Source organism: Chiloscyllium plagiosum, unplaced genomic scaffold, assembly GCF_037043375.1.
Source record: "Chiloscyllium plagiosum isolate Xiang-an unplaced genomic scaffold, Cpla_swu_hap1 HiC_scaffold_35, whole genome shotgun sequence".
NCBI classification, from domain to species: Eukaryota; Metazoa; Chordata; class Chondrichthyes; order Orectolobiformes; family Hemiscylliidae; genus Chiloscyllium; species Chiloscyllium plagiosum.
In genome coordinates, this window is record NW_028270173.1 from 62,166,314 (window position 1) to 62,238,402 (window position 72,089).

General features: G+C 40.4%; 3 protein-coding genes across 3 annotated transcripts; all 3 read left to right on the top strand.

Annotated features, from left to right (window-relative positions):
* The first annotated feature begins 3,106 nt into the window (after positions 1 to 3,106).
* LOC148141048 (G protein-coupled receptor 15-like) lies at positions 3,107 to 8,485 on the top strand. Its single transcript, XM_087979062.1, has 2 exons — positions 3,107 to 3,161; positions 7,557 to 8,485. The coding sequence occupies exons 1-2, from the start codon at positions 3,107 to 3,109 to the stop codon at positions 8,483 to 8,485; spliced, it is 984 nt and encodes a 327-aa protein (XP_087835188.1).
* Positions 8,486 to 8,724: 239 nt separating this feature from the next.
* LOC148141049 (uncharacterized) lies at positions 8,725 to 35,472 on the top strand. Its single transcript, XM_087979063.1, has 6 exons — positions 8,725 to 8,749; positions 16,899 to 17,453; positions 21,730 to 21,810; positions 23,848 to 24,038; positions 29,047 to 29,134; positions 34,547 to 35,472. Exons 1-6 carry the CDS (start codon positions 8,725 to 8,727, stop codon positions 35,470 to 35,472), a joined length of 1,866 nt encoding a protein of 621 aa, XP_087835189.1.
* A 1,799-nt stretch (positions 35,473 to 37,271) lies between these two features.
* Positions 37,272 to 59,864, top strand: LOC148141050 (putative G protein-coupled receptor 139). The gene is made up of 3 exons (XM_087979064.1): positions 37,272 to 37,407; positions 38,753 to 38,896; positions 58,939 to 59,864. Exons 1-3 carry the CDS (start codon positions 37,272 to 37,274, stop codon positions 59,862 to 59,864), a joined length of 1,206 nt encoding a protein of 401 aa, XP_087835190.1.
* The last annotated feature ends 12,225 nt before the right edge of the window (positions 59,865 to 72,089 follow it).

Sequence of the window (72,089 nt, forward strand, 5' to 3'; positions counted from 1 at the left end):
ACTACATTCGGAACACTCCGTTGTTATGGATGATGACCATGAGATGTTTATTTTTTATGCTCTTCTGAAGCAGGCCAGACTCCTCAAAACATTTCAAGAAAGCAGCACAGATCTTAACATTTCTAGTTATTTTAAACATGCATAAATTCACTCAGTGGAGCGACCGCACTACAAAAAATTGGTATGAATATTTTATAAAATCCACTCAATCGTGGAACCACGGGACTGCTCTTTTTGTCGATCTTGTGGGGAAACTCTCCAGTTACCTTTGTTTTTGAGATCTGTGGGGCCAGTTGTCCACATCTAATAACATGGCACAGAAAGGTGAATTACAATTGGCAAATTCAGTTTTACTAGGTTTAACACCAAGCCTGCCTTCCAAAGGCGATCAAACAAGTCTGATAAATGTTACAAATATTTCTTCCATGTATGACTAAAAATAACCAGATCATCTATGTATATGACACAGTTAGACAGTTCAGCAATTACCTTATTGGTTGGCCTCTGAAATATGGCTGGCGCATTTTTTTGTACTGAACGGCATGACTTTGAACTGATAGTGTTCATTCGGACTTATGAAAGCCAAAATTGCCATCACTCTTTCTGACAAATGTCTGTATCCTCTGAGCAAGGCCAACTGAGAAATATAAGTTGCTTATCTCACCTTTTCAAAACTGTCTTCAAAATGCTGAATCGGATATGCATTCACTCTTTGTTACTGCATTGACATTGTAATCATCCACCCATAACCCAGGTACCACTGGTTTAAGCGCCATTACTATGGATGAGCTCAACTCACTGCAACTCACTTTGATTATGTCGCCTTCGAGCATGCTTTCAATCTCTTTCTGAACCTGCGTCAACATTAGAGGGTTATGCCTAAAAGGATATTGCTTAATTAGAATAACATCGCCTATATTTACATCATGTATATTACTTCCCAGCTTATTCCTGCATATGTCTCCATGTGATAGTAACAACTCTTTCATGTCATTTCCATTTCCCTCTGGAAGCTAACTCAATGGGTTTCCCAATTTTTGACAACTACCTCATTGTTAAATTTAATTTGAGTAATATCCAATTCAGAATCCTTTGATATGGTTGTTCTTTCTGTGTTGTAAGCAAGAACACATTCTTCTGTTGCTTTCCTATTAAAATAACTTTTCAGCATATTCAAATGAGACACTTTGTGGTATTTATTTGTGTCTGGTTCCTTATCAAGTTGTTCATCTCACTCATTCTCCTTTCGACTTGATAAGATCCACTAAACCTTGCCTTTAAAGTTTCACCTGTCACTGGAATTAACACTAAGACCTTATCCCCAATATCAAAATGGCGAGTTTTTGATTTCAAGTCTGGTTCCCGTTTCATTGCATGCCGTTGATATGTTTGAATCCTGCCTAGCCAACTCCCCCATTCTATTTAATCGTTCCCTTAAATTTTACGCACATTCCAAATATGTGTTCCCTGAATTCTAACGTGCCAATTTCTCCATAATCAACAATAGTGGTCCTTACACTTCATGCCCAAAAACTAATTCAAATGGGCTGAATTTGTTTGATTCATTTCATGTACCACTTATCGCAAAATTTACAAATGGAATTTCCTTATGCCAATCATCTGGATCGTCTTGGCTAGAATCCCTCAACATGATATTTAATATCTAATACCAACTTTGTAGCACCCCTTGCAATTCTTCAGGGACACAGTAGATTTGAATTGTTTTATTCCTCAGCTGCCCATAACTTCATTCTAAACGTTTGATGTAAAGTTTGACCCTTGATCTGATTGTATCTCTGTGGGTGGCTCAAATGGTAAAATCAAATGCAGGATCTTAGAGGATGAAGTCAGAGAGTGAGCACCAACCTGGACCTGTTTCTTTGGGTGCAGCCGCTTTTCTAACTACTGATAAAACCAAACCAAACCAGAACAAAGCTGAGTTGGAAGAACTTACCACTCCCGTTTCATTGTACAAGTGTTTTTTTTTTAACTTGAAAGCCTTCTGCACGAGGCAGTACCTGTTAACTATAATCAAATTGGCCTTGAAACCGTTCAACCCCACACTTTTCGTAGTCTCTGTCTTTTACAACCACTCTGAAAGAAATAAAAGGACAACATAAGTTTGTTAAAGGAGGCATCGTCACAATGCACAATATCCTCGAGGAAATTACTGACTGCCCAGTTTCCAAACTGTATTCACAACAGAAGATGCAAAGAAAAAGGCTGGTGCAAGTGTTGCGATGCAGAATGCACCAATTAATGATGTTTGAAGTCAACATTAAGCTCTGTTTACATTTTTAAACATGCAATTTGACTCAGGTTAAATTAAGTACAACCATCCCCCCCCCCCACCCCCACCCTCCACCCCTCTCCCACCACGACCCCCACCCCCACCGGTCATGCGTTCAATGGAAAACCATTCAGTACTCTCGTCACATGGTTTTTCTCTCGTTTTATTTATTCTTGTTTTATTTCGTAGACGAATACAATCCAAAGCTTTTTTCATCGACATTTGATTTTCTTTTGTCTCTTGAAGCTCAGTGAATATATATTTTAAAAGTCAGAACGGGAGAGTGATTCATAATATTTTTTTTTTTTATTCAGAGTCGTGTCCAGAGGCTGTAAAGTGACGAATCAGAAATTGTGGTACTGTGCCTCCAAATGGTTTTGGGCTTCTCTGGAGCATTACCGCAGACGAAAGAAAAAAAAATACAGAGATAAGTGCAAGACAGTGAATTGCAATATTAACTGGCTGGAACTTTGCGATCATACTCGTAGTTTGAGTGTAGATGATCTGGAAAGTGAATACCCAGTCAGCGTAAAGGAAACCAATATTTAAGTAGTGAATGCAGTAAATCACATTGGAAGAGGTTCAAGTAAATAACTGTTTTTCTTAAAGCATGTTTTCATGGTCTTGGACGGTGACGACAGAGAATGTGAAAGGCAATTCTTCCACGTCCTGCAATTTTACGGAAGGGTGCCCTTGAACGAGGCGTTGATGCGTTCAATAGAGCAGTGGGTCCGAATGTCAAGACGATAACGGCCCCTTCAGGATTTTGACTGGGCAAGATATATCTGCTGGCGACATCGCATTGGGGAGGTAAAAATGGACAGCGGGATGGAAAGTGACGAAAAAGGAAAATATGCTTCTGAAGGAGAAGGTAATGTGACAAGGTCAGAAATGTTAGAATCAGTGTGAGCACGTGAGGGGAAGCATTCAGTGCAACGGAAGAAGCTGACCGATTTTGAATCTCTGTAGAAATATAGGTGCATGTTTAACGAAGAAGACAGGGTGAAACAATCCTGGCAGAAGTCACCTGGGAATTGTTCATGTTCTAGAGGGTCCAACAATTGTGTGAAGGTTTTCTCAACTGCCTTGACACTTGAATGGTATCTTCCATGTGAAGAGCACAGATAGTCAATACTTTTATAAATGATTCATTGAACAGCCTGCGTTTATGTTATTTCTCTCGACTTTAACTCAGTTTGTGTAAGCAGGGGGTGAATGATCTGTCTGATTTGTCAAGTAGCTCACATAAATGGATTTTCCTCCTTATGAAAGTAATCGTGATGCATCCGAAGTGAGGTTTGTACAATTTACTTCTTAGAATCCTGACAGATCCTTTGGTGTCAGCACGTTGATATCTGCAAAGGATTGATGAATGAGGGAATAATTTGGTCAACATGTGGCACCTGGTTGATGGTTGCTGAACACCAGTCATTCTGGGAAAACTCAATTGTACAGGTTTCTGTGCTCTGTAGTGAAGAGGATTTTGCAGGTACAACAAAATTTTGTTTGCCCGTGTCATTTCTGGTTTCTTGCTTCATGACATTTTCTCCGTCTAGTTTTACCTTTTTAACCTTTGTAGCAGTTTGATACAATTCACTGGCTTGCTTTATCATTTCAGGAGGTGGTTAAGAGTGAAATCTTTAGTTGTAGTCTGGAGTCGCATGGATGCAAAACTATGCAAGGGTACGATTTTCTTCTTTAAATAACGTTACGAAACCATATCTTTTTTTTTCAGTAAGTGTTTACACGGTTTCCGTGAGAGTAGTTTTTAAGTCCAGATTGCATGCCATACAAATACGTGCGTAATTCCACAAAACATTCATCCCGGGCAGAGATATAACTAATCCAGTGAATTACGAATCCAGTAACACCACCATACATCACTATCTCTCCGAAGGTTACTTACTAATTTTGATCCTGTCATGAAGGAGGGTGGCCCAACGCTTAGATAATGATTTGCTGACCACACGGTAAAAAAAAATTAACAACTGATCTCACATTCCTTGCTGTTTGTGGAAGAAAATCGGTACTTCTATCACCGTTATACACCGTTAGAGCGCTGGATAGAGATTTTCTTTTCAAAAGAAAGTTTATTTCAGATATTGAGGGCGTACAATAACACATGCAATAGGGAAGCGCATAAAGTGTAGTGCTCACACAAAAAGAGTATTGGGCGATGGAAAAAAACACCGTCGGTGTCAGTTCAGAAAAAAAAAGAAAGGTGTTTTATAAGTGTGGTAGGAGTAATAGAGTAACGAAAGAAATAAAGGAATCCCATGATCACCAACATGACAATATGTGTGAGTACCCAAAGACATAATTGGGGTTTTAAATGAGTGCTTCCTATTTATATTCATGACAGAAGGAGGAAATAATAGGAATGGAAAGAAAAGAAAGGACTGCGATATTATTGAGCAAATTAGCGTTGACTGGGTGAAAATATCGGCTGCTTTAGTGGGTTTGGAAATGGAAAAAATACCAGGTCTAGGTGATATGCATCCCAAGATATTATGGGACGAAGGGAGGAGAATGTGGAAGCTCTGGAATCACTTTTGGAATGATCTCCAGTCACTTGTCTAGTTCCACATGGCTGAAAAACAGCTAATCTGGTGCCATTCTTCAAAATGGGTTGGAAGGATTAATTAAAGCACGACAGTCCCGTGGGTAGGGAGAAAACTGTTAGAAAGTTTAAAAAAATCTGAGGGACTGAGTTAATCTCCACGTGGAGAGGCCAGAAAACGTCAACGGTAGTCAGCAGTGCTGGCAGGGATGCATACTTGTCAAATTATATTACATTTTTCGAGGTGGGGACTGAGAATATACCCCATCACACTCAAATACACACTCTATTAAGCACACACAGATGCACCCACACAGACTCACACACTCACATGCACACGCACACATGCACACACTCATTCGCACTCTCTTCCCCACACACACACGTTCTATCTCTTCCCCTGACTTGCACGCAAGCATACATATAAGTTTATGGGGTGAACTTCCATTTACAGAATTGTGTTTCCAGATACATTCTATTTTGCTCGAAAAGCACACAACCTACAATGCAGGCAGTCAATCCATGTGACATTTTATAAATTCCTACTTTGGAAATAGAACATGTCTGACTCAAGACTTGATTACAGACACACTCCAACCTCTCACTTTTACGCATTCTCTGAGCTGAAATGTTACCTTTTAAAAAATAAAACCTTAAGTTATCTCAGGAATGTGACTTGAAAAAGGTTGTCGGATTTACATAACAATACATTGATGCCTACAACCATTTCTAATAGATGAAAAGCCTAACAGCAATCTAGGTCTGTTCAATATATCCTATCATTTGCATGACACTATGATCTTGCGCTACAAATTCAATGTATAATGATCCTTCCCCAATACCTACCTGACAAATGAACCGCACTCTGCACTTCCAAATAAACCTGAAGGACTATAACGTGGTGTTGTGCTGTTTTCATTTCATACAACAAGGCATTGAAGACAAAGAGAAAGGAGGTTAGACCACATCTGGAGTTCTGTGTGCAGATCATTAGCTATACTGTTGAAAGGACGTGATTGTATTAGGGAGATTACAGAGCGGATTCACTAGATTCTTTCCTGAACAAGAATGGTTCAGTTGTGAAAATAGGATACTGTAGAGCAGAATAAAATTGGGGAGGGACCAGATTAAGCTGTAGAAAGTTGTTTGGGGCATGGCTAATGCAGATATTCAGAAACCTTTCCTTTTAGTAGAACACTCCATGAACAGGCGGCACAGTTATATGGTAATGAGCAGGAGCTTCAAGGAAGAATTTGAGAAATGTATTTCAAGAAGAGAGAACGATAGTATCAAGACCTCATTGGTTTAAAGGGTCGTGAGCTGAGAACGTTCAAGAGACATTTTGCAGGACACTTGAAATGACATAGTATGCAAAACAATGGACCAAGAGCTCGAAAATGGGATTTGAATTGTTATTCCAAAATTCAAAATTAAAGCAATTATTATACGTGTGTTTATTCACTTTTGGGGTCTTTTAATCCACACATTTCTATTCTCACTGAGCATTGGAGTAAAAAAATATCAATTTGTTTAAGTAGCGGTAACGAATGTCAAGTCATTGCAATTTGCATGACATCATCACCTTAATTGAATTTCCTATGATCTATAAAGCAGCTTCAAGTTAATGCTTCTTATCGCTGTGTGAGCCAAGACAAGACGTTAATTCACCTTTGAGAAAATGGAACGACCTCTAATTGTGCAGCTAGAAGCGATTTATTATCCTTTCCTTGCAGTGGTCGGTGTTCCCTGTAAGTCACAACAGTACATTTTTCTTGTTTTTGTTTCCCTACATGTTTTTGTAGTGCTGTTCTTGCTGTTGGAATAATCGTGACATTTTCAGATGTGCAATTTGTAAAGTCTGGCTACCTATAAATCGCTGAATATATGGCAGTTCTGTGGTTGTGTGAGTGGTTCCATAATTCTGCTGTTGTATTCAGAATGGATATGTAAATTTGAATTAGTTTTATTGTATCATTTCATCCCAATTCCAAAGCCACCATTCTAAAACAGTCATAGAGATGTACAGCATGGAAACAAACGCTTCATTCCAACTCGTCCATTGCCGACCAGATATTGGACCCCAATCTTGTCCAACCTGCAAACACCCGGCCCACCTCCCTCCAGACCCTTCATATTCATGTACCCATCCAGATGTCTTTTCAATGTAACCATTGTGTAAAGTGAATGATATTTGATCAAATTCTGTTCTGTCTTCTTCTACTGTTTGTTTCTGCTAAAGTAAAATCTGGTTGAGAATAATAGTGGTGATTTAAACTGGTCTGGCCCAATTTTTGTTATTACCTATGTGCTCATATCACTCTTTTATGTTATTTATGATGCTGTAGGAGCTGCTCACATGCTAACAAAGTGGAGATAACTCCACTTTATTGTCATTGGATGTTTTAGATAAGTTTTTGTATGACCTATTAAATTACATGAAATATGTCCTATTCAAATCATGATAAATGTTATTCCATTCTATATTGGTATCGATATTATACCATAAAACATTCTGACATAAACTGATTAAACTGAGTATTGATTCACTGAAACTGATGTGACATGATCACATGAGACAAAATCCGTCTGATGCAAACTGAGCTGAGTGACTGCACAAAGAATTTAGTGATAATTTAAACGTGACAGGTTTACAACTTGATTATCTCCGTGAATTAGTATCAGCTAATTTTCTTTTTTTTTTTGCAGGTAATCTAATAGCAATTGGGATTCTCTCCCATGGAAAGTGTGGCCTTTCAAAATGCATCACACGTTACCTCGTGTCCATGGCAGTGGCAGACCTACTAGTGATAATATTTGATGTAATATTTTACGAAATTAATGACATTTACTTCTCATATACATTTTTGGACTTCACGCCCATTTGCAGTCTTAACATCACCCTGGTTTACACAGCAATAGATTGTTCTGTTTGGTTAACAGTTGCTTTCACTTTTGATCGATTCATAGCCATTTGCTGCCAAACGTTGCGAGAAAAATATTGCACTGAAAGAACTGCAACGATAGTTATAGCAACTATCTTTGCATTGAGCTTTGTGGAAAACATCCCAATTTACTTTGAAAATGAACACTTGGAAATGATCAACGATATAGCATGGTTCTGCAATGTAAAATCAAGTCTCTCTAGTTTACCTCTCTGGGTCGCATACTTTTTCATTGACGTTACCCTAACACCATTTGTGCCATTTGTATTAATTGTGCTGCTCAATGCTTTCACAATTAAGCATATTGTGCAGAGCAAGAGAGTGAGGAAAAGGCTTCAGAGAAGTGACAGAGACGATTCTAATGATCCTGAGATGGATAACCGAAGGAAGTCGATCATATTATTGCTGGCCATCTCTGGATGTTTTATATTGTTATGGACGGTAACCTTTGTACATTCTGTGTGCACACAATTTGTGGGCATCCCATTTATGTTTACAGATTACTACGATCCATTTGCCATCATGGAACACACTGGATATATGCTTCAATGTTTGAGTTCATGCACAAACACGTTTATCTACGCAGTGGCTCAGGTCAAATTCAGAAAGGAATTGATGACCATTCTAAAATATCCTGTGTTTCTAACTAATTTAGTGCCGTTGCAAAATAGAAAATCAGGTATATCTGAATAGATTTTTTGATTTTTCTTCCAAAGTTTTTAGTTGTCCTATTAGTGAGAGGCTAAATCGCAATTATCACTGTTAACCATGCACAAATCATGCTCTTATGAAACAGTAGTGGAATTTGGTTAGACGATTGCGAAGTTCAAACAACGCATGATTAATCTCTGAAAGTTTCAATCTAATGATTGCTTAAACGAATCCGTGAAGTTTGGGATTGGTGATTGTTTCTCTAATGGAAGGAGAAACGAATGGCGTACATGACCGATCAAATAGGTAATAAAGGAACATGGCCTCAAATGTTAATAACAATTTCAAATGAGGATATAAGAATGGTGGAAGATTTATCGAACACAAAACAAAGTGTAAACTGATAACGTAAAATGGAATTTGAAGACATTACCAGTGCTCCAATACGAAGCAAGAACCAAAGATTCATACTAATCATGCCGTTGTATGTGTTGCATTAATTGTTACTAAATTTTATTTCACCATGCTTTGTGACTTCCGTATATCTGGATCAAAATGCAAATTATCTTCTCGCGGAAATTACTTCCAAACACAGTCCACAAATTATCCAACACAGATCAGTTTTGAACTCCATTGATATCCTCTCGGCGCACATTTGGGCTTGTGGCTCTAATTCTATGAGTTAGATGAGTGCGTTCCAGAAGTTTAAGTTGCAAGTTGGTGCAAACCGAGTTTTGATAGCACTATGTAAGACCCTTTAAAAGTTGCTTCAACGAGGCTGTTCACAGATAATGGGACACGTGGCCCGTTGGAGTCTTTCAGAAGTGTGGTAACAGCAGTTTGGATTCAGCATGTTCCTTTTAGTGTGATGGGCAAGGGCTCGCAGAAGGAGAGATCACATATTAAGTCATAGAGCTGTGCAGAATGGAAACAGACCCTTCTGTGTAATTCGCCCATACCGACCAGATACCCTAAATTAATCTAGTATCATTTGCTAGCATTTGACCCATATCCGACTGAACCTTACCTATTCATAAACCCATCCAAATGCTTGTCAAATGTTGTAACTGCACTGGCCTCCACCATTTTCTCTGGCAGGTCACTCCATACAAGCACCACCATCTGCGTGAAAACGTTGTCCTAAAGTTCCCTTTAACTCTTTTCCGTCTCACCTTAAACATATTTCCTTTAGTTTTGAATTCCCACATGTTGGGGAAAAGACCTTGACTATCTCCTGTGTCCATGTCCCTCATGATTTTATAAGCCTCCATTATGTCACCCCTCAGCCACTGATGCTTCAGGCTAAGATAAATAGCCAACATCTAGAGTAGGGGAGGATAAAACTGGAGGGCAAGGTGAAAGAGGAAAGATCTAAAAGGGACCTGTGTGCTAATGTTTTCGCACAGAGGGTGGTGCTTATATGAAACGCACTGCAAGGCAAGTGGTAGAGGCGAGTATAATTACAGCATTCAAAAGACATTTGGGCGGGTATATGAACAGAAACGTTCACAGGAATGTCGTCGAATGGTGGGCAAATGGGATTATTTCAGTTTTGGAAACTGGTCAGCATGGACGAGCTATCCTGAAGGGCATGTTTCTGTACTGTGTGGTTCTACGACTGTTTGACTCTAACTGGACAATTAGGTAACCAAATGTATCCTTCCCTCGTTTTCCACTTCTCTTTCGATCTTAGCATAAGAATAAGTTAGAGGCAAAGTGATTGAAGAAATCTTTCCATTAAATGAATTTAGGTCGAGAACAAAGGTGAACTTTTAAAATATATCTATGGAATTAGCTTGAGCAGAATGGCACAGGTGATGTAAACTAGTAAACTTCTTCCAATATGTCTCATTATTTGTTTGGAATTGTAGAAATTTGCTGCAGTATTAATGCTTGGTGACAACATGAAAACACTAATATATTGTAATGGTAAAGAATGGTAGACTTCTCTCAATACCACGTTACAACTGGAAAGACAACTGTGATTTCGTTAAAACAAACCTACAAATCTCAGTTTTGCATTTCTGATTTAAATCCAGCATTAACGTCTGTTGTTGGAAAGATTTTCCAAATTTCTACAAACTCGATTCGACCTTTATCTCTGAATCTCACTCCGAAATGTCTGCCACGAAGATTTTGAATTATAATGGCTAACCTATGTTCCTTTGTGAACGAAAATAATTTTTCTGATCCATCTTATCTGTTGGCCTACACAACCACTGGACTTGCTCTCAGCCGTCTAAATTCCTGAAAAATTAATCACTGGGAATTAAATTAATTTTCCTGGGAATACCACAATCTGGCATGTTCCCATCCAAACCGTTCACCATCCTGATTTAGAAATATTTCGCCGTTCCTTCGCTGTCGCTGAGTCAACAACCAGGATTTATTTCTGCACGACATTGTGATAGCGCATCCACTGCAGCGGTTCAATAAAACAATTTATAATCACCTTCTGAAGAGTAATTCGAGACGGGCAATAAATGTCAACTCAGCCAGTGACAGCCAAGTCCCATGTCCTGTGCTTTTTCAAAAAAAAATACTTGACATTGTAAGAAACAAATTTAATAATAGACGAGACCAACAAATCTGGAAACAACATAATTTATTACGAACTTGCAAGCAAGGGCTGCAACTGCACAAAGCAATTGAGCGAATTAGACTTGGGTTAATTTACAATTATACATTTGAGCTGAGTGAGGTCACCTCTCCAGACTCCTAATTACCCAATCTATCTTACTAGGCTATACAACTGCTCATTTTCGCTCCACCCTGTTACTTCCCCTTCCCCATGTTGGCAACCTTCCTTCCTGTTAGTGCTGACATTCACATTATTTTGTCAAGATGTAGTTTAACATTTTGTATCAATACTGCGGTACATTCCATTCTCTGTGCACTTCATCAATTTTGTATCATTTTTGTACTGCTCAGGTATTTTAGTTATCTCAGTGTTTTTGCTGAAAACTTATTTTAAAAGAGTTAACGTGCTTATATTATATTCCAGAATTATTATTTAATTAACCCATAATTAAAAGTAAAGATACACTTCCCTAAGTACCTGAAGAGTCAATAGTTTTTCTGCTGGACCCCTTTTCTTCATTTTTTTTATATATCTGCAAAAAACAATTGTTACACATCGTACACTTCCTTTTTGGTAAGCGGTATTACTGGGCTGGGGATCCCAGATTTGCCATGGTGTGGGATCTCTGCACAGACCCAACAACTAGTAAGTCCCTTTTGTTCAGCATAATTTAGTAAAGTTATTTCTCCCGTTTCCTCGAATAGTTAGTATTACTATTGTTATAATACTATACCAATACCCACCCATTTCTCACCACTATCTACCTTCCTATCTTAATCTTGTTAGGCGCCAGGGAGAGGTGAGTCCACGCAACCCTTACAATCAATAAAATATATCTCATCAAACATTAAAATAGTCTTTTATCTTAGTTAATTCCCTTTCTCAGCTTAAATTTCAGAGGGTTGTCTGTAGGATGAGCGTGCCACTCCACCGATGGGGTGTTCACAGGACCTTTGACGCCAGTGTGATGACTCCACCCTTTCTCAGCAGTCCGGATAACTGTCTCAGTAGTCAGGAGAGTTAGGAATAGTCCCTCACAGCTCGGGTGGAGTTTGGTATCTTTCCAGTTCTTGATCAGGACCCAATCACCCGGTTGTCGAACTCAAGTGGAGGAATTAGATTAGATTAGATTAGATTACTTACAGTGTGGAAACAGGCCCTTCGGACCAACAAGTCCACACCGCCCCGCCGAAGCGCAACCCACCCATACCCCGACGTTTACCCCTTACCTAACACTACGGACAATTTAGCATGGCCAATTCACCTGGCCTGCACATCTTTGGACTGTTGGAGGAAACCAGAGTACCCGGAGGAAACCCACGCAGACACGGGGAGAACGTGCAAACTCCACACAGTTAGTCGCCTGAGGCTGGAATTGAACCCGGGTCTCTGGCGCTGTGAAGCAGCAGTGCTAACCACTGTGCCACCGTGCCGCCCATCTGGGTCAACAGACCCTTCTTCCTAAGGACAGACAAGGAAGGGCCTAGCGCCACGTATAGTTCTTTAAAAACTTATCATTGAATTCTACAGTTGGTAATTCCCCTCTTCCACCCAAGAAAGGTAATCCAAACATCATCTTATAAGGAGAGAAGCCTATATCATGTCTAGGTTGATTCATTAGTTCCTCCCGCCCAGAGGAGGGTGGGTGCCAAGGGGTGTGGAATTCCCAAGGGATCTCTAATCCTGCCATTACTCCTTGTAAAATCTTGGGAGTAAAATGGCTACCTTGGTCTGAATCTATACTTTTCACTATTCCATATCATGGGATGATATGTTCAAGGAGGGTTTTCACGACTCGTTTTGAGGTGGCTAATGACATTGGGAAAGCTTCCACCCACCCGGTTAAGTGGTCTACTAGGACCAACAGGTACTTCTGTTTTCCCACTGGGGGTATTTCGGTGTAATCCATCTGTATACTTTGGAAGGGTCTCACTCCTGGGTTCCTTCCTTCTTTGAGCCCTTCCCTTATTATTTTATACATACTTAGAATCAGTGTAAATTGTCCCATCCCTATTCTCTAAGTGTTTTAAAGTTTGATTTAATGCGTACAATTCACAGGTCTGGGCCTGTGTTTGGCAGCCAGTCTACCTCCACTGTTTGGTTTTTGTTACCGTCCACTACTGCATATCTATTGTGTCTTTTTCCTTCCACTACTCTTGATGATCCACCTATAAACAATCTATCTCCGTCATGTAAAGGTAAATCTCTCAGGTCCTATCTAATTTTGGTTTGATACTCTGTGATATCTAAACAGTCATGTTCTAATTCTCGTTTGTCTAGAGGTTCTCACTTCCATAAGAAGGTAGCTGGGTTTAGACAGGTGTCTGTTGCTAACACCAGGTCATCTTCTTCCATTAGGATGGCCTCGTCAACCATCTCCCTGCCTTTTGGTTTAACACAGTTCTGACTTGATGGGGGGTACTAACTACTATAAGGCTGCTCCATCTGTTGTCTTTGCAGCTCCTAAAACTTTTAGTCCCTTTTCTCCCTTTGCAGTAAACAACGGGGCACCCTGAAGATCTGAAATTGTAGGTATTAGGGAGTATATCACTGCTCCTTGTGGATTCAGGGTCGCCTCATCGGCCAGTCTACTTCCCCTTACTTCCGGTCATTCCCCTTCTGATGTCCGTTTACGTGAACTATCGCTATTGCTCTAGGGAGTAATAGGGAATCCGGCACTTGTTTTATCAATTCCTCATGTGTTAGTTCTTTTCCTCTGCTATTTATCAGTCCTCTTTTTTGCCAATTTTTTTTTTCGAAGGTATGTGCACTCCAAACGCCTATTTGGAGTCTGTACATATTGTTCCTTTTTTGTTTTCTAAGGTTCTGAGAGCTCTTTCCAGGGCATAGAATTCACAAGTTTGGGCTGATCAGCCGTTAGGCAGTCTTTCAGCCTCGATAATGCTTCCCTCTATCCCGTCTACTATAGCATATCCATTATGCCTTTTGCCCTCAATCAGCCGGGAGGACCCGTCGATAAACAACTGAGCTCTGCATGCAACGGTACGTCTCTTAAGTTCATTCGCACTTTAGTCTGATATTCAGTAATATCAAGGCAGTCATATTCTGGATTGCCAAGGGCCACCCCCCTCTCTCCGAAATAGAAATGCAGCTGGATTCAAGCAACTGTCTGTGACTAACACAAGGTTGTCCTGCTCTATTAAGATTGTCTCATATTTCAAGATCCTAGAGTCCAGCCATTGTCCTGCTTTCTGATTTAGTATAGTCCGTACCTGATGTGGGGTGCTGACTATAAAGGCTCCCCCAAAAATAAGTTTCCGACTCTCTTCTACCAATAAGACTGCTGCTGCCACTGCCTACACACACTCTGGTCAGTCATGTAGCTTTTCCATTCTTTAATTAACAATGAAATAATGCAGTTCATGTTTTTAATTAACCATGAATCAATATGACAGGTCACTGAGAATGTGTGAAGGAATCCTGCCAATTAATATTGATTCAGGCTAACACAATTGATTTATTATAAATATTAATTATTAATTATATATATAATATATAATTCAGGGTGGAAACGCAACAAATGACTAAAACATTTTAAAGACTATAATCGCGCAGTTCCATTTATTTATTAGTCACTTGTGACTTCTAATTCTGTTTCTGTAATTGTTTTGCTCGAGCACATTCATTTTTAAGAACCTCAACAGATTCCATAGCACCATTTGTGGTTAATTCAATCCCCAATTTGGTGGCAATGTCTCGTCATGAGCGCAAAACTGATTCTTCGTACCTCTCATCACAAAACTGTTGCCATAATCCAATTAACTTTTTCGTTGCCACTCCCTTGGGCTTAAAATTTAAGGATGACCTTGCTGCCCCCATATCGACTCGGAAAACTACGTCCTCTTTGTAAGGTCGCACCTTTAAATTTATCAAGGGTTCCTAATGGGTCCCCGGGGGCAGGAACGCCTGACACCCATATTTGCCATCAAGGTTCATAAACGGCACTGCCTTTACTTCCTTTTTCGGATCAGGACACTTTCTCTTAAAGTGACCTGTCTTTCCACAGTAATAATGTCCCGCCTGTGGGGATTTCCACTTTGATCCTTGTTCCTGTCCACCAGACCCCTTAACATCTCCTCCCCGCCCTCTTCTCCTCCCTTTATTTTCAACATACTACTCGCCAGAATTCCGGTTTCCTTCTTCTTTTAGTTTTGGCCTTTTCTTTCTGCTTCTCATGTTACGTTGCCAGATCAATTGCTGAGGCGATTTAACCAACTGAACAGCTTTAGGGCAACCTGATGGCCATTCCTCATCACCTAATGTTTTGTTTAGACCTTGATTTTTTAAAGAAATATTGCTGCCTCACAGGGCTAGAGACCCGGGTTCAATTCCCGCCTCAGGCGACTCACTGTGTGGAGTTTGCACGTTCTCTCCGTGTCTGCATGGGTTTCCTCCGGGTGCTCCGGTTTCCTCCTACAGTCCAAAGATGTGCAGGTCAGGTGAATTGACCATGCTAAATTGCCCGGAGTGTTAGGTAAGGGGTAATTGTAGGGATATGGGTGGGTTGCGCTTCTGCGGGTCGGTGTGGACTTGTTGGGCCGAAGGGCCTGTTTCCACACTGTAATGTAATCTAATCTCAAATATCAATTTTTGCGTGTAAAATGTATACAGCTCTATAATTACCTGGTTTTAGTCCCTTGATCCAAAATTAGTTTTCTGAGGTAGTCCTGACCAGTCATTTCTCAATTACAATGCTATAGGTCGGTTTTAAAAAAACTTCGAAAGCATGAATAATGGCCGAATCCAAGGTCACCGATTTTAACCATAGGATTTTTTTTTTTGATTTATTACAATCTAATGTTGAAATGAGACTTCAACTGTCCTCCACAAATCGCTTTTTATGTAAGGATAAAAGAGATTAGTTAGAAACTAATAGTAAGGTAGTCATGACCTGTAAAAAGAGCAGGATTTATTTCATAGTCTTGCAAAATCCTTAACCTTAAAAGAAATCATGTTAAAATTTCAGTAATAGAAATCAGATTCAAAACAGTCCCGGATCTCAAGATTCAGGGAACATTCAATCACCAACAAACAAATGTGCATTCAGACTGAATCACAAAGGGTTAAACTTTCTACGAGCTGTACAGCTCTTCTCTCTCTCAATACACACACACACGCACACTGAGACACTGTAATTCACAGACACTTTGAGCTTCCTACAATGAGTCCTCTAGGTTTTGAATATTTTTTCTGGATGTCTGGCTGTAAGTTAGTCACGAAGTGTACCCGCAGTAGCCCTTCAGCTACTAGTCCTTTCTTTGTATAATTTTAATTAACCTCTCTGAGGTTCGGGGTTACCTTCTTCCACACCCACTTCAGGGTCCTGATCTGGGTGTGGGGGTTTCCCCTCTTAACAACCGGTCTAAGGCTGGGTGATCGAATCAGTTAGACACTTTACTTGTTAGATTAATCTAGCCAAATTAAAGACATTTATTCTCTATTTGTTAAGTTGCCAACTCCCCCGTACTTCTCGTACGGACCCGACCACCAAGATAATACTTTAAGATCAATTTTCATATCTTAGTCTGTGCACAAAAGTTACCTGGTCGAATGAGTGCCCCGTCCCGCGGCAATACCAGACAGCAAAAACCGTTGTCAATCTTGGTTGCCCGAAATTTACCTTTATCTGGGTCTTATGTACACAAGAGTAACCCGACCGAACCACCACGTCTTAGCGCCCTTCGCACCGCGGCGAAACAGCAAGTACTGCTGCAAATCCCGGCCTCCCGCGAATGCGGGTCTTAAGTTCATAGGACTTACCCGACCAACCCGCCGTGTCTCAGTTCACCTTGTCCGTGGCAAAGACTAACAAGAAATGTCGCTGCAAATCTAGATCAGTCTTGTGTACATAAGAGTTACCCGACAAACCACCACGTCTTAGCGCACCTAGAACCACGGCGAAACAGCAAGTACTGCTGCAAATCCCGGCCCGCCCGCGAAGTCCGTCAGAGTTACTCGACCAACCCGCCGTGTCTCAGTGCGCCTCGCTCGTGGCAAAGACTGGCAACAAAACAAAACCCGCTGCCTACCCCGGTCGCCCTGATAAGGCTTATTTAAGACCTTTTTCTTACCCGGGTCTTGTGCACAAGAGTTACCCGACCGAACCCGCCGTGTCGCGTCTGCCCGTCTTATTTCCAGGGTCCCTCAGTCCGGATCTCGCTCGTCCGAGCCGCCGTGGTAATGGGGGAAACGAGATATCGCCGAAATCGGCGAGGTGCACCTTCTCCGATTTTTCCGAAATTACCGAGCGACCGGAGCTTGGGATCCCAGGAAGAGCACCCAAATCTGTAAGAAACAAACTCAATAAAATTTTAGACGAGACCAACAAATCTGGAAACAAGTCAATTTATTACGAACTTGCAAGCAAGGGCTGCAACTGCACAAAGCAATTGAGCGAATTAGACTTGGGTTAGTTTACAATTAAAGATTTGAGCTGAGTGAGGTCACCTCTCCAGACTTGTAATTACCCAATCTCTCTTACTAGGCTATACAACTGCCCATTTTCGTTCCACCCCTGTTACTTCCCCTTCCCCATGTTGGCAACCTTCCTCCCTGTTAGTGCTGACATTCACATTATTTTGTCAAGATATAGTTTAACATTTTGTATCAATACTGCTGGTATATTCCATTCTCTGTACACTTCATCAATTTTGTGCCATTTTTGTACAGCCCAGGCATTTTAGCTATCTCAGCTTTTTTGCTGAAAACTTATTTTAAAAGAGTTAACTTGCTTATATCATACTCCAGAATTAGTATTTAATTAATCATAATTAAAGGTAAATATAAACTTCCCTAAGTACTTGCAGAGTCAATAGTTTTTTTGCTGGACCCCTTTTCTCCATTTGTTTTATATCTGCAAAATCGACACTTTTTTTCCATTTCTAACAACATGAATGCCTTACATGCACAGTTCTCTGGTCACTGTATTAACATAAATTTGAATACTCCAAGCAACTTTTTTCAGGCTTTGTTTCATCTATAGAAATCCTAGTTATTTATGCTAGTTACTTATGACCAGCTTAAAAGTTTCAAGGTGTTTAATCACATTATCCATTATTCCAGAGGATACACTTTTTTCTCCAGAACTAGTCGTTCACCTCATCCTGTGCAGCCTTACGACAGCATCATAGGCACTTTGTAATCAAAAAGAATGACTCCTAATGAACGAAGTTAGGAAAATTATAGTTTGTACATTTAAAATGTCTTGACCAATCTATTTTAAATTGTTTGAATTGAGAACATCTCGTCTTGGGAATATATCACGTTTTGAGCAAGCAATTTCCCAATTACATACATACCTCTTCATGCTGTCAAACTTTGGTGAACATAAGTGGGAGCATATCATATGACCTGTCTCATCTTTGGAAGCGCTGTGAAGAATTAACGTGGCTGTCTTCCCTCCCATTCCCCGAAGTCATGAATTTTACTCTTCAGATAATGATCAAATTCCTTATTGAACTTCTCTCCATCGCATTCAGACACTGTCTTCTAATTCATAGCGAAAGAACAGTTAAACCTTTGCTACCATATGATCCCTCCTTCCTTATCAATCTTACATTCATTCATTTCACAAAAGAGAATAGACTTGTTTTAAATATATGCAATATTTTAAAATTCACGCTCTTTTTCAAAACTTACACAAACCTTTCTGTCAACTACGCTCCTAACCTTCAGTGTCAAAATAAGGAAACACCATCTTCTCCAATCTACCCCTACCTAATATCCATGTCAAAGAATCAATTCTCCTGAATCTTTTCTAACATTATTTAGAGTTTTTGTATCGTTCCTAGAATGTGATGCCCAGACCTGGACACAATTAACGTGAAACAACAAGACTGTTGTAAAACTCCCATTTGATTCTGAGATGTCCTTGTAGAAGAACATACGAAAAAAAAGGGGTCTTGGGTCGGCCATTCGTCCGATCAAACATGTCGCTTTATTTCGTAACACGATGCTTGATCTATTTTCGGCCTCAGATACTCTTTTACGTCAGCTCCTGGTAGCATTCAACTCAGAAATCCTTCAAACGTCTATCGACTTCTGTTGTAGCAAGTCTTAGGGAAATGATAATCGGGAGACAGTAGCGCTGGAGACACATAGCAATTTTATTTATGTATTCCCCCGGTGCAATACAAGGAGAGGCAAACATTTTCCTTGAATCTGTCCTTGACGTGAGAATTCAATTACCCACTTAATCTGAAATTCAGATCAGAAGAAGGTGAATATAACTCTACTTTTAACTGCATGAAGATTTTATTCATTTTTATTGTAATTCTGACAGGGCAGCACATATTCTGTGTACCATTGGTTAAGTAGTTCGGGGTTATTTAAGTATGATTGGTGTTCTAAGACATCATCCGATTAGTAATGTTATTGCTCTGATCTGAATGGTCTCCTTTTGTTCTGTGGGAAACAGGACTTTCCATGGTTGCTTTTGACATTTTATCTCGCAAATAGGACAGTTATGGGAGACTGCTTGTAATTGATTTGCACCTTTCTTTCTAATATTTCAGGGATTAATATGTATCTTTCTATAACACTGCGGAATATATATCGATGATTATCTTGAAGAATCTTAACGAAAAATTGTGTATATTATTATAACTGATTGATTAGAAAATAACTGAAAAATAACTAATTGATATGGAATATTCATATCTTTAAAGTAGCAAAGAATGTTGCAAATCTAATTTTACTGATGGGACAGTTTGCTATGTGCTCCGTGCTGAGAACATATTAAGCAAGTGTTTCTCACATTTCGTAATTCCCGTTGAACATGTACTACAAAGCTTGTTGGGGCTGTCGTCGGCCATTTTCGCTAGCGTGTCATAGAGCATGGAGCAGCCCTAACAGTCCTGATGTTGGTCCATGGTCAAGTAATGGCATTGTGCCACCACTTAAATTATGAAGGTACTCTTATGTTTGTTTATGTCTTTCCCACCTCTCTGATGGGAGTTTTGATTCAGAAGTGGTCTATATTTGTCAAGTCGTCTTCTTGCATTTCTCCGATTTATCCTTTCAGGCCGCATGTGTGCAAGTACAAAATAATAGCTCATTCAAATGTAGATTATGATAATAATTTTCATAAAATCAATAATCTGTTGTTTAAAAATCTCTTGCCTTCTTTGTTGGCTGGATCTAGTCTTCTCTCGAAACGACAGTGTGTTCGGAAAATTCTTGATGGTTGTCTTTCAATAAATGTAGGGTTGTTGATGTTGTTGTTGAGTTCCTTCTCCCTTTAATAACTACTGAAAGTAACATCAAAACACGGTGACAGCAAAGCAAAACATTTAGAATAATGATAACAAGGATGTTCCCAGGGGCCCCAGTCATCCGTGGCCCAACTCCATCGCTCCGAGTTTGGGGGATGCTAAATCTTGATCACTTCATTATGTTTGCAATCAGCTAAATCTGTACTTTCCTCAGTGTTCTCTGGGGTATATGTGCAACATTCTTTGTCAACAAGTACACAACGTAGCTCCTTTTTCTTCAAGCAGCTAATCAAGGGCCATTCTTTTCTGTGAATCAGTGGTTCGCATGGTGACTGTTTTAACATTAATCTGATCTAGGGCATGAGAAGAGACATTTGCTGCCTGTTCTAGGATAACTACCCAACTGATTAACTGGTTATCTTGGCTATGCTGTACCAGGGTAATAAGGTGACAATGACCCTTTCTATTTCTGTAATGGCACGTTTGTGATTTCTCAGTGAACCTTCCAGAAGCGATGTCATATGGTGTCTGAATGGCACGTGACAGGAAAGCAAAACATTTAGAATAGTGCTAACAAGGATGTTCCCAGGGACCCCAGTCACCCGTGGCCCAACTCCATAGTTCCAAGTTTGGCGGATGCTAAATCTTGATCACTTCATTATGTTTGCAATCAGCTAAATCTGTACTTTCCTCAGAGTTCTCTGGGATACATGTGCAACATTCTTTGTTAACGAGTACACAATGTAGCTCCTTTTTCTTCGAGCAACTAATCAAGGGCCATTCTTTTCTGTGAAGCAATGGGTTGCATGGTGACTGTTTTAACATTAATCTGATCTCAGGCATGAGAATAGTAAATTTGTTGCCTGTTCTAGGATAACTGCCCAACTGATTAACTGGTTATCTTGGCTATGCTGTACCAGGGTAACAAGGTGACAATGACCCTTTCTGTTTCTGTAATGGCACGTTTGTGATTTCTCAGTGAACATTCCAGAAGCGATGTCATATGGCGTCTGAATGGCACTATACTATGTGTTCACACACAAAGTAATTGTCATTTAACGGGATTACATGAGTCTTTATTTCAGAAAGCCAGACATAATTAAACATTCCTGCTGACGTGATGTTTTGAAAATTAAGTTTAGATGCAGACAATGTGACATTAACAGAATGCTACAGCTCTGACCTGCAGACCTACTCCCTGGCTCGGATTTGATAAAAGAAATAGGATCAAACTTTTTTTTATATCCTTGATGTATTGGCAATGGTAACAAATAATATGGATGAGAGGTATTAACTTGGTGTTGGTACCAGCCTTCAAAAGTAGAAAAGTTGTACACTGTTGATCCTCACTTAACTCGGGTACCATTAATGTCTACCCAGTATAACCTGTTCTCCGCAGGAATACTTATCAGTCACGTGAACACCAACCATTAGGGATTCATTTTGGTGAGTGAACCATTCTGTCACTTCAGATCTGAGGAAAGGAATTGATCGCAAAGTGATACCGCCCTTTGAATTAATGGGGATGGTGAACAACCCAGAAACTGGGAACAGTATGTTTGGCATGAGCATAAGACATGTTCTTAAACGTGTTAACGCTGGATGCCCTCTTCGGCATGTGCCCATCGGTTCTCTACATACTTTTAATTGAACAGGATTTCTCCATTACCAAATCATTTTTCATTAATATGCACGCTGCTATTACCTGTTAATATTATCTCATGAAGTCCATCCCATCGTGGAGATAGGGCTCCCTTGCTTAAAATCATTTTTATCAGGACCTTTGTTACTAGAGCTGGCAATCCTGTTTATTCTGGACTTCCGTCATACTCCAAGTCTGTAGCAATTTGCTGATCTAGTGCCTGTCCATAAAGCATGTGCAAATCTTGACAGAGAGGTTTTATGTAATCCCAGAATTGTCCTTTGCTGTTTGTAGGTTCTGCTCCCTCAATGATCAAGCCCTGGGGGAGCATCATTGCCTGTCGAGTCATGGGCTCAAAGGTGTTCGCCCTCGAAGGCGTTGCTCGCTGGGCCATTAAAATGTCTGGGAGGGAAAGCGTCCATCTAACCCATTCTCCTACCATTACCTTAGTCTGGGCATTTTTCAGAGTTTTATTCATTCTCTCTACCATACCTGAGCTTTTTTTGGGTGGTAGGAGATATGATACTTTTGTTTCATTCCGAATGCATGCTTCGTTCAGGTATTTGTATTGGCCTGAACTCAATTCCAGAGGAACTCTCCATCCAGGTAATATTTCTGTGGTAAGTATTCTTTCTACTGTGGTTACTGCACAATCCGTCGTGGGGAAGGCTTCAACCCATCTAGTGAACTAGTAAACCTTGACCAGACAGAATTATATTATTCTCACTTTGTGGGTGGGGTTCTATAAAACCCATTTGGACGTGTTCCCATGGTCCCTGCGGACGGGCTCGTGGCTCAATTGAATTTGAATCTGCTTCTATTCCTTTCCACCACCAGCAAACAGGTATCAGTTATATCATTGTATTCCTTTCTGTAGTGCTAGTCCATGGGAAAACTACATATTGTCGGTTGACAGAATGTGGGAGCTACCACGTTAATTTCCTTCCCAGAGATGTCATCTGCTCCTAACACTGCCCCAACTTTAATCCATTCTGTTTTTATTTTCTTTAAACTAGCTGCTGATTGTAAGCTTAAAATTTTCCATTTGTCATCTTTGGCTTCTTGTTTTTATTTCACAGCTGTTATCGTTATCACTTCCTGTTCTAGCATTGCTTTTGGTGAATTGTCTGCATAATCGTTTCCTGTCTGTTTTGGCGTTTGGATCTTTCTGTGTGCTTTATTTTAGCTACTGCTGCCACTTTTGGTTCAATGTCTGCTTCCACCAATTTCTCGACTTGGGTCTCATGTTAAATCATTGCACCACTCGGGTTAGTACAGCCTCGATTTGCTTATGCCATCATGTAGTCCTGGACCATGGAAAAGCATATCTATCGTCTGTGTAGATTTTAACCCTTTGACCTTCACCTATCTGGAGGGCAGCAGTAAATGCTTTTCGTGCCACTACGTGTGTGGAGTGACATCCATGTATTCTTCCTTAAACCAAAAATTCTCCTATTCATTTTGCTACGGCCCACCCCAACTGAGTCTTACCATTATAATACTTCCGTGCTCCATCTGCAAATATGTATATTCCATCTGGCTCCTCTAATTGCCCTTCCCTAATTCGACCCTGTATCTCATTTTCCTGTTCCATGAGGGGAATACAGCCACTTGTCTCTCCTTCCTGATTCACACAGCTTGCTGAGTCCTCTCTACCACTTCAACGTGCTTACCTCCTGGCTTGACTCACTAACTACCTATAAAACCTTTCAGTCAGCCAACTTCCAATAGCTAAATTATACGATGTAGGGAGTGTAACATCACTTTCCCAGTTGTGTCAAGGGAGATGATATCCTTAATGCCCAGGTAGCACATTTAATGGCGCTAACTGGCAGGCGTTGCCCTTCCTGACCAGGACATAGAGACGTACAGCCATGGAAACAGACTCCATTGTGGTCTCATCAAAGCCCTGCATATTTGTAACTGTGAATGACATTTACTTATACAGCCCTGCAAGTATCCAGAAGACATCATTTGAGTGTTAACGAGCGTCTGACGTCGCTAGCGCTTCAATTCCTTTCCTTTGCATTCTATGTCTCTGTTTATGGCGTCACGTATGATAAGATCTCAGCTGAAGAAATAGTGCTGCTTTTGAATCAGCAATTGGAAGAGTTCCTGAGAATGTCAACAGCACTAAATGTATTGTGGGCGGGATATCCCAATAACTATCAGCTAAAATGGCTTCATATCACACTTACTGACTGTGCTCATTGAAACATGATACACATCTCTGACTGAATGGGCCTCTGATAGATATTAAGGAAACCAACAAAAGGAAACAACCAAATAGACCAGGGATTCAATAATCAATCTCCCGTCTGCAGCTTCTCATGATTTTCTTTTGGCAGGAGTGATAACGTGATCCCAGAGAAAAAGTCCTGCCTTCTCAGGTAAAATAGTATTCATTACGGTGTTTGGCACTAAAGGCATGTGGAAAATCTTAAATATCATAGATTTATAACAGATGTACTGGCTTAACTCATATTTCAAAAGGCATATGTGGACTGGTAACGAAGGCCAATCTTGAAAATTATGTTAACAACACATGTAAAAGTAAAGTAGTATTAACTGTTTTAACGTTTTCTCAACCTTTACTGCCGATGGCAACGATCTGTCCTTTATATGCTTTGCAAACTATAGCAATTGTAGGAAATTAACTTTAATTGGTTCATAAACACCCCAAAAAACAGTTGCGGTCAGTCACTATGAACATAACTGTATATGAAGGCTTTATACTCCCATTTGGTTCACTGATATACTTTAGGAAATTAAATTATGTGTGCTGTATTTACACGGTATTGTCATTATATGATTCCAGAATAAGTGCTAATAATTTTCAAAAGCTCTTGAAATAGCCAAAAAAAGTCATTCATTTCCGTGAAATTGCTGGGAATGTCTGTTGACCATGCACCCAACATATGGATAACAGTGGTTCAAGAAGTCTTTTTTTGTGATTGACAAAAAATGTAGATTAAACATATTCTCATTGCTTTAATTACTGAATAAATATTGATAAGCAATTCATGATATACCATGAATGAAAAAAGAAAAGATCTTCTATGGTGACATTTACAGCTCTCCTGAAACTAACACATGGTTTCTACTGTTGTTCAAAACTGCTTAACTAGATTGACAGGACTCCAGTGGTAATACTCAATATTCTCTGTGAAGCAGATCCAGTGCCCTCGTAACATAGTGAAAGAAGATGGGGAACTGTAAGCAGGCTCAATAGAGCTGTGCTCATACAGGCCTCAAGAAGATTGATTATGTTCTGAACGGGGAATAGCTCAAGGCTATGAAGGAATTTGCATTGGGAGGTAAACGTATGCTTTCTTCTTCGATTCTCTGCCGAAAATAGGCTCTTTACTATCATTTGCGAAATTATAGCTCAACTCTGTAAATTTTATTCTGGGAAGGCTCGTAAGCATGACCAATTGTATCACAGAATGCAGAACTAAAGCCGATTGGTCTGATTTACATCCTGTCTATCCAGCTGTATTAAGAACGAAGTACAATTAAATTGTTTCTTCATCTGAAAGAAAAGTTTTGAACCTTGACCAACGAGAAGGGATGGAATAAACAAGGAACAAGTCGACCTCTCGCACTTGCATAGAAATATTCCATCGTGCAGAGTGGGGTGAGGAATGAAGTGCTGGGAGTGATGGAGGAATAAACCATTGTCAAAGTGGAAATGGTCCGAGTGAAATAAAGACAGGGAAGGGGAGTGGAAGATACTTTTGATTGTTGCATTATTTTGCAGGTGGTGGAAGTGGTGGAAAACCTTCCTTCATAGTGATAGCTGTTTGTTTTGCTGTCAAAGGCGCTAGGAATTACTACTGAAATTTGACTGGTTTGGAAGAGAGGCGTTCGTTATCGCTGGAGAAACCGCTCAGATCTGGCTGCATTTTTGGAGAGAAAGCAGAATAAACGTTTCGGGTCCAGTGACCAATCTTAAGAACGGACTGCAGTGAGGAAAGGTGTTCTATATACTATAGGTGTTGCTGGGCGAAGGGGGTGTGTCGGGGTTCAGTAATAAGTGGAGATAGAGTCCAAGGCGAGAGACAACAGTTCAGGATACAAAAGAATGGATAATAGTAGTCTTCAGAGAAAGAAAATCAGAAACAATTAGGACCTTTACTGGATGAAAATGGTTAACTGTGGTGAAAGCATTCATAGAATGACAAGCCCTGATGTGTCGGGGTTCGGGTAAGTCATGGAGGAACGTGTTCAAAATTATTGAACTCGCTGTTGAGTTGTGAAGGCTGCAGGGTTCACAAGTGGAAAATTAAATGCTGTTCTTTCAGTTTGTGCAAAGCTTCACTGAAGCACTGTAGCAAGCCCGAGACAGAGATGTTGACCAGAACCAACCAGAGGATTCTGAGACATCGCTCGTTTCCATTCTGGAATTCGACATTGCCATCAGCATGGATGTGAAAGGCATCATTGAAGAACTTGGCATTAAGGAACAATCAACCACAGACATTACATTACTGTAATATTTCTATCACTCCTGCTTCTTCTAACCAGAACGTGATGAGATGAAGGTCGGCAGTGACAGTTCGAGAGGGTAAAGGAGCACAAGCATTTATAGCTTCTGGAAACTGCTGTTAGTGGGAGCAGGTACGTTTTGAGAAAATGTTATCGGAGGAGAGCGCACCAGTATCTTCAAATCAGTATTAAAATGATTTGACGTTGTCATGATTACTTAAGTGAGATGGGTGAAGCATGGCAGAGAGTTTCAATTCATGGTCTGCTCCTCTTGTTTGATTAGATTACCTGCAGTGTGGGAAAAGACCCTTCAGTCCAACCAGTCCACACTTACCCTCTGAAGAGTAACCCACCCAGAGCCATTGCTCTCTGACTAATGCACCTAACAATATGGGAAATTTACCATAGCCAAATCACCTGGCCTACACATCTTTGGATTGTGGGAGTAAGCCACGCAGACAATACGCAAGGGTCATTCCGACGTCGTCTCAGGCTGGAATCGAATCCATACCCCTGTTGCGGTGAGAGAGCAGTGCTTACCACTGAGCCACCATGCTGCTGTGCTTATGGTGGGAAGCCGAGCACATTTCCATTGCCCACAACCCACATATATGCAAGAAATGTCTCCAGCTGCGTCTCTTGGAAGGTTGAGTTTCAGTGTTGGAGCGAAGTCTGGGGAAATTGTGGAGCATTTGCGAGGCTCAGAGTATCGTGGATAGCAGGAATAGAGAGGTGGTCACGCTGCAGAACCAGTCTCCACAAAGAAGAAGGTAAAGGATGACCACCAAGCAGAACACCATTACCTTCTTCTCTGTGATCATCCATTACCTTCTTCTCTGTGGTCATCCATTACCTTCTTATCTGTGGTAATCAGGCAGTGCAGGAATCTCGCTTTCCCTCTGCAAAACAGATATACCGTTATGGGTACTGTTGAGGCTGGAGGTGTAAAATTGGGAAAGGGGAACCATAATGATGTTAGGCAGGAACTGGAGAATTTTGAATGGAAGCGAATGTTTGAGACTAAGTCCATCCGATGTGTGGGAGTATTTCAAACATCAATTGATCAGAGTTCAGGAGCAGCACATCCTGTGAAAATGAAGGGAAGACATGCAAAGTTAGGTCAATCTTGGATGACCAGCGATACTACGACCTTTGCTGAAAAGAATAAAGAAGCATCCGTAAGGTTAGGAGGATGGGAACTGATGAAACCCATTAAGTATATAAGGATAGTAGGAAAGAATTTAAGCAGGGAATTAGAAGGTCTGAAAGAGTGCAGGATAAGTCGTTGGCAAACAGGATTAAGGAAAGACCCAACGACCTACTCAAGATCTAAGAAAGGAATCTATATGTGTGCCAAAAGAGGCCGGTGAGGTCCCAATTGAATACTTTGTGTCTGTATTCACCAAAGAGATGGAATTCGTGGAGGCTGATCTCAAGGAAGGGAGCATAGAACTATTAAGACAAGTTGCTGCTAAAAAGAAGAAGAAGATACATTTTAGCAAGTATCATGGTAGATGAGAACTCGGGTCCTGATGGGATCTAGCTCAGAATATTGAGGGAGGTAAGAGAACAAACTACTGGAGTGCTGACAAACATCTTTGCATCCTCTTTGGCTGCAGCTGAGATCACAAAGCACTGGAGAACAGCCAACGTTGCCCCATTATTTAAAAGATGTATCAGGGATAATTCAGGAAATTACAAGACTGTGGTCCTTACTTCATTGTTACAGAAATTATTGTCAGGGGCAAGATCCATATGTATTTAGAAGCATTTACAATTGGCAGCATGGTTTTGTGCGAGACAGTTTGTACCTCTTTGGCCAAGCTTTGATCGAGTATTTGTGGAGATGACAAAGATGGTCGACGAGGAAAAAAGATTTGATGCTGTCTGCACTGAGTAAAATCCCATGGCAAACTGATACAGGAGGTAGCATCACATGATAGGAGGGGTGAGTTGGCAAGGTTAATAGAGAATTGGCTTAGTCATAGGAGACAAAAGGTTGTGGTTGAAGGATGCTTCTTGGAATGTAGGGTAGTGACGAGTAGTGTTCCATGGGGATCAGTGCTGAGACCTTTGCTATTCGTGGTCTACACAAATGCTCTGGAGAGAAACGTGACTGTTCGATATAGTAGGCATGCGGAAAATGCAAAGATCGGTGCAGTCATGGGTAGTGAGGAGGATTGCCAGAGGATACAGCAAAATGCAGCTCAGTTGTGAGTTGTCGTTTTTAGTTTGTTATCATTTTTCAGTTAACGTGATAGCTATTATGATCCTGTGAACCGAAGAAAACTGAGAAGGCAGCCCACACTGGAACAAAAACAGTAAATGGTGGAGAATCTCTGTGAGTCGGCAGTACGTGTGCAGAAAAAAAAGAGAGATAACAATTGGAATATAGAGGCTGTTCATCGTTTCTCAAGCAATTTCACTTATTGTTTCGGATTTCTGGCAATAAGCGGCTCTTTGTTTTATTTATTCCTAGCATGTTACTTCCCATTCTCCATTATGTGCATGCGGCTTATCCTCCTACTCGGACCTATTCCATCTGCAATTCGAAAAAAAACTTGCATTTCAACGTAGAATTTGTGCCTGTGTACATGGGGTGGCACCTGCGAAGACAACTTCTTCTAACTGAATTAAATTAAATTTTTAACCAAATTAGATACAAGCCCGAGCATTCGGGTTTACTCAGATATTGGATTGCATCATTTATCTGAAAATGTTGTCAAAGCCGGGTAGTGGGAAGAAACGTAAGCATTTCTCTTATCAATAAATTATGTTCTATCTAACATTTCTAAAGAACATAATTTCAAGGGAGGATATTAAAATTTATAGTACACATGAAGAAAATATTGACTATTTTCAAGAGCTTGTATAAGCGTTAACATAGAGTATACGCCTATTAATGATGATTGAAGTTAATATTCAGTCTTTGTTAAAGCATTAAAATTGGAGATTGACTCAGTCTGATTGTGATACGACCCACCTAAACAAATTATAGTCCAATTGAAAACCAGTCTGCACTCTCACCTAATGTAGTTTAACTGTAATTTTTTTCTAATAACCTCTTTTTATTCTTGTGTATTTTCCAGGTAATTCTAAGTCAAAGGGTTTTGTTTTCTCCACTCAACTATTCCTTTGTATCTCCTATTGTGAGTCAGCTTGGTATTTAACCATAAATATATTTCAAAACTCAAAACGGAAGAGTGATTCATGATCTGAAGTTCTTGAAGTCAATGTTGAGTCCACAGGCTGTAGAGTATCGAAGCAGAAATTGTGGGACTATTGCACCAGCTGATGTTTGGCTTCACTCAGACACAACTGCAAGTCCAGAGGTAAAATGCAGAGATAAACGTAAAATGGTGAGTTGCAATATCAGCTACCAAGAATATCAAGGTCATAATTGCAGATTGAATGGAAGAATTCTGGAAAGTGACTATCCATTCGGTGTGGAGCAGACCACTATTTGAGCAGTGAATACAATTAAACATGTACTTAGAGTCTTAGACAGTGAGGAGAGAGGATGTGAAAGGCAATTGTTGCACATCGTGTGATTCCAAGGGAAGGTGCCATTGAAGAAGGAATGATTCATTCCGAATGACAGAGGAGTACACGAGGACGTCACAATGGGAAACAATAGTAACCAAGCCCATATCCCTTGAAACGCTTCCTATTCATACACCTATCCAGATATCTTTTAAATGCTGTCATTGTACGAGCATCCACCACTTCCTCCGGCAGCTCATTCCATAAACGCACCTGAGGATTTATTAAATTGTTGGACGATGTGAACACCCGGATGTGTGTGGACGTTCCTGAATCTTGAAAATTAGTTTTTCACAGACTGTATAGCTGAATCGCTTCTCCCATATGAAGTATACGGCCTGCTGATAAGTTTATAAATGGTTTATTGCACACCGTGCATATAAATGATTTCTCTCCAGTGCGAATCAGTTTGTGTAGTCGGAGGGTAAAAGACGTTGTGGGTGATCAGCCATGCACCTCTTATGAACGTACCTAACGAAAGTGTTAGATAATTTACAGCTGAAGTATTTCTGTATTGTGAACATTTTGGTGTCTAGAGAGGGTTGTTGAATGAGAAAATGACTTCGAATCACCAAACACTGTGGGAAAACTCTGTTGCACAGTGTTCTCTGCCATGTGGTGAGGACTTTCCAACTTCGACATGGGGTTGCTTGCTGATGCCACTTCCGGTTCATTCTTGATGGCAGCTGTTCTGTCCAGTTTCGCTCCCTTTTCTGGACTTTGCAGCGATTGGATACACTTCAATGGTTTGCTTGACCATTCTAGAAGTTGGTTCAGAGTCAAACCTCTTACTATGGTCTGGAATCACATAGAGGCCAAACCATGTAAGGGAAGAGGCGCAGATTTCCGTTTCGAAAGAGTTAGTGAACCACATGGGTTTTTGCAACAAACACAGCGTTTCCATTAGACGAATTTTAATTCAACATCGTACTCTGCAATAAGGTTCACCTTCACCCACATCCTCAGAACATTAGTCTCGGGATGCTGGATTACTAATCCAGTGAATTACTAATTCTTTGACAGCACCATTGCGCTAGGTTGTCTCTTATTAGCGATGGTCAAAGACGAAATGCTGTGTGGTGGGAATGGTACTTTTCACTTGTCAGCCAAAGCCTCGCATTTTGCAATAAAAAGCTAGGAATCTCAATTTTAGAATTAGCTTTAGGTTCAGTATCTGCACTCGAGTGATTAGATTCTCTGCACTGTGGAAACAGGCCCTGCAGCCTACCCAGATTCATTTCCTTATGAATGATACAACTTAGCATGTTGAATTCACCTGCATATAGTTGGACTGTGGGAGGAAACCGGATAATCTGGTGGAAACCTAAGCCGACACGGGGAGAATGTGCAAACTCCACACAGACAGTCACCCGAGGCTGGATACGAACCTGAAACGCAGGTGCTGTGAGGTAGCAGTCCGAACCACTGATCCACCATGACTGAGAACGCTTCCGATTCTCCCTATCATTTGTCTGACAAAGAAATATCTGACTTCATTGCACTTCGGCCCTTGAGGATCAGGTGACCTTCATTGTGATGTAGGAATGCAGATGGTTCCAATTCTTATGAATGCAGCCAATGGTAACCACTATCATGGTGCTTATACTTGAATATTTACAAGGAGTTATAATAAATTACTGATTATTATGCTTGTCGGCCGACGAGGGGTCAGCGTTCCAGTTTATCTTTCTACTGGTTCCCAGTTCTACCGCTGAACTGATGCTGGTAATCTGTCTCAAGGTGATTGCCATAACGACAATTACCTCCCTCCACAGCAACGTTTGGTCATCCACATTCTATTCTATACTGTTGTGGAACTAGCCCCAATTGTATCCCGTCAAAAAAATCCCAGTAATATCCTGGAGCCCATATAAGAAAGTTCAACCAATCCCATGCACAACACTTTAGTTTGGAATGAGTTAAATCATGAGTCATTCATTCAGTGAATTTTCAATAGCTGAAACCAATGGAAGAGCTAAACTCACTGCTAGGCAACATTTTCAATCGCAAAAACAACACGTGAGGACATATGAAGGAAAGCTGCAGTCTGAAATGATCTGATCCATGTGACGGGAACTACCAATTCAATAGCAATTGAACATTGAATTTTAATTTAATTATTAGTCACGTGTTTACGTGTCTCTTTACTATTGGGACTTTTAAGTTGTAAATTTACATTCCCACTGAGTAGAAAAGATTGCTTCATCAATTTGTTCAAGTAACTGTAATGAATGCCAAGTCATGGTAATTTGTCTGACCTCATTGTCTAAATTGAGCTTCCTTCAAATTAGTGTATATAACAGCTTCAAATCAATGCATCATATCCGTGTTTGAATCGCAACAAGAGGCTAACTCATCACGAGGAAAATGCCACGACCTATAATTCTGCAGGTGGAAGCAATTTATTACCCTATTCTTGCCGCTGTTAGTGTTCCCTGCAAGTCACAACAGTGCATTCTTCCATTTTTTTTGTTTGCTAATAATGATTTTACTGCTGTTTTTGTTAACCATGGTGACTTTTTTTTAGACGTTTAATTTCATGTGTTGGTTATCTACAGTTGCCAGTAGTGGTCCCAAAATTCTGTTGTTCAATTCTTTTTGGGTATAAAATGTTCATTAGCCTTGTTGTATTAGGTTATTTCATTGCAACGCAAACAATTGCAGTCTTCGATCTATCTGTCGCCAATACAATGTAAAATAGCACTTTATTAAATGGATATTCTCATCAACATTTTCGGAAATTTGTTTTCCAAATTTGAAACTGAATGATTTGGCTTTACCTGCAACTTAAATTTTCCAGTGTGTTTTGTGTCATAGTTGTGATAATTTGGAATGAATTTTGAGAAATATTTTCTAGTTGCTTAGACTGAAGACGAATCTTTCACCTGAATGTGAATCGGGAAATTTCATCAAAGCGGAGTTTTGGAGAGAATTAAATCCAACAAGACGTTGAAACAAAGTCATCAGATATTCAATATGAGACATGGCAAAACAGCGATAAACATCGTTGACCACCACTGCAATCTATTAATGCTGATGTACGAGGACAGTTTTGTCTCTTTGATCAGTTTACCCTTTTCTTCCAGTTTATCTTACCTGCTGGGAAAGGCCATGGAATTTTCAAGGGCAATCTTACAGTCCTTAAGTAACTAATTGTATGGTTTTGAATCATATCAAATTTTGAGGCAGTTTTGTTTCTTTTTTCAGTATTTACAGCAGTTTAAACACGAAATTGTTATACGCAAATATTTTTGACTGATTCTTATGTTGTACAAACTTTATAAAAACAAAGTCAACTGAGATTGGTAATCCCAGATGTACAATTTTGAAAAGAGACACTAGCTATCTTACGTAGAGCGCCGGACTGAATGGCAGAGAGGTTCCAGTACAAAGTCGCATAGAAAAATAGTGGATGTTAACAAATTGCAGATTAATGTTTAAAACGAATCATAAAGAAGTTACATTAAATTCTTCATAGAACTAAATATTTGTCTTATATATTTGTTTTATATATTTGATCTCGAGATGAAAGTTTAAAAAAAAGTATAATCCGAGGAGCAAATTACTCAGAGCCTAAAATCTGTGTTGAAAGCAAGAAGTGCTGGAGATCACAGCGAGTCAGGCAACATCCATGGAGGCTTACGTTTCAAGTCTTTATTGGAGCTGGCAGTCATGTAGACTCTATGCGTGAGCTTGCTCTCTCTCTCTCTCTCTCTCTCTTTCTCTCTCTGTCTCTTTCTGTCTCTCTCTCTCTGTCCCTCTCTCTTGCTCCATGAATGTTACCTGGTCCGTTGTGATCGCCAGAGTTTGCTGTTTTCAATGCACAATCCATGATGAGTGATGTGTTTCACTCAACTGTGGCATGTTTAAACACATGCATTGCATATTTTATCATCTGCATTTTTTTGCCACCTTATCGTTTAGTGATCCTTTGATTTACAAACGACTTGCACGCTTATTTTCAGTTTTCTGGAATCACTGCTTCAGTGAACACAATGCTCACTGGAACTGATGGTGCAAAATTAGTGATATTGGATCAACATTTTTCTCGTTTTTCTCGCAACTTTTGACCGAAAATGGTGATGAATTGATCAAAACTGAAAGTAGCTGCCAACCAAACATAATAATCTATTGCTGTGCAAAGCAGGGCGATATTTATTTCTGCGAGCATAAAATCTGGTTGAGAACAATAGCGGTGATCTGAACTGATGGTGCCCATTTTTAGGATGCAGAAAATGAAAGGGAACGAGCTGCTCACATATTAGTACGAGAAGATTCTATTGTATTGTTGTGACCCAGCTATTGGGTATCTTAGCTAAATTTTTGTGCGTACCTCTAAATCACATGGGAGTTGTAAGAATCAATTCATGATAAATATCATTCTTTCTGCATTAGTAGCTCTTTTTGAGATAACATTCTCTGCTTTAAACTGGCTAAAGTGAGTTCTGATTCATTAAAAGCTGGACTGGTACGATTACGTGCCACACAATTGGCCTGAAGCAAAATGAAATTGAGTTGAATGACTGCACCACGAATTTAGTGGCAGTTTATATGCGATTTATTCTCAAATTAATCATCTCCGTGACTTAGTGCCGTTTTATTTTCATTTCTCCTAGGTAATATAATTGCAATTGGGATTCTCTTGCGTGGGAAGTGTGGACTTTCCAAATGCATCACATGTTACCTCGTGTCCATGGCAGTGGCAGATTTACTAGTGGTAATGTTTGACGTAATATTTTATGAGATTAATGACATTTACTTCTCATATTCATTTTTGGACTACACGCCAATTTGTAGCCTTAACAGTGCCCTGCTTTGCACAGCAATAGATTGTTCTGTTTGGGTAACAGTTGCTTTCACTTTTGATCGATTCATCGCCAATTGCTGCCAAACGTTGCGAAACAAATATTGCAATGAAAGAACTGCATCAATAATTATAGCAACTATCTGTGCATTGAGCATTGTAGAAAACATTCCAATTTATTTTGAAAATGAACACTTGGAAATGATCGACAATATAACATGGTTCTGCAATCTAAAATCGAGTCTCTTTAATTTACCTCTCTGGGTAGCATACTTTTTCGTTGACTTTACCCTAACACCATTTGTACCATTTGTACTGATTGCGTTGCTCAATGCTTTCACGATTAAGCATGTTGTGCAGAGTAATAGAGTAAGGAAAAGGCTTCAGAGAAGTGAACGAGAAGATCACAATGATCTTGAGATGGATAACCGGAGGAAATCGATCGTGTTACTGCTCGCCATCTCTGGCTGTTTTATATTGTTGTGGACAATAACATTTGTACATTCTGTGTGCACACAATTCGTAGGCATTCCATTTTTGTCCAGAAATTACCACGATCCATTCGCCATCATGGAACACACTGGATATATGCTTCAGTGTTTGAGTTCGTGCACAAATACGTTTATCTACGCGGTGGCTCAGGTCAAATTCAGAAAGGAATTGATGACCATCATTGAATATCCATTGGTTCTGGCAAAGTTCTTGATTTCGCAAAATGGAAAATCATGTGTGTCTTAATAGTTTTACCAAAATTCTTCCCAAGCTTTTAGTCGTTATTTTAGTCTAAGGCAAAGTCGCAATTATCACAGTTAATTGTGCTCAAATAATGTTTGTAGAAAACAGAAGTGAAATTGAGTAAAGGATTGTTAAATGTAAAAGCAAAGCACAACCAATCAATGAAAATGTCAATCTAATGAAGACAAAGATTAGCAATTCTTTGTCTAATCCAGGGAGAAATATCAAGGAGAACATGACCAATTAAATGCATATTATGTGAACCTGGACTAATATGTTATAAAATTTCTCAAACGGCGATAAAAGACGGAAGACGGAAGGGTCAGACAATACAAGGTGAAAACACAAAATGAACTGTAAAATTTGCTGTAATAAGAAACAAAACCAATTATCCATGCTAATTAACCTTTGTATATATTGCATTAACAGTTAATAAATTTACTTCAACATGTTTTCTGTCATCCTTTTATCTGGATCAAAATGTAGGCCGTACATATACAGAAATGAATTCCAATCTCAACCCAGAAATTATCCAACATAGATCACAAACCAGTTTCTAAATCCATTGATAGTCTAGTGTCCATTTGGACTTGTGACTCCAATTCTATTAGTTTTTAAATACATATGGAATAGGATGGGTCGGACTCCGAAGTTAAAGTTGTAAAATATCTCAAGACCAATTTTGATGGTATCAGACAAGAAGCTTTAAAAGTCGGTTAAAGTAGGCTGTTCACAGATAAAGGGACGCGTGGCAGGTTGGAGACGATCAAAAGTGAGATAACAAGAGTTTAGTTCCAACATGTTCCTGGAAACAGATCCTTCAGTTCGAATCGTCCATGCCGACCAGATATTCTGACTTAATCTCGTCTCATTTACCAGCATTTGGCCCGTATCCCTCTGAATCCTTCCTATTCTTATATCCATCCAGATGCCCTTTAAATGTTGCAACTAAAACAGCCTCGACTACTGACTCTGGCAGTTAATTGCATACATGCATCACCCTCTGTATCGAAAGATTGCCTCTTAGGTTTCCTCAAACCTTTCCTCCTCACCTTAAACCTATGCCCTTTAGGTTTGGACACCGATAACCTGGCTATTCATCCTATCTATGCCCCTCATGATTTAATAAACTTTGATGTTTCAGGGAAAATAGTCCCAATCTATTCAGCGTATTTCTATATCTCAAATGCTCCAACCCAGACAATATCCTTGGAAAACCTTCCTAAAACCTCTCCAGTTTAGTAGAGAGTCCACGACTGAATTCAATATTCCAAACGTGGCCAAAACAATGTCCTGCATAGCCACAGCATAACTTCCAACTCTGATACTTAATGTGCTACGCAATAAAAGCAAGCATACCAAACACCTTCTTTGCTATCCTGTCTACCTTCTTTCAAGCAACTATGAATCTAAACTTCAAGGTCTCCTTGTTCAGCAACGCTTCTGAGGATCTCACCTCGCAAGGACTAAACATCTTAAGGCTCAAGTCAAGAATGAAACAGAAGCATACATCTGAAAACTGCTCAGATGAAGTCAACCCCTTCAGTGTGTAGGGTTTGTAGATGTGCACATAACAGGGAAATCAGCAGGGCAAAGAACGAGTTTGAGATAGCTTTGACAGTAACGGTAATGGAGAACCCCAAGCGATTCTACAATACTTCAAACGTGAAAGATTGTCTAGGGAGGCAATAGGAACCCTCAAACATCAAAAAGGTCATTTATGTGTGCAGTCACAATATGTGAGTGTGATCCTAAATGTATATTTCTCGTCAGCGTTTGAAGTGTACAAATATCAGGGAGCTATGGTGCCGAGAAAAATAAATGGTGATGTCTTGAAAATAGTTTACATTGTAGAACAGGAGGTGGTGGAGGTCTTAAAACCCATAAAAGTAGATACATCACCCGTACCTGATCAAGTACATGGTTGTGGGAAGTTCGGTAAGGAGTTGCAGGGACCCTCGACAAAATATTCCAGTCATGAGCAACCATGAGTGAGGTGTGGGAAGACTGAAGAATGATTACTGATCTGTCATTATTTATAGAAGGTTGCCAGGAAAAGCCAGAGAACGATACATTTTTGTGCCTACTATAAGTGGCTAAGATTCCAAGGGATTTGAGTTACACAAATTTGACATTAGGGATAGTCAGTATAGGGTTTGTGCGTGGGAAATAGTGTCTCACTATTTTTAAAACATTTTTAAAAACAAGTCACAATGAAGATAGATGAGGGTAGTGCAGTAGATATTGTCTGCATGGCCTTGAGCAAGTTTTTCAACAGATACCACATGGGTACTAATTAGTTAGGTTCAATCACATTGGATACAGGAAGAGCTATATGTGGATACAAAGTTAACTTGATGCCAGGAGAGAGACGGAGACGGTAGAGGATTGCTTTTCAGTTTGAAAGTTTGTGACGAGTGGTGTGCTGCAAGGATCGGTGCAGGGTCAATTTTTGCAAAACCTGCACCCACACCTCCTCCCTCACCTCCGTCCGAGGCCCCAAAGGAGCCTTACAAATCCATAAAACTTTCACCTGCACACCCACCAATGTAATTTGTTGTAATCGTTGCTCCCAATGGTGTCTCCTCTACATTGGGGAGATTGGAAGCCTCCTCACATACCACTTTCGGGAACATCTCTGGGATACCTGCACCAATCACCTCCACCACCTTGTGGTCCAACATTTCAACTCCCCCTCCCACTCTGCCGAGGGCATGCAGGTCTCGGCCTCCTCCACCGCCACTCCTCCACCACCCGACGCCTGGAGGAAGAACGCCTTATCTTCCACCTGGGAACACTTCAACCCCAGGGTATCAACGTGGACTTCAGCAGTTTCCTCATTTCCCCTCCCCCCAACTTACCCCAGTTCCAACCTTCCAGCTCAGCACTATCCTCATGACCTGTCCTACCTACCAATCTTCCTTCCCACCTATCCACTCCACCCTCCCCTCTGACCTATCACCCCCATCCCCACAACCATTCATCTATTGTACCCTTTGCTACCTTCCCTCACCCTCCTCTCTGAGCTATCACCTCCATCCCCACCCCCATTCACCTATTGGACTCTTTGCTACCTTCTACTCAGCCTCCAACCCCCCCCCCCCCTCCCCCCACTTATCTGTCCATCCTGGAGGCTCCCTGCCTCCATTCCTCATGAAGGGCTTTTGCCCGAAACGTCGATTTTCCTGCTCCCTGGACGCTGCTGACCTGCTGTGCTTTTCCAGCACCACTCTTATCTAAACGCAGGGTCCACTTTTGTTTGCCATTGATATAAATTATTTAGATAAGATAATTCGTAAGTTTGAGAATGACACAACCATTGGTGGGAGAAAGGACAGTGAAAAAAGTCGTCGAAGAATACAACGGGATCTTGATCAACTGAGCCTGTCAGCCGAGGAATGTCAGTTGGAGATTAATTTAGATAAATGTGAGATGTTGCATTTTGGGAAGACAACCCAAAGCAGGATTTACATTGTTAATGGTAGAATCCTCGTAATGTGGTCGAACAGAGAGGTACCATTACAGGTACATGGGTCCTTCAAAGTGCTATCACAGGCAGACAGGATGATGCAAGTGACGTTTGGCACTCTTGCCTTCATCCATCAGAACATTTAGCATGGGAGTTGGGATTTCATTTTATAGCCGTACAAGGTATTGTTGAAGCCACATTTGGAGTACTGCATACTGTTCTGGTCGTCCTGCTTTAGGAACGATGTTATTCAATTTGACTGAGTACGGAAAATATTTTTAACATAGTGCAGCTGTACAAAACTCTGATGTGGCCACACTTGGAGTATTGTATCCAGTTCTGGTTACTGCATAATTGGAAGGATGTGGAAGCTTTCGAAAAGGTTCAGAGGCGATTTACTCAGATGTCGCCTGGTATGGAGGCAAGGACTTATTAGGAAAGGCTGAGGGACTTGAGGCTGTTTTCGTTAGAGGGAAGGTTGAGAGGTGACTTAATTGAGACGTATAAGATAATCAGAGGGTTAGATAGAGTGGACAGTGAGGGCCTTTTCCCTCGGATAGTGATGGCTAGCACGAGGGAACATGGCTTCAAATTGAGGGGTGATAGATATTGGACAGAAGTCAGAGGTAGTTTCTTTACTCAGAGAGCAGGAGGGGCCTGGAACGCCCTGCCTACAACAGGAGTAGACTCGCCTATTTTAAGGACATTTATATGGTCATGTGGATGAAAATTGGATAGTGTAGGATTGTTAGGCTTCAGATTGGTTCCATGAGTCGGTGCAAATCGAGGGCCGAAGGGCCTGCACTGTGCTGTAATATTCTATGTTCTATGTTCCATGTACTGGGAGTGAAAGGTTTGAAATGTACGGAAAGCTTGAATAAGTTGGGACATCTTTCACGGGGGTGTCGAAAACTGATGGGTGACGCCATAGTGGTTTATGCACCCCCACCCACCCCCTTCCCCCCACCAACTGGAGGGCACAGGTTTAGGTCGAGGGACTGAAGATCAAAAAGGGATGTGAATGTTAACTTTTTCATACTAAGGATTGCGTTCAGATAGAACATGTTGCCAGGGCAACAAGTGTAGGCGAGTATAATTACAATGTTTAAAAAATATTTGGACACGTATACGCAGAGGTAAGATTAAGACGAATGTCGGCCATTCACGGGCAAATAAGTCGAGTACAGTTTTGGAAACCTGTTCAGCATGGACTAGTTTGGCGGATGGCCTGTTTCCGTGCTGTATAATTCTACATCTGCGTGACTCCATCTGGATGATTTGTTGAGCAAATCGATCATTCTTGTAGTGCCTGCTTTACCAGACGTCTCTCGGTCTGAGCATAAGAATTAATGAGAGGCAAATTGATTGAAGGAATCTCTTTCGAATTGAATTTAGGTCGAGAATAGTAAACTAGACAACTCGTTCCAACACCGCTCATTATTGGAAGGCCAAAGAACTTGTTCCTGAGCAAAATTTTCTTTGCTCTTTGTTGTTTGTTTGGAATTGTACAAAAGAGCTACAATATTTATGTTTTGTAGCAGCAGGAAATGGCTGATATATTATAATGGTGAGGAAGAGTAGACTTCTCCCAATACCCCGTTCGAATTGGAAAGACAATCGAGAGGGATGCATATTGGTGGCTGATCGAACATGACCCCATATAAAAAGATCATGGAACAAGCTTTTTTTTTTAACGGTTGAAGACTGCTCTGGTTCATTAATGGCTAATGTAAAACCTAAATCCTCATACCCCACTATGGCCACAAATTCCGCGATGCGTTGAGTCAAAATAAATCTACAAATCTCAATTTTAAATTTTTCCACTTATCCAATACCACCATCTGTTCCAAATAGACTAACAGATTGCTAATTTTAAACAAAGCAGAATCAATCCATGAGAGTTTCAAACTAACGACTCCTTTAACTAATCAGGGAGATAACGATAAGCAATTGTTTATCTATCGAGGTAGAAACTAACGTTGTTGTGGTCAAAGACCGCATGACCAATGAGATAAATATTCCGAATTTCTACAAGCTCTGTTCGAATTTCGCTTCTGAATTTCACTCCGGAATGTCTGCCAGGACGATTTTGAATTATACTGGCTAATTTAGGTTCCCCAGTTTAGGAAATGGTTTCCCTGCTCCACCTTAACTGTTCACCTACACATCCACTGGACATGCTCTTACACGTCTAAGTTCCCGGGAAATTAATCACTGAGCGTGTAATTTTCCAGTGAATACCACCACCGGCAAGTTCCCATCCAAGCCGGCCACCAACCTGATTTGGAAATACATCGCCTTTCGCTGGTCCAGCCAGTGATGCCCAAGTCCCATGTCCATAAATGATTTTGTTTTTGAAAAAAATGACAGGAACACCTTGCATGCAATACTAACCATTACCTTACATAATCTAATCAGATATTTTAGGTTATGTTCAATTTATACAAACCCATGTTTATTATCAGCTTAACATTTCCAAGGTGTTCAATCACCTTAATTTAAGCAAATACTGCAACATTTTCTCCAGAACATTTGATAGCATAACAAGTCTAGTAGCTCCTGTTTTGTAGGCGTTTACAAAACCTTCATAGGTGTTCTGTAAGCTAAGGGATTGACTCCTGACACAGGAAATTAGGAAAGTTATGCTAATGACATTTGAAATTTCTTGAACAATTTATTTTAATTAATTTAAATTGAGATCACCTGGTGCTGGGAATATATCACTTTTGAGACACCCATTTTACAATTACAGAAGTGTGTGTGTATGTGTGTGTGTGAGAGAGAGAGAGAGAGCACAAACAGGAGGATACCATCGAGTCTGTCTCATCTTTGTAAGCACCATGCAGAATTTACGTGATTCTCTCTCTATTCACCAGAGACACGCATTTTACTCGTCAGATAAAGATCAAATTCCATGTTGCACTTATCTCCATTGCATTCAGACACTGTCTTCTAATTAACAGCCAACGAGCAGTTAAAACTTTGCACTATGTCATCTCTCCTTACTTTGTCATTCATTTCACAAAAAAAGAGCAGTTTTTTTTAAGAAAGTACTTTGTACTATTTTCAAGTTCAAAATGTTTTTTTCTGCACTTACACAAAGTTTTCTGTTAAGTATGTTCCTAACCTTCAGCATCAAAATAATGAAGCACCGTCTTCACCAATTTATCCCTGTAACTGATATCTGTGTTGCTGAATCAATTCACCGATACCTCATGTAGAGCCCTCACATGCCTCCTAAAATGTGATGCCCAGAACTAGACACATTAAACATGAACCTACTAAATTGTTGTAAAACTCACATTTGATTCAGAGATGTCCTTGCAGAAGAACATAATAAAAAAGTATTACGAGTCGGCCAGTCTGTCCCTCAAGTGTAAGGTCATGATTGATGTTTCAGGCCTCAGATTCTCTGTTGCGGCAGCTCCTGCCAGCCTTTAACTCACGAATCCTTCAAAATTCTACAGATGTTCTTATTTTAAATGCATTCAGTTCTCCAACCCACGAAATTCTCCGTTGTAGAGAACGTCGGATATCATCGGAGAAAGAATACTTTGCATTTCCGTTTCATGTGAAATTCCTCACGTTTCCCTTATTTTGTTACTATACCGTCTAGTTCAAGATTCCCAAAGAATTCTCAATGTCTACCTTTTCAACTCTCCTCATAATCTGGTCAGTTTCAATAAGATGACCCTTTCTTCTACTACTGCTTAAAGGCATAACTTCCTTCGGTATGACACGGTTGAGGATAGGATGAAGCGTCCACTCTCGTTCACACAAATGAATTGCCTCTAATATCAGCATTTCGTTTAAGACGGGAGCCAAATCTTTAGAGAGTAATCCATGGTGGTCTCACCACAAACCTGTATAATTGTAACATTAGTTGATGTTTAGCTTCTTGCCTGCACAGTCCTGCAAATAATTCACAAAATCGCATTTGGGAGTGAACGAGAGGCTGACGTTGCGACGTCTTAAATTTCTTTGCTTCACATTTCTATGTCTTTGTTTAAAGCGTCTAGGATGATAAGAATGCAGAAGAAGACATTGGATTGGATGATGTGAAGCAGCAATTCGAAAAGGTCTTGAAAGTGTCATGGGCATTAAATTTACTCTGGGCGGACATCCCAATATTTATCACCAAAACTAGCTTTGTATCATAATTATTGATTGCGCTGATGAGGCATGATAGACATCGCTGAACGAATGGGCCTGCAATAGATGATAAGAGAACCAACAAGAGAAAACAACCAACTCGACTTCGGCTTCAGTAATCACCTTCCTGCCCGCAGCTTCTCTTGAAATTATTGGCAGTAGTGATAACTTATTAGCAATTCTAGACAAAAGGTCCTGCTTTCTCAGGTGAGATAGTATTCATTATGGCGTGTTTGGAACTACTGGCAAGTGGTAAATGTTAAATATCATAGATTCATAACAGCTGTATAGACAAATACCCATCTTGTCAATTATGCTGACATTTCGTCTAACAGTAAAATAATGCTTACGGTTTTAACCATTTTCTCAACCTTCATTGCCAATGTCCGTGATCTGCCCTTTATATCCTTGGCACACCGTAGTAATTAGTGGAACTCCAACATAATTGATTCATAAAATTCCAAGAAAATATCACTGTCAGTCACTATGAACATGCAGCATGTGAAAGTTGTAAAACCTCATTTGGTTCACTGATATCCTGAAGAAAATTAAGTTGTGTGTGCTGTATTTATGCAGTATTGTCTCTATATGACTCCAGAGTAATTGTAGCTCATTTCCAACAGCGCTCTGAAATAACCAAAGAAGAAAGTTTCCATTTCCATGAAATTGCTAGCAAGATCTTTTCCCCAATGCACCCAACATATGGATATCAGTGGTTCTGAAAGCATTTTAGTGGGTGGCGCAGTGGTTAGCACTGCTGCCTCACAGCGCCAGAGACCCGGTTTCAATTCCCGCCTCAGGCGACTCTCTGTGTGGAGTTTGCACGTTCTCCCCGTATCTGCGTGGGTTTCCTCCGGGTGCTCCGGTTTCCTCCCACAGTCCAAAAATGTGCAGTTTAGGTGAATTGGCCATGGTAAATTGCCCGTAGTGTTAGGTGAAGGGGTAAATGTGGGGGAATGGGTCTGGGTGGGTTGCGCTTCGGCGGGTCAGTGTGGACTTGTTGGGCCGAAGGGCCTGTTTCCACACTGTAATCTAATAATCATTTCATAGCCGTTTTCTAAAATTGACAGCAATTGGCGATGTACATATTATAATTGCTTAAATCACTAAATGACTATTGACAAACAATTAATGAGTTACCATGAATGAAAAACGATCTTTCATAATGATACCAACAACTCTCGTGCAACTTACATGATCGCTTCTCATGTCGATCAGAACTATTTGAGTCATTGGGAGAACTCCAGTGATAAGACACAATATTCTATATGAAGCAGAGGAAGTGCATTAGTAATATAGTGAATCAGATAATGGACCTGCGCGCAGAAGCTATAGAGATGTGTTCATATGAACTTCAAGATAACTGATGATGTTGTGAACAGGAAATGGCTCAAGACTATGAAAAGTTTGCATTGGGATGTAACCATGTCCTTTCTTCTTCAATTATCTGCTTGAAGGTAGGTTTTTGACGATAATTTGCTATATTATACTTAGGTTCCGTAAATTTTATTCCTGGAAGGTTCAGTAAACATGATCAGCTGTAAACAGGAAATTATAGACCAGTTAGTCTGACCTCAGTGGTGGGAAAGATGCTGGAGTCTATTATAAAGGATGAAATTACGACACATCTGGATAGTAGTAACAGGATAGGTCAGAGTCAGCATGGATTTATGAAGAGGAAATCATACTTGACTAATCTTCTGGAATTTTTTGAGGATGTAACTCTGAAGATGGACGCGGGAGATCCAGTATATGTAATGTACCTGGACTTCCATAAAGTTTTTGATAAAGTCCCACATACGAGGTTAGTCAACAAAATTAGGCGCATGGTATTGGGGGCAAAGTACTGATATGGATTGAAAGTTGGTTGGCTGATAGGAAACAAAGAGTAGTGATAAACGGCTCCATTTCAGAATGGCAGGCAGTGACCAGTGGGGTACCACAGGGATCAGTACTGGGACCGCAACTTTTTATAATATGTTAATGACATAGAAGATGGTATTAGCAATAACATTAGCAAATTTGCTGATGATACTAAGCTGGGTGGCAGGGTGAAATGTGAGGAGGATGTTAGGAGATTACAGGGTGACCTGGACAGGTTAGGTGAGTGGTCAGATGCATGGCAGATGCAGTTTAATGTGGATAAATGTATGGTTATCCACTTTGGTAGCAAGAACAGGAAGGCAGATTACTAACTAAATTGAGTCAATTTCGGTAAAGGGGCAGTACAGAGAGATCTGGGTGTTCTTGTACACCAGTCAATGAAGGTAAGCATGCAGGTACAGCAGGTACTGAGGAAGGCTAATAGCATGCTGGTCTTCATAACAAGAGGGATTGAGTATAGAAGCTAAGAGGTTCTTCTGCAGCTGTACAGGGCCCTGGTGAGACCACACCTGGAGTACTGTGTGCAGTTCTGGTCTCCAAATTTGAGGAACGACATTCTGGCTATTGAGGGAGTGCAGCGTAGGTTCACGAGGTCAATTCCTGGAATGGTGGGACTACATTATGCTGAAAGACTGGAGCAACTGGGCTTGTATACCCTTGCGTTTAGAAGACTGAGAGGGGATCTGATTGAAAAATATAAGATTATTAAAGGATTGGACACTCTGGAGGCAGGAAACATGTTTCCGCTGATGGGTGAGCTTAAAAATACGGGGTAGATCATTTAGGACAGAGATGATGAGAAAAGTCTTCACCCAGAGAGTGGTGGCTGTGTGGAAAGCTCTGCCCCAGCGGACAGTGGAGGCCCAGTCTCTGGATTCATTTAAGAAAGAGTTGGATAGAGCTCTTAAGGATAGTGGAATCAAGGGTTATGGAGATAAGGCAGGAACAGGATACTGATTAAGGATGATCAGCCATGATCATATTGAATGGTGGTGCAGGCTCGAAGGGCAGAATGGCCTACTCCTGCACCTATTATCTATTGTCTACAACAGAACGGAATGCAGAACTGACTCACATTAGTCCGATTTACTTTCGTCAGAAAGGAAGGTTTGGATTCTTGAACAATGAGAAGGGAAAGGTAAACTGGGAACACGTCGACAAGGAGACTCATTGAAACATTTTATCGTTAGGAGTGTGGTGAGGAATGAGGTGTTGGCAATGATAGAGGAATAAATCGTTTTCAAAGAGGGAATGGTCGAACGGAATACTGACAGGGAAGGGGAGTGAAAGATAATTTTGATTGTTGTGTTATTTTGCAGATGATGGAAACGTTTTATAATTTTATTTAGTGGTGATAACAGTTTGTTTTGTTTTCAAAGGCGCTCGGAATCAGGAGGAGGAGAGGTGCTTGCTGTAGTTGGAGGAACTCAATGGATTTGGCAATATAAATGGAGACAAAACAGAATAAAGATTCCGGATCCAAAAACCATTCTTAACAACTTACTGCAGTTAGGAAAAGATTGCTAGATATGCTATAGCTGGAGGAGGGGCGGGGAGAGTGGAAGGGAGGAAAGAGTAAGTGGAGATGGAGTCAAGAGAGAGAGAAAAACAGTTCACTACATAAAGGAATGGATAATGGTGATCCTGAGCGAAAGAAAAGAAACAAACTAGGACCAGTAGTGAATGATAAGAGTTAGCTGTGGTAAAAGGCGTCCTAATGATGACAAGTCGCTGATGAAGGGCTTAACACCTCTCCTGTTCCTCAGATGCTGCCTGGCCTGTTGTGCTTTTCCAGCATCATATTCTTGACTCTGATCTCCAGCATCTGCAGTCCCCACTTTCTCTGAATGATGACAAGCTCTGATGTTTGGGGGTTCGGATAGGACAAGGAAGAAAATGCTCAGGACCTAAAATTATTGATTTCGCTGAGTCGTAAAGGCTGCAGGGTTCATTGGTGGAAAATGAAACACTGTTCTTCCAGCTTGTGCTGAACTTCACTGCAGCACTACAGCAAGTCTGAGATGGAGGTATTAATGAGATCGAACCAGAGGATTCTGCGACATCATTCGTTTGCGTTCTGGAATGGACTTTGCAATCAGCGAGGATGTGAAGGGCATTATGGAAGAACCTGTTGTTAAAGAACGGTCAATCACAAACATTGCATTATTGTATTATCTCTTTGGTGCTCCTTAAAAAAATAACAGAAGAGGCATGGTTTAGACAAGAGGGGACAAAACATTATGAGTGGAAAGCTGGCAGCCAGAGTTCCAAGGGGTAAACGAGTGCGAGGCTTTCCAGCCTCTGGAAACTGCTGTTTTTGAGTAGTGGATAAGTTTTGAGAAATTGTTATTGGATTAGAGAGCAGTTTCAATTTAGTATTAAAAGTCTTTGACATTATTACAATTAATTAAGTTAAATGGGTAAGACATGGTAGGAGAGCTCCAAATCGTTGTCCGCTCCCTTTGATGAGGTGGAAAGCTGAGCACATTTCCAGTGCCTGAAACGTGCATGTGTGCAAAAAGTTTCAGCTGCAGCCCCTGGAAGCCTGGGTTTTGGAGTTGGAGCAGCGTCTGTGGAAACTGTGGACCATTTGCAAGGTGAGAATAACGCGGACAGCAAGTCTGTGATGGTCAGATTGCAGACTCATCCTCCTCAAGCAGGAAGGTGACCATCAGACATAACGGGAGGGCTAGGCAGTCAGCGTAGCAATCTCCTTTGGCTATCCCCTGCAAAACAGATACACCGTTTTTGGATACTGTTGAGAGGAATGGCCTTTCAGGGGATAGCAGCAGCAGCCACATTCGTGGTTGGTTCTGCTGCAGAGGGTGGAAGAAATAGGAACAGGAATGTTACAGTTATAGGGGATTTAATTGTAAATGGAATTTCTGTGGTGTTTCTGTGGTCGCAAACGAGAGTCTAGGATGGTGTGTTGCCAAGTCCTGGATGTGTCGGAGAGATTGAAGGGGGAGGAGGACCAGCAAGTTTCTTGGCAAATGTCGGTACTAACAGCACAGTTAAAAACAAGAAAGAGTCATGAGGTCCTGAAAGCAGAATATAGAGAATGAGGAATAAAGTTGAAATGTAGGACCTGAAAGGTATTTATCTCAGGATTACTAACGGTGCAATGAGCTAGTCAGAGTAGAAACAGTAAGATTTTTAGGATGAGTACTTGACTGAAAGATTGTGTAAGAAGGAGAGTTTCAGGTTGATGGGGCATTGATATAATTTCTGGGGGAAGTGGGATCTTTACAAACTGGACGGCTTACACCTGGACATGACTGACAACGATGACCCTTGGGGAGTACTTGGTAGAGTGATTGGGGACTATTTAAACCAGTGTCACGGGGGAATGCAAACCAGAGGAGTAGGGCAGCAGATGCAGAAATTGAGGGAGAAGGAGAAACCAAGGCAAACATGACCGAGAACAAGAATAGACAGGGAAATGCTGCTGGAAAGAGCAGGGGTAGTGGTCTGAAATGCATGTTTCAATGCGCCAAATATAATAAGTATTTAAATGAACTTGGAGCATTGGTTAGTACTTGGAACTCTAACATTATTGCAATTATGGAGACTTGGCTGGAATTGGCACGGGACTGGCAGCTGAATGTCTCAGGATAAAAATGCTTCGGGTGTGATTGAGTATATAAAAAAGGTGTGGCGGAGTTGTTTTTCTAGAATAGGAGTAAGTCACAGCTGAACTGTAGGGGTATACATCAGAGGACTCGTGCAGCTAGGCAATATGTGTAGAACTCAGGAATGGGAAAGGTGCAGGTATATTGCACGCCTCCTAATAGTCAGGAAATGGAAAAGAGGATATGTAGACAGAATTTAGAAAGATGTAAAAACATCAGGGTTGTTGTTGTGGATGATTTTAACTCCCCTACATTGACTGTGACATACTTTGCGCTAGGGACGTGCAAGGGCCAAATTTGTAAGGACCATTCTGGAGAGTTTCTTGACACAGTATGTAAACAGTCCAACCTAGGAAGGAATTATACTAGACATGGTGTTGGGAAATGAACACGGCCAAGTGAGTGAGGTTTTAGTGGGTTGGGGGTTGTGGGAAGGTGGGCATTTCAGGAGTAGTGCAAAACAAAACATGAATTTTAAGATGCTCGACTGAAGGTTTTAAACTGGAGGAAGGCGAACTGCAATGATGTCATGCAGGAACTGGAGAATTTTGAACTGAGGCAGCTGTTTGTGGGTAAGTCCATCGGACATGTAGGAGTACTTCAAACAGAGGTTGGTCAGATTTCAGGAGCAGCACAGTTCTGTGAGAATGAAGGGTACAGATAGAAAGTTACATACAACTTGAATGACCAGGAATAATGTTACCTTGATCAAAAAGAAAAAGGAAGCATGCATGATGCCTAGGTGGATGGGAATTGATGAAGCTCTTGAATTAAAAGGGCTAGAAGAGATCAGGAAAATTGTTAGCAAACATGATTAAGGAAAACTCTAATGTGCTTTATGCATGTATAAGAAACAAGCGGGTAGCCAGAGAAACTATTGGACGAAGGACAGATTCTATGCATGAAGGTCAGAGACGTTCGAAATGAACACTTCATGTTGATATTCACCAAAAAATGAATTGATGGAGGATGATCTCAAGGAAAGGGGCATATAATTTATATGCGAAGCTGCTGATAAAAAGGAAAATGCATTGTCTGCAGAAGTATTATGGTAGATGAGTCCTCGGGTCCTGATGGGATCTCGCCTAGAATATTGAGGGAGTCAAGAGAACAAATTGCTGGAGCACAGACGGACATCTTTGCATCCTCTTTGACTACAATTGAGGTCACAGAGGACTGGATGATAGCCAATGTTATCCCATTGTTCATGGTGGTGGTAGAGAAATTATTGGGAAAGATTCTTACGGACAAGATTGATACGCATTTAGAGTCATTAGCAACAGACAGCATGGTTTTGTGTGGGTGAGATCGTGCCTCAGAGAACTGATCGAAATTTTGAGGAGGTGCCGAAGGTGAGTTCACAAGACCATAAGACATAGGAGCAGAAATTAGAGCATTCAACCCATCGAGTATGCTCCACCATTCAAGCATGGCTGAAAAGTTTCTCAACACCATTCTCCAGCTTTCTCCCTTTAACCTTTGATTTCTTTCACAATCAAGAATCTATCTATATCTGTCTTAAATATACTCAATGATCTGGCCTCCACAGCCTTCTTTGGCAATGAATTCCATAGAGTCACCACTCTATGGCTGATGAAGTTTCTCCTTATCCCGTTCGAAAAGGTTTTCCCTTTACTATGAGGCTATGGCCTCGGGTTCTAGTTTCTCATAACAATTGATCCTTCTTCCCAACATCTACTCTGTCCAACCATTCAGTATTCTGTTCGATTTAATCAGATTGCTCCCTCACCCTTCTGAACTCCATCGAGTATAAACCCATGGCCCTCAAAAGTTAAGCTTTTCATTCCAGGGACCATTCTTGTGAACTTTCTCTGAACATGCTGCATGGCCAGTACATTCTTCCTGAGATAGGAGGCCCTAAACTACGCACAATACTCCAATGAAGAGTCTTATAGAGCCTGAGAAGTAGAACAAGTTATCTTGGTGGCATCTACCTCTTTCACACAGGTACAAATATCTAAGTTGGAAGGCAGAGATAATTGATGTGGGAAAAGCAATTGATGTTGAATACACGCACTTCAATAAAGCCAAGTGACAGACTGGTACAGAAGGTGAGGTCAGATAGTGTCACGGGTGAGTTAGTCAGATGGATAGAGAATTGTCTTAGTCATCAGAGACAGAGGGGAGTGATGGAAGGATGCTGATTGGAATGGATGGCTGTGACTGGTGGTCTTTCTCAGGAATCAGTGCTGTGACATCTGTTGTTTGTGAGTTACATGAATGATTTGTAGGAAAGCGTGGCTGGTCTAATTAGTAGGTTTGTGGATGACACAAAAAAATCTATGGAGTTTCAGATAGTGAGGAGGATTGTCAGAGGATGTAGCAGGACATAGATCAGTTGGGAGTTCTCCTGATCAGTTTGTTGTCATTTTACAGTCAACGTGATAGCAATGATCATCCTGTGAAACAGAGGAAAAAGTAGGCATACCACACGCCAACAAAAGCACAATACGGTCGAGAAACTCCACAGGTCCGGCAGCACTTGTGGAAAAACAACAGATAACGATTGGAATATGACGATGCTTCTCAAGCAATTTCTTGTTTTGTTTCAGGATTCTAGCATACGCAGTTCATTGTTTTATTTATTCCCAATATTTTACTTGTCATACTCTACGATGTCGATCTTACTTGTCCTCCATCTCATTCCTTCTGTCCTCCATCTACAATTCTGACAAAATCTGTGCTTCCTAGCGTCGGTACTAGTGCCTCTGTACAAGAGCTACGACTGCCAAGGTAACTTGTTCTAGTTGGATTCAATCAAATTTCTGGACCAAATTACATACAACACACAGCACTTAGATTTACCCACATCCTGGACTGCGTCATTTATCTTAAAATGTGGTAAAATCCTGCGAGTGGGAAAAAAAACATAAACATATTAATAAATGGTCATTAATCGGACTTTTCAGAAGAACACAATTCAAGGCGCAAGCAAACATTTATAGTATATGCGAGGGAAATGCTGACTGTTTGCAAGGGCTTCTGACTGTTCTAAGTTTTTCCATGACGAATACAGCCATTTTTGATGATTGAAATTAATACTTAAGTTGTGTTTATATTTTAAAATATGCAGGTTGACTCGGGCTGAATGAAATACAATCCACCTCTACCAATCAAAGTGCAATTAAAAACTAATCAGCACTCTGAACTCAAATGGTATAACTTTTGTTTTCGTTTCTCATCACTCCATTTTTTACTCTTACGTATTTTCAAGGTAGGTACAAGTCAAGAGGCTTTCTTTTAACACATAACCAGTTTTGTATCTCCTATTGTAAATACAGCTTGAAAATTGAACAAACAAATTTTAAAACTAAAAACGGAAGATTATTCATAACCTGAAGTTCATAAATTCAGTGTTGAGTCCAGAGGCTGCAAAATGCCAAAGCAGAAATTGTGGGACTGTCCCTCTAGCTGGTATTTGGCTTCACTTGGACACTACTATAAGACTAGAGCTAAAATGTGAATGTAAGTTCAAGATATCAACTGCCTGGAATTTTGAGATCATACTTTGCAGATTGAGTGAATACATTTTTGAAAGCGAGTACTCAGTCAGTGTGGAAGAGGAGAAAGTGAGGACTGCAGATGCTGGAGATCAGAGCTGAAAATGTGTTGCTGGAAAAGCGCAGTAGGTCAGGCAGCATCCAAGGAACAGGAGAGTCGACGTTTCGGGCATAAGCCCTTCTTCAGGAATGAGGAAGTGTTTCCAGCAGGCTAAGATAAAAGGTAGGGAGGAGGGACTTGGGGGAGGGGCGTTGGAAATGCGATAGGTGGAGGGAGGTCAAGGTGAGGGTGATAGGCCGGAATAGGGTGGGGGCGGAGAAGTCAGGAAGAAGATTGCAGTTTAGGAAGGCGGTGCTGAGTTCGAGGGATTTGACTGAGACAAGGTGGGGGAGGGGAAATGAGGAAACTGGAGAAATCTGAGTTCATCCCTTGTGGTTGGAGGGTTCCCAGGCAGAAGATGAGGCGCTCTTCCTCCAACCGTCGTGTTGTCATGGTCTGGCGATGGAGGAGTCCAAGGACCTGCATGTCCTTGGTGGAGTGGGAGGGGGAGATAAAGTGTTGGGCTACGGGGTGGTTGGGTTGGTTGATCCGGGTGTCCCAGAGGTGTTCTCTGAAACATTCCGCAAGTAGACGACCTGTCTCCCCAATATAGAGGAGGCCACATCGGGTGCAGCAGATGCAATAGATGATGTGTGTGGAGGTGCAGGTGAATTTGTGGCGGATATGGAAGTGTCCCTTGGGGCCTTGGAGGGAAGTAAGGGGGGAGGTGTGGGCGCAAGTTTTGCATTTCTTGCGGTTGCAGGGGAAGGTGCCGGGAGTGGAGGTTAGGTTGGTGGGGGGTGTGGACCTGACGAGGGAGTCACGGAGGGAGTGGTCTTTTCGGAACGCTGATAGGGGAGGGGAGGGAAATATATCCCTGGTGGTGGCGTCCGTTTGGAGGTGGCGGACGTGATGGCGGATGATATGTTGTACATGGAGGTTGGTGGGGTGGTAGATGAGGACCAGTGGGGTTCTGTCTTGGTGGCAGTTGGAGGGGCGGGGCTCAAGGGCAGAGGCGTGGGAAGTAGAAGAGATGCAGTGGAGGGCATCGTCGACTACGTCTGGCGGGAAATTGCGGTCCTTGAAGAAAGAGACCATCTGGGTTGTGCGGTTTTGGAACTGGTCCTCCCGGGAGCAGTTGCAGCGGAGACGAAGGAATTGGGAGAATGGGATGGCGTTTTTACAGGGGGCAGGGTGGGAGGAGGTGTAGTCTAGGTAGCTCCTGGGAGCAGATGCGGCGGAAGAGACCAACATTTGAGCAGTGAATATAGCAAACTTGAGTGTAAGGTTTTGGACATTGAGGAGAGAGGATGTGAAAGGCAATTAGTACACGTTCTGAGATTCCATAGGAAAGTGCCAATGGAGGAGGAATGATTGAAAGAGGAGTTCACCAGGGTACTACAGAGGGGACCGGTCGCTTCATGGTTCTGACAGGGAAACATGGTTCTGCTGGTGACATCAGACTGACTAGGACAGAAAGTGACTATAAAGAGACATCTATCACGTTTCTGAGCGAGAAGTGGTGTCATGGACAGAGTATAAGGAGCAGTGTGATCACTGGAGGGGAACCAACAAATAACACGCAGTTTAACAGAAGCTAACTTGGTTTGGGACTCCACGGAGACAGTGGTGTAAGGCTAGAGAAGAGTAGGTGAAAACATCCTGGCAGAAATCACATGGGAATGGTTCACGTCCAATGTGGGTTTATTGATGTTCTGGGTTGTCCGACAACTGTGTGAATAATTTATGATAGTATTCATATGACTAGGGTTGCTCCCAGGTGTCAATGCGTGTATGCATCAGCAGTTAAACTGACTGTATAAAAACGTTTTACACTCTTCAAATCTGACCGTTTTGTCATCAGTGTTGATTTGCTAGGGCTTTCAGAGATTGGTGAAATGAGGAAAAGCCTTAGTAAAAACGTGGCACCTGATAGTTCTGCTCCCATATGAATCTTCAGGCATCCCACAATGACTGAAGACATTACAATAGATTTACTGGAAATTTCCTTCTTAAAGGGTCACTTTCTGTGTGTTTTGTCTTCTATACCAGAGGTGTCTTATTTGATGGTGTGAATACTCCGGTGTGTCAATAGGTTCCAAGACCTTGCAAATGAGATGTTACATATTTTATACTTCAATGGTGTCTCTGATGTGAAATGCACGGCCGCCTGATAAATTCATAAATCATTTATTGCACACTCTACATATGAATAGTTCTCTCCAGTGTGAATCAATTTGTGTAGGCAGAGGGTGAAATACGTTGTGACTGATTTGTCATGCACCTCATATTAATGCAACTAACGTACTGCTCGATAACTTACACCCAATGTGTTTCTCTAATCTTAACATACTGGTGTCTGCAGAGGGTTGATGAGTGAGGAAATGATTTATCAACACCAATTACTGTGGGAAAACTGTGTTGTACAGGTTTACTTTCTATGTAGTGAAGAGGACTTTCCAGGTCCAACAAGGCTTTGTTCTTGGTGTCATTTCTGGATCCTTGTTGACTCAGTTGGACTGTCCAGTTTCACGTCCCTTTTCGAGACATTGTAGAAGGTTAATGCACATCATTGCTTGCTTGCCCATTTCAAAATGTGGTTATGAGTCAGATCTCGACTTGAGTAACATGGAAGCAAAACCATGTCAGGGGAGTGGTGCAGCTTTCCTTCTGGAAAATGCGTTAGTGAACCACATTGGTTTTTGCAACAAACACTTACATTGTTTCTATGATACTAACTTTTAATTTCAAGGCTGTACTCAATACATTTACATGCGTCTTAACAGACAACTCAGGAACATTAGTCCAGGGCTGCTGGATTACTAATGCAGTGAGTTACTAATCCAGTGACAGCACTATTTCATTAGATTGTCTTGTATTGGCGATGGTCGTAGCCTGACATTTGTGTGGAACCTGTCAGCCCAAGAAGAGTATTTTGCAGTGAAAAATTAGGAATCACCATTTTAGAATTTGTTTCAGATTCAGCAACTGTGCTCGAGTGACTGACAAGAGTTTCAGATTATCACTATCATTTTTCTGAGAAAGAGACTTCATTGCCCTTGAGGACCATATAATCCTCCCTAACGTTATCGGTCAGAGTATTGAGTACAGGAGTTGGGAGGTCGTGTTGACCCTGTACAGGACATTGGTTAGACTACTGGATTATTGGATTGAATTCTGGTCTCTTTCCTATCGGAAAGATGTTGCAGAACTTGAAAGGGTTCAGAAAAGATTTACAAGAAAGTTGCCAGGGTTGGAAGATTTGAGCTGTAGGGAGAGGCTGAACAGGCTGGGCCTGTTTTTCCTGGAGCGTCGGAGGCTGAGGGGTGACCTTACAGAGGCTTACAAAACTATGAGGGACATGGATAGGATAAATAGACAAAATTTTCCCTGGGATGGAGAGTCCACAACTAGAGGGCATATGTTTAGGGTGAGATGGAAAAGATATAAAAGAGATCTAACGGGCAACTTTTTCACACAGAGGGTGGTACGTGTATGGAATGAGCTACCAGAGGAAGTGGTGGAGGCTGGTACAATTGCAATATTTAAAAGGATATATGAATAGGAAGGGTTTGGAGGGCTATGGGCCGGGTGCTGGCAGGTGAGTATAGACTGGGTTGGGATATCTGATCGGCATGGACGGGTTGGACTGAAGGGTATGTTTCCGTGCTATACATCTCTATGACTCTATGTAGGAATGCAGATGGCTCCATTTTATACGAATGCAGCCAGTGGTAACCATTACCATAGTCTTATTCGTGAATGTTTACAAGGAGTTGTAATAAATTGTTCATAACTATACTAATAGTGCGACGAGGAGCTAACATTCCAGTTTAGTTTTCCACTGGTTCCCAGTTCTACTGCGCAACTAATCAGACCAACAGATTTACTCAGCATCTAGGTGCCTGACTGCTGGTGTTCAGTTGCAAGGTCATTGTCGTAATGACAATTATCTCCCTCCACAGTAACGTTTGGCAATCCACATGTTATTTGAAGTTATTGTGGAATTTGTCCCAATGGTATCCCGTCACAAATTTCCAGTAGTATTTGGGAGCCCATAGAAAAGAGTTAACTAATACTCCATGAACAACACTGCAGTCTGGGGTGACTTAAAACATGAGCGTACCGTTTGTTCAGTGAATATTCAGTAGCTACAACCATTAGAAGAGCTAATCCCTCCAATGAGCAACATTTTCAACACCCAAAACAACACATGTGAAATTATTCAGGTGAAAACATATGAAGGAAGCAGCAGTCTAAACTGACATGATCCACATCACTGGAAGCTACAAAGTCAAAACCAATTGAAAATTGAACGTCAATTCAATTATTATTCAACTGTATATGTTCTTGATTACAGTTGGGACTTTGAAGTTGTAAATTTCCATTCCCACTGAGCATTGGGGTAAAAAAAAGATTGCTTCATCAATTTGTTCAAGTAACTGTGACGAATGTCAATTCATGGTAATTTGCCTGACCTCATTGTATAAATTGAGCTTCTTACAAATTAATGCATATAGCAGCCTCAAACCAATGCATCTTATCCGTGCGTGAATCACAACAAGACGGTAACTCATCTCTGAGAAAATGGTACGACCTATAATTCTACAGGTGGAAGCAATTTATTATCCTATCCTTGCAGCGGTTAGTGTTCCCTGTAAGTTACAACAGTGAATTCTTCCTTTTTTTAACTAAATGTGATTGCACTGCTATCTTTGCTAATGGACTAATCGTGCTGTCTTTTTTTAGACATATAATTTGTCGTGTCTGGCTGCCTATTCTCCTCTGAATAAATTACAGCTATATACTTGGTATTAGTGGTCTCAAACTTCTGTTGTTCAATTCGATTTGGCTATGAACATTTCCATTTGTTATGTTGTATTAACTTACATCTTTACAACACAAACAATTGCAGTAACAAAATACCGTTAATGTCTATGCTCCAAATTCACTGAAGTTCTTTTATGGATCTTATTATGGAATTTTGAGGAAATTCGCTATTCAAAACTGAAACTGAATGATTTCCTTTTCCCTCCAACTTAAATTCTCGAACTTGTTTTGAGTCATAACTATGACAAGTTGAAATAAATTTGAAGCAGTCTTTTTAGTTGGAGATACAAATAAAGGCGAATTTTTCATCTGAATGTGAATCAGGAAGAGCGATCATAAAGCTGAACGTTGGAGAGAAATGAATCCAACAAAAAGTTGAAATAATTATGAGATATTTAACATGACAAACGACATAATAACTGGACAAATACTTGACAAGCACTGCAATCTATTAATGTTGAGCGTCCCTGACATTCCAGGACAGTTTATTCTCCTTGATCAGTTTATGCTTCTCTTTGAGTTTAGCTTACTTGCAGGAAAATGCAATAGAATTGCTCACGGGCAATGTTACAGTCATAAAGAATTGATTACATTTTCTCGAATCACATCAAGTTTTGACTTTTTTTTATTTTTGTACTATTTACAGCTGTTTTACCACTAGATTGTTATTCTCAGATATTTTTGACTGATTCTTATATTTTACAAACTTTATAAAATAGAGTCAACTGAGATGTACGTCTCTGGCGTACAACTTTGAAAAGAGACTCGAGCTATCTTAAAGGGAGCACTGGACTGAATGCAGAGAGGCTCCAGTAAAAAGTCGGGCAGCAAAAGAGTGGATGTTAACAAATTGCAGATTAGTGCTCAAAACCTATCGTAAAGCAGACACGATAAACTCTTAATAGAACTAAATATTTGTCACATATATTTGATGTTGAAATCTTTAGATGAAGGTAAACCAAAGAGTATAATACGGGGATCAATATACTGCAAATGCTGGAATCTGTATTGAAAAAAATAAATGCTGGATATCACAGCGGTTCCGGCATCATCTATGGACAGAGGAAGTTAACATTTATAGTGTAGATGAATCTTTATTAGAGATTACAGTCATCTAGATTCGAAACGTTAGCTTTCTATCTCGTTGTTTCTCTCTCTCTCTCTCTCTGTCTCCCCCCATGGATGCTACCTGACCCGTTGTGACCTGCAGTATTTCAATGTTTTCAATGTACAGTCCTGATGAGTTATGTGCTTAGCTCAACTATGACATGTTTAGATAGTCGATTAAGCATATGCATTGTATAGTTTATCATGCTTTTTTTGCAGATTATGGATTTAGTGATTCATTGACTGATGACAAATTACTTATTTGTTTATTTTGTGATTTATGGAATTGCTGCTTCACTGAACACGATGGATCAAAATGAGTCATAATGGATTAGTAGTCATTACTTTCCTTCTGATGTTTTTAATACTAACCATAAAATCTGATTGAAAATAATAGTGGTGATCTGAACTGATAACGCCATTTTTTTTAACTTATTGCATACATTTTCATATGCCACATTTTATTTACGGTGCAGAAAATGAAAGGGAAAAGAGCTGCTCAGACACTAATTTGAGAAAATTCTATTGTATTGTTGAGACCCAGATATTGGGTATCACAGCTAAAGTCTTGTGTGTCCCACTAAATTACATAGAAGTTGGACAAATCAAATCAGGATAAATATCACTCCGTTGTACATTGATATCTATTTTAGATATAACATACTCTGGGATAAACTAGCTGAACTGAGTTTTGATTTACTGAAAGCTGAACTGACACGATTATGTGAAACAAAATGAAACTGAGATGAGGATTTAATGGTAGTTTATATGTGAAATATTCTCAAATTGATGATCTCCGTGGCTTAGAGTCGTTTTATTTTCATTTTCTTCCAGGTAATCTAATAGCAATTTGGATTCTCTCCCGTGGAAGATGTGGACTTTATAAATGCATCACACGTTACCTCGTGTCCATGGCAGTGGCAGATCTACTAGTGATAATATTTGCTGTCATATTTTATGAGATTAATGACATATACCTCTCATATTCATTTTTGGACTATACACCCATTTGCAGTCTTAACATCGCCCTGGCTTTCACAGCAATAGATTGTTCTGTTTGGTTAACAGTTGCTTTCACTTTTGATCGATTCATTGCCATTTGCTGCCAAAAGTTGCGAGAAAAGTATTGTACTGAAAGAACTGCATTAATAGTTACAGCAACTATCTTTGCAGTGAGCTTTGTCGAAAACATTCCAATTTATTTTGAAAGTGAACATTTGGAAATGATCGACGATATAACATGGTTTTGCGGTCTAAAATCAGGTCTCTCTAATTTACCTCTATGGGTAGCATATTTCTTCATTGATGTTACCCTAACACCCCTTGCACCATTTGTGTTGATTGTGTTGCTCAATGCTTGGACGATCAAGCATATTGTGCAAAGCAATAGAGTTAGGAAAAAGCTTCAGAAGAGTGAGAGAGATTACATTGATCCTGAGTTAGATAAACGAAGAAAGTCGATCATATTATTGCTGGCTATATCTGGTTGCTTTATACTGTTATGGATGGTCAACTTTTTACATGCTGTGTGCACACAGGCCATAGGGATTCCACTATTGTTTACAGATTACAATGATATATTTGCCATCATGGAGTACACTGGGTACATGCTTCAGTGTTTGAGCTCATGCACAAACACATTTATCTATGCAGTGGCACAGGACAAATTCAGAAAGGAATTGATGACCATTGTTAAATATCCATTGGTTCTAACGAAGTTAGTGACTTCCCAAAATGGAAAAATATGTGCATGCCAATAGTTTTCTGAATATTCTTCCAAAGTCATTACGCCATTATTTTATTCTATGCATAAATCACAATTAGTACCATTAAAAATGCTCACATCATGTTCTTAGAAAATAGAAATGTGATTCAGTAACTATTGATAACTTTGAACAAGGAAGAACTAATGTTTGAAATTTCAAAACTAATGATTAAAAAACTAATCAAAGAAGATAGGGACGAGCAATTTCTTAACTAATCTATGGAGAAAGAAAAGGTTGTTGCACTCAAGTATTACAAAATCAATCAAATAGGTAATATTGAAAACTGGCCTAATATAGTATAAAATTTCTCAAACTGCAATAAAAGAAGGAAGATGAAAGACTCCGATAGCACAAGTTGAAAAACAACGGAAAAAGTGAAAATGGAAGATAAAAGTTGAAGATGTCACCTGTGCCAAAATACGAAGCAAAAAAAAAGATTCGTATTAATTATGCCTTTATATGTGTTGCATAATAGTTAATACATTTTGCTTCACGGTGCTTCTCCCCATATCTGAGTCAGAATCCAATCCACAATCATGCAGAAATTATATCCAGTTTTTGTCCAGTAATTATCCAACAGAGATCACAAGCCAAATTCTAATTGATTGGTATCTATTGGTGGTAGTTTGGCAGAAGTGATTATCACACTTTTAAAAATATAGGTTTGATTCATAAGTTCACGTTTTATATTGAGGTAAGGTCAATTTTGATGATGTTAGACAGGAACTTTTAAAAGTTGATTAGAAGGCTGTTCACTGATAAAAGGACAAGTGCCAAGTGGGAGGCTTTAGAAAGCGAGACAACGAGAGTTTTGGTCCATGTTCATGTTGATTGGCAGTAGTACCGAACACTAGATTACTAAAAATGCTGTGGGCCTGGTCAAAAAAACGGTGGCATGTGTCTGGTATTCATAGCTGGGATTAAATGAATCCCTTGAGAAGCATAAAAGTATCCTCAGAGGCAGATAATGGAATGGAGAATCCATGAAAATTGACAAGTATATCAGTGGACAAAGACTGACTAGGGAGAGAATAGGAACCCTTAAATATCAGCAAGTTTGTCTCTGTGCAAACTGCCACAGCAGATGTGTGAAATATAAAACAAATATGTCTTGTCAGGATTCACTATGGCGAACGTAATGGAAGTCATGGAACTCGGAGATGCAAATACTGATGACTTGAAAATAATCTACGTGACAGTACAGGAGGTATTGGAGGCCTTCCAACACATCAAGGTAGATAAATCCCAAGGACTCGATCAAGTATGTCTCAGGACATTATAGGAAGCCAGGGAAGAAATCTCAGGGCTCCAAGAAGAGATTTTTGATTCATCAGCAACGAAGGGCGAAGATGTCAGAAATCTGGAGGGTGGTTAATATTGTGAAGGCTTTTTTTAAGAAAGGTTGCAAGGAGAAGTCACGGAGATATACAATAGTCAGCCCAACGTTTGTGGCAGGTAATTTGTTGAAGGGGAATATTAGGGAAAGGCTTTACATGCATTTGGAAAGGCAAGGTCTGGTTAGATCATCAGCATGGCTTTGTGCGTGGGAAATGTCACACCAATATGATTGAGTTTTTTGAAGAGGTGACCAAGAAGATAGATGAGGGCAGTCTGCATAGATTTCCTGCAGATACTGCAGGGGAGACTGGTTAGTTAGGTTAGATCACATGGGATACAAAGAGAAATAGCAAACTGGATAGAAATTTTATTTGACAGTAAGAGACAAAGGATGGTGGTAGAGGCTTGTTGTTCAGCTTGGGGCCCTGTGCCCAGTGGTGCAATGCTCGGTCCAATGTTAATGTTTATCTATATAAACGATTCGGACGAGAACATAAGAGGCTTGGTTGGTGGATGACAACAATACAGTTTTGTACTGGAAAATGAAGGAAGTAATCCAAGAGTACAACGGGATATTGATCAATTCGGCCAGTGGGGCGAAAATAGCCCACTGAATTAATTCAGAAAAATGCAAGATGTTGCCTTTTGGTCGGACAAAGCATAACATAGCTGACAGAGTTAATGGTAGGGTTGTGGGGATCGTTGTCGAGCAGAGAGACCTAAGGGTGCAAGTGTATAGTTTCTTGAAAGTGGAGTCATAGATACAGGGTGGTGAAGCAGATATTTGACACGCTGGTCCTCACCAGTTAGAGCATTGAGTACAAGAGTTGAGATGTCATATCACAGATGTGCGACCACATTTGCAGAATTATGTACAGTTCCGGTTACCCTGCTAAAGGGAGGTTGCTACTTAACTAGAGAGAGTGCAGTAAGGATTTACAAGAATGTTACCAAGGCTGGAAGGTTTCAGTTATAAGGAAAATATGGGTAAGCTGGGACATTCCTTTCCCTGAGCCATTAAAGACTGAGTGTTGACCTAGTAGAGGGAAAGGATGGCCAAGCTCTTCTCCCCTGAATAGAGGGCAGAGGTTTGAGATGAGAGAGGAAAGATTGAAAAGAGATCTGAGTGGCAACGTTTTCACACAGTGGCTGATTTATAGATGGCAAGAGCTGGCGGGGAAGTGGTTTAGATTTGTATAAATGATATTTGGACAGTTATATGAATATAAACGTTAGGAAGGAATATCAGTCAAACACAGAAAAATGTGAATAGTTCAGTTTAGGAAGCCTAGGCAACATGGGCATGTTTCTATCTTGTACATTATTATGGACCAAACCAGGTCCACTCAAAATATTTTATAAACTTAGCCTCAACCCTAACCTTTTTTCTTATTTTAAAGGCAAATGTGAAACGGATGTTCCATGTGCGATGTGGCTGGACAAACCAATCAGCTTTAAGCAAAACACAATTTATTTAATTGCAATAGTTAAAACATGAACAAAGGAAAGTGGAGTTTAGAATAAATTAACTATTGGAAAACTTAACTGACATGATACAGCACTTTAACTTATTAACTGTTTCAATACAGTAACATCCCATAAGAACATACCTTCGCATAAAGGCAAGTTCAAAAACAGATTTTCGCAGGAGGGAAGAAACAACATTCAGAGAGAAATTTCAGACAAAGTCAGAGGAATCCATTACGGAAGCTTGAAACTCTTCTGGACCCACACACCTTGTGACTGCTACAGCTAAAACAAACTTGAAATAACCTGAACTGGGAGAACTGGCCACTTCTCACCCTTGGTTAAACTGTTAAGCCTCCTAGACAACTCGATACCTCTGCTTTTATGATCTCTCTTCAAAATATCCAAGGACTGATTAACCTTTTTAAAGTGACAGCATTGTCACACCTCCCTCCGTTGAAAAAAAAATGAACCATCAATATACCAATATGGCTTCATTTTAAAACCCGTACTCTCACTCCATTACTACACTACATCACATATATATTACATTGATTCTAAGCAAACAGACATTGACCATTCCATTCTATTTCAGTCGGATTACTGCTGCCACTTGTTCATCCAAGTCTCAACAAAGCGTCAGCAATTAATTTTTCTCATTCAGCCATGTGTATAATTTTCAAATTGAATGGCTGCAATAATAAGCTCCATCTAAACAGTCTGGACTTTTTGTCCTTAATTTTTTCCAAAAACTTTAATAGAATATGATTGGTATATATAATTGTCTCAGACACATTACTGGAAAATATAAACGTGGAAATGTTGTAAAACCAACACGCAAAGTCACCTTCTCTTCTTAACTATGACATACTTCACTTTTGAATATTCAATTTCCTGGCGAAATCTCTAATACCTTTCTCTCCTCTCATTGTCCTCTTGTAAGAGCATCGACATCCACATCACTTGCAGTGATAGACATCTTGAATGGCTTTGTGCAAGTAATAGCTTCCACAAGTTTGTTAGTAAGTGTTAACTAAGACTGAGGCAGTGGTTAACACAGCTTTCAGGCTGTCAAATACATTATGACAGTCTGCAATCCACTGACATTTTCTGCATTTCTTCAATAAGTCAGTTAGTGGAGCAACAACACTGCTAAAATTTGATATGAATATCAGATAAAGCCCCGTCAATCCCTGGAATCGTTCTGTTCTATTTGTCGGTGGGATGGGAAACTCCCCAACATCCTTTGTTTTTGCATTCCGTGTTGTCATTTGTCCACATCGAATAACATGGCCCAGGAACATGACTTGGGATTTGGCTACTTCATTGTTAACCAGGTTTACTAACAAGCCTGCCTCCCCAAGTCAGTCGAAAAATTCTGGTAAATGCTGCAAATGTTTCTTCCATGTGTAACTAAAAATCACTGGGTCATCGATGTATACCACACAATAGGGTATCTAGAAACAACTTTATGGTTAGCATTTGAAATGTGGTTGGCTCATTTTTCATAGCAAATGGCATTAATTTAAATTGCTATTATGAAAGCCAAAATTGTCCTCGCTCTTTCAGTTAAAGTTACCTACCAGTATGCACTGAGCAAGTCCAAATTAGAAATTTAAGTTGCTTGCCTCACCTTGCCAAAATTAATGGCCAAATATGAAATCGGATATGAACCAGACTTTGAAACTGCTTTGACGTTGAGATAGCCAACACATACCCGATAGCTCCTATCTGGCTTTTGCACCATTACCCTGAGTAAGCTCCAGTCACTGCAAATCACTTGGATTATGTTGCCTTGGAGTATGAGTTTAATCTCCTTTTAAACCTGTGCCAACATTAGAGGATTAGGCCTATAGGGATACTGCTTAATTGGAACAGCATTGCCGATATCTATATTGCATAATTACATGTTTACTTCCCAGCTTGTTTCTACAGATCTCACCATGCAAGAGCAGTAACTCTTTCATGTTATTTAGATTTTCCTCTGCAAGGCAATTCAAGAATTTCCTCATTGTACAATGTAATTTGAGGAATGTCCAATTCAGAAACCTCTGTACTTCGTTCTTTACTTTGCCTTGTAATCAGTAACACATTTGACTTTGACTTTCCTCCCTGGACAAAATACCGTTTGAGCACATTCACACGACACACTCTGTGCGTGATTTATTTCTCTATGATCAAATTGTTCACCTCACTCAACTTCATTTCCATTTGATAAGATCCTCTAAGCCTTGCTTTTAAAGGTACACTTATCATTGTAAGTAACACTAACACTTTATCTCTGTTAGCAAAATTGCGAGTTCTTGATTTATTGCTTCATCATACCCAAGGATACTTTGAAATGCTTTCTAGCAAACTCACCCACTCGATTTAATTGTTCCCTAAAGTTTGACATACAGTCCAAATATGTGGTCCCAGAAATCGAACTCACTAATTTCTCCTTAATTAATTTCAGTGGTCCTCTAATCTCATGCCCCAAAACGAATTCAAATGGACTGAACTTGTTCGATTCATTCGACGTTCCTGGTCGGGCCTTCATTTCCTTTTCGTTTGTTCTGCCAGAGCGATTCTTTCATTTTCAATATGGATTATGCTGGCTAACCCTCGGTTCCTTAATGAACAAAAATAGTTTATCCGAGCCATCCCAGCTGTTTGCCAACACATTCACTGGACTTGTTCTCATCTAAATTCCAGGGAAATTATTCCCCGAGTGTAATTTTTCTGGCAACATCACCACTACAAGTTTCTGTCCAAGCCATTCACCATCTTGCCTTGGAAATGTATTGCCATTTCTTCACTGTCGCTGGGTCAACTTCTTGGAATTATTTTTTCGACCTGCATTTTGGGTCTACAGACAGTACATGAGCTGCATCAAAGTCAGTTCATCATCACCTTCTCAAAGGCTACTCAGGACGGGCGATAAGTGCTGACCCAGCCAGTGACGTCCGTGTCCGACGAGTGAATATTTTAAGAAAGCAAGAATAACTTGCATCAATTGTTTTCTGTTCACGATATAACACATGATGTTGAATAATTCAATCAGATTTATCAGGCTTTTCTAATCTATGCAGATCCGTGTTACTTATTTATGATCAGCTTAAAGTTTAGAAGGTGTTCAATCACCTTCTCCTTAATTCTATACTGAAACATTGTCTTTCAAACATTGCGTAAGTAGTCGTGCACCTCCTGCTTTGTACGCTTTGCAATAGCATGGTATGCACCCTTTGGAAGCAGGATCCATTGAGGAAAGAGGAACAGAACGAAATACAACAGTTAAAAGTGGCAGACACGGTCAGAGTATTGGCAGTATTGTCTGTTGTCTGTCCTATGCCAGGTGTTAGGACATTTGCTCTGAGCGGGAGAGAAGTGGGAAGGGAAGAGTAGGCATATAGTCATCAACAACATTGCAAAGGCAAGCAGAGGGAGTCTGCGCAGTCATTATGAGTGCTAGGCCCCAAAATAGGAAGACGACCGTTAAAGACAACACTACCTCGAGTATTACCTGAATACCAGAAAATTGGTGTCAGACGAATAGAAGTGCAAAATGAGTGTTGGGCAGAGGGCTGCGTTTCGTGTGCAGCTGCAGCAGAGTAGGGAAATAATGTCAGTGTAATATGCTACGTGACCATTATTTTTCCATTTACAGCCACAACAGCTGGTCTGTGAATATAATCTGACACTCAAAGTATTTTCCTCACCTGGTATAGATGCGCCATTTCTGCTCATGCATCCAACCCCAGACGTTTGGTCTTATTTTGGGTATTTACAACAATTCAAACAATTTATTCACAGTACATTCAGTCCATTATATTACTTGTTCATTCCTTAGTATTTTTGCTTGCGTTCTTCCAATTATTTAACATGCATTATCGCGCTGCTAACTTACACTTTGAGACATGTAGCCTTATATTGTATATTTCTAGCCACAGTCGTATCCAGATCCCACCCGCAGGTCCAGAACTTAACTCTGTTTCACACCATAATACTGCAAAATTCGCTAGTTTCTTAAAATCTGATGAGAGATCTTGTTTTCAGTTTGTTATCAATTTACAGCTAACGTGATAACTGTTGCGATCCTGTCCAGGGGTAAATATAGTTTTCTTAGCTGCACGACTCACTATCTAGTAGTAATGCTTTGTGCATGCCCACTGATTCTCATCAGTGACGTAAAATTTATTCGAGTTAATGATTGTTATTTCCTGACTAGCTTGCTATTACTTACCCCAGTATCTTCTTCTGTCTTCTTTCTCACTCGTGTGGGCATTGATATTTCTGTCTAATTAGCAGTCGTTTTCACTTTAGATTATTTTACGACAACATGCTTCCAGAATCTGAGGACAAGATATTCCATTGAGAAATTTAGACCTGTGGATCTAGGAACTGGCTGATGCTGTTCTATTTTGAAAAGAAAATCCTTGGTAATTTGTACTTCAGCCTTTCTTTCGCTGGGTCTGTAACAGGAAAATAAAATAAATAAGAATAGATAATGGAATTAAGGTAAAGTTGAGCTGCATAGGTAGCACTTAGGTGGATTTAGCCACATTTGGTCCTACTGCTCGCAAGGTTCCTGATCTTACTGCTGAGCACTCTGACTGTGGGGCACGTTTTAACAGACAGTAGAATCTTTCAGAGACTGACCGGGGCCAAGAATGACGTGTATCAGAGATGGAGAATTGAAGTAAATCCATCGTCTTAGTCTTGAATATATCCGGAAATGTCTGCGTGTAAATGAATAATGAATGTGATATATTCATTACTTGAGATTTTGCAGAAGATTTATAGGTCAGGTTGTGAGTTTGCTTGCCGAGCTATTAGATTTGTTCTCAGACATTTCATCATCATGCTAGGTAACATCATCGGTGAACTTCCGGTGAAGTATTGTTCTTCTGTCCCGCTTGCTATTTATCTGTCTTGGTCTGTTGTGGTTGGTGATATCATTTCCGTTTCTATTTCTGAGAGGTTGATAAATGGAGTCCAAATTGATATGTTTGTTAATGCTGTTCCGTTTGAATACCAGGTTTGTAGGAATTCCTGAGCATGACTTTCTTTAGCCTGTCCCAGGATGGACGTAATTTCCCAGTCGAAGTGACGTCTGTGTGTATCGATACCTGAAGAATGAAATCTGAAGTATCGAACACACCCCGTTTCTACCGATTTACAAAGGTACACAAACAAGCACTCTCCCCTCGCACCCCCCCCCCCCCCCCCCTTCCCCCAACCCCACCCACCCCCCGACCCATAGTCTCTCTTCCCCGGACACCCAGATTCAGACCAGCAAAGGAACTTCAATGCAAACTGATGCACCTGGGAGAAGACTCAAACCATTCCATCCACTCCACCTAGGAATTCCTTAACATCATCAAAGACACCAAGATAGAGAATGACGAGGTCTTTTTTTTTTGACGTAATGGCCCCATTCACTTCAATAAACATCACTAAAGAAACACTCCCCTCACTGTGAGATGAACCAAGGACACAAACGCCCAACAGCATTTACTCCATTAGCAAGGATTGCATTCTCAAACTAGGAGACCTGTGCCTCACAATCTACTTCACCTTCAATGACAAAATCTACAAACAAAACCGATGGGATCACCAATATCAGGAGTTTTAGCAGAAGCAGTTATGCAGAGGTTTGAACAAACAGCCCTTCCCATGATGCATCCCAAGATTTGGGTCTGCCATGTGGATGATACGTTTGTCATCACTAATCGCAACAAATCATACGAAACTTACAAACGCATAAACAAAATCCTTATCACCATAAAAATCACTAAAGAGGAAAAGATCAATTAGAGAATCAATTTCTCGACATCGCAGTATAACGAGAAGCTACTGGAGACTGCAGATCACCATCTGCAGGAAAGCCATACACGCGGACCAGATGCTCTACTACAAGAATAATCATCCCAACACCCACAAACGGAGCTGCTCAGGACATTACTTAAACGGGTTATAACACAATGCAGCACCGCAGAACTATGAGAAGCAAAGGAGAAACACATATTCACTGTATTCAGGAACAATGGTTACCCAGTAAGTGCAGTCTGCCAATTTCTGCACAACATTCCGGAACAGGAAGAGATAATGGACAATATGTGCAGAAGTAGGCCATTCTGCCCTTCGAATCTGCACCACCATTCAATATGATTATGGCTGAACATCCTTAAAACACCCAGGGACTCTAGCCACCTTGCCATGCATTAAAGACATCTCGGAGATGAGGGATATGGGTTGAATATTAGCAAATGGGACAAGATTAATTTAGGATATCTGGTCAGCATGGACGAGTTGGACTGAAGGGTCTTTTTCGATATTGTACATCGCTATATCTCTAAATGCATGTGAGACAATCTGTTTTACTGAATCTGCTTTGGCTAAAGGTGCACTTTTGGAATGTTACTGTATTCTGAACAGTTACTGCTTAGTACGCAAATGATCTTTTATTCAGTTAAGTTTTCCAACAGAGATAAGCTATGTTAAAATCTTCTTTCTCCTGTTGTATTTTAACTATTGTGCATTAAAAATGTGTGTTTTGCTTCAAATCTGGTAGTTTGATCAACTGAATTGCATTTGACATGCAACATCTAGATATTCCCTGTATTTTTTTTTTAAGTTAGGGACGAGGCTATCTTCTTTAATATGTTTTGAGGGTCTTTGGTCTGTCCACAATAAATCCAAGCCCAGGCCTTTTGGCCGCAGGAGCATTTTTTTTTTCAATTTCAAGGCATTAAACACATTATGATAAGCATACTTCCAGGTATAGAAGTCGTAATGCTGTGATGCTGGTTTAAAATTCCTGAGATTGATACTTTAAATCGGACGCAAATAATTACGCATGTAGAAGTACAGTGAGAAAAGGACACGTTGACCCAATTGGCCTATGTTGGTGTTCAGGGTTCCCATGAATACCCTCTCACTCTCTTTATCAGCAGATCCTTCTAGTCCTGTCTCCCTCATGAATTTATCTAGTTTCCTCTTAAAGGCATCTCTGTTCTTCACTTCAAACACTTTATGTTGCCAATATGAATTTACTGAAGTTAGGAATTACTGAACAGACTGAAAAAATGGAAACATGAAAGTTGTCCTAAACAACCCCATCTTGTCCTTCACAGAAGGGAACCTCTTTCAATTGCCTGGTCTGGTCTAAACATTACTCAACTACTTTGAAAAGTATACTTGAGGATTTCAGCAGCAGGTGAGTTGATTGGGCCATCACTGGTCTCTCCGATGAATGGATCTCACACCTCCTCATGTGCACAGTATCCTTGTTCCGGCTGAGAGACAAGGATTGTGATGGAGAATGCTGCATAGAAGTAGACATGATCACAGAATAGTCTGGTACAAAAGGAATGACATGCGGTCAGAGGAGCCATCTTTCAGGTTAGATCTCAAAGAGGCCCATTCTGCTCTCTTCGGGGAGATTATTTTGAACAACAGAGGAGCTATCCAGGTCAGTATGAGACCTTGAAGCAACAGCAATAAAAATAACACGTTTTCTGGTCATAATCGTTTCACTATTTATGGGATCATCCCATGTGTATATTAAGACCATAAGACATAGGAACAGAAATTAGACCATTCAGCCCATCACGTCTGCTCCACCATTCAATCACGGCTGATAAATTTCTGAACTGCAGTCTCCCACTTTCTCCCTGCAACCCGTGATCCCCTTGATACTCAAGAACCTATCTTATCTCATTCTTAAATATACTCAATGACCTGGCCTCCACAGTCTTCTGTGGCAATGAATTCCATAGATTCACCACTCTGGTTGAAGACGTTTCTCCTTATCGCCGTTCTAAAAGGTCTTCCTTTTACTCTGAGGCTATGCAGTTGGGTCCTTGTCTCTCGTATCAATGGAACCATCTTCCCAACATCTACTCTGTTCAGGCCATTCAGTATTCCGTATTATTCTATTACATCCCCTCTCATTCTTCTAAACACTATCAACTATCAACCCAGGGTCCTCAAACTTTCCCCAAATGTCAAGCTTTTCATTCCTGGGACCATTCTCGTGAACTTCCTCTGAACATGTTCCAGCGCCAGTACATCCTTTCTGAGGTATCAGGCACAAAACTGTGCACAATACCCCAAATGTGCTGTGATGAGAGCATTATGGAGCCTCATGAGTACATCCCTGTTTTTATTTCAAGTCTTCTCAAAATAAATGCTATCACTGCATTTGTCTTCCTAACTACTGACTCAACCGGCAAGTTTACCTTGAAAGAATCCGGGACTAGAATATTAGCTGTGTTGCAGCGGCCCATGACCTACAGTTGATAAAACATCCATTTGGGGCTTTTTGTATTAACTCAAGATAGCAGAAAGTGATTGACAGTTTCATACAGCAGATGTTCACAGCTCGACTTGTGATCTACATATTGATATACCAGATAAGATGAGATTGTTCATAAATGAATGTAAGGGAAGTTAATCAAGTTTCTGTCAACAAGTAGTTCGAAATATATAAGCATTTTAATAATGGGTATTTTTGAACGGCCGAGTTTAGCCACAGTCCCAAACATATTATTCAGTGAAAAGTACCAGAAAAGTCTGACCCTACAGTATTCTGAGTTTTTTTAGGCAATTGTAGAATTGGTAAGGTAAGCATAAAACAAACATGAAAATGTCAGTTGCATTCCTTGAGCAAATGTTAGGAGGCAGTAAAGAGGCCCAGTGCATTATCAGGGAAGATAAAGTAATAAATGGTGTAAACACGACTTCCAAAAAATCATAGGCCAAGGAAGGTTAGAAAAAGAGAGGTCATGATTGGGGAGAGATAAACAATTGAACCTTAAGTATGGATGCAGATAATTTGAACAAGTTCTTACATCCAAAGCTAGTGGGAACAGTGACGAAGACAGATTACAAAATACAGAGCAAAGATGTGGTTATGTTCCCCAGTTGCATGTGGAATCTACTCAAATTTCACTTAATGGTTCGGTAAAGTTGCAAAGTGATTGAATTTCACATTTATCAGTGGAATTCAAATAGATTTTTTTTATTCAGAAGGATAATTAGCAATGGAAAGAGTTTAGAATAGAAACAGTAAAAAAAATTAAATGGAACTTAAATTTAAAATTCACTTGTAGGATGCAAAGAGCAGGGGTCATAAACTGCAGTTGCAAGTCAGGAGGACTTTTGTTTGGTCTCTTGTGCTGAAGTGAGAGAAGGGTTGTACTCAATTTGTCACCTGTGTCACAGAATTGTAGTAATTTTATATTAGTATTGTTTTTAAGAACTTTGAAACAATTGCTAAAAATTGATATCCTTCCTAATCTACCCTAGTAAATACAGAATTTCGAAGAATTGTTATCGTAAACCAAATATTTAGGTTATTGGTAAATAATGTGGTGCAATTGGCAAATGGAATATAACTGTCAGAAGCATTGTATGATTCCAAAGACAGAA

Excerpts from the sequence above, each read along its gene's own strand:
- LOC148141048 (XM_087979062.1), top strand. The coding sequence starts at position 3,107 with ATGGACAGCGGGATGGAAAGTGACGAAAAAGGAAAATATGCTTCTGAA. Across the intron at positions 3,162-7,556 it reads ATATGCTTCTGAAGGAGAAG|GTAATCTAATAGCAATTGGG; the intron begins GTAATGTGACAA and ends TTTTTTTTGCAG.
- LOC148141049 (XM_087979063.1), top strand. The coding sequence starts at position 8,725 with ATGGCGTACATGACCGATCAAATAG. Across the intron at positions 21,811-23,847 it reads CAACCCAGAAACTGGGAACA|CCCTGCAAGTATCCAGAAGA; the intron begins GTATGTTTGGCA and ends TTACTTATACAG. Across the intron at positions 24,039-29,046 it reads GAATGTCAACAGCACTAAAT|ATACAAGCCCGAGCATTCGG; the intron begins GTATTGTGGGCG and ends TAACCAAATTAG.
- LOC148141050 (XM_087979064.1), top strand. The coding sequence starts at position 37,272 with ATGGTGCCGAGAAAAATAAATGGTGATGTCTTGAAAATAGTTTACATT. Across the intron at positions 37,408-38,752 it reads ACATGGTTGTGGGAAGTTCG|ATAAGATAATTCGTAAGTTT; the intron begins GTAAGGAGTTGC and ends TAAATTATTTAG. Across the intron at positions 38,897-58,938 it reads GGAGATTAATTTAGATAAAT|GTAATCTAATAGCAATTTGG; the intron begins GTGAGATGTTGC and ends ATTTTCTTCCAG.